Source organism: Emys orbicularis, chromosome 4 (assembly GCF_028017835.1).
Source record: "Emys orbicularis isolate rEmyOrb1 chromosome 4, rEmyOrb1.hap1, whole genome shotgun sequence".
NCBI lineage: Eukaryota > Metazoa > Chordata > Testudines > Emydidae > Emys > Emys orbicularis.
In genome coordinates, this window is record NC_088686.1 from 57,949,923 (window position 1) to 58,022,011 (window position 72,089).

At 40.9% G+C, this 72,089-nt stretch overlaps 1 protein-coding gene across 1 annotated transcript; it reads left to right on the forward strand.

Annotated features, from left to right (window-relative positions):
* The first annotated feature begins 2,476 nt into the window (after window positions 1–2,476).
* On the forward strand, window positions 2,477–56,720 carry SPRED1 (sprouty related EVH1 domain containing 1). The gene is made up of 6 exons (XM_065403294.1): window positions 2,477–3,072; window positions 7,349–7,523; window positions 24,179–24,347; window positions 26,217–26,266; window positions 46,640–46,795; window positions 56,061–56,720. Exons 1-6 carry the CDS (start codon window positions 2,477–2,479, stop codon window positions 56,718–56,720), a joined length of 1,806 nt encoding a protein of 601 aa, XP_065259366.1.
* Window positions 56,721–72,089: the final 15,369 nt, after the last annotated feature.

Here is a 72,089-nt window from a genome sequence, read left to right on the forward strand (position 1 = left end):
TCACATAGCGAATCAGCAAGCGGTCCTGAGCCGCTATGCTTATTATTCCTGGAGCTCTCTGGCCGAATTCCAGGAATTACTCCCAGCTGACTGCCGCTCGGAGTTTGGAGCGGTTCTGGAGGAGGGAAAGGTGGTTGCCAGGATCTCTCTTCAGGCCGCCCTGGACTGAGCTGACTCGGCCACCCACACTATGGGCACGGCCATAGCTATGAGATGCAGCTCTTGGCCTCAGGGCTCCTGCATGAGGTCCAGAACACAATTCAGGACCTGCACTTCGACTGCTCCAGCCTCTCTGCTGAACAGACAGACAGACTCAAGGCTGCATAACCTTAAGGACTCGCAGGTGACCCTCAAGTCTTTGGGACTGCACACACCAGCCCCACAAAGAAAGGCATTTGAGCCCCAGACTGCCCAACGATTCTACCCTGCCCCTCCTAAACAGGACTACAGTAGGAAGTGGGGCAGAAGGAGGTGCTTATCTCAGTCCTCCTCCGGCCAAGGGAAGGGCTCGGCTAAGCAGACCTTGGACTCAGAGCCAAACTTTTGAAGGTGTGCCCCAAGACGGAGCACCAGTTCAATACCCGGATCTTTCCCCTCCCTTGTGAACTGTCTGTCCCATGCCTGGGCTCAAATAACCTCAAACCATTTGGGTCCTCAGCACTGAAGAATTGCAGTATTCTCTCCAATTCTGTTCCCTCCTGCCCTCCCACTCGCCCTCCCTGTACCTCTTCAGGGACACTTCTTCCGAGCAACTTCTAGTGCAGGAGGTGCAAACGCTCCTACAGCTGGGGGTGGTAAAGGAGGTTCCTCTGGAGTTTAGGGGCAGGGGATTCTACTCCCGCTACTTCTTAATCCCCAAGGCCAAACTCGGGCCCAGGCCCCTTTTAGACCTATGAAACCTCAACAAATTCACGAAAAAACTGAAGTTCTGCATGGTCTCCCTGGCCTCCATCATTACCTTTCTGGATCCAGGTACTGGTACGCACCCTCGACTTGAAGGGCTTCCACGTACTTCCACATCTCCATAATCCCTTCCCACAGACAATTTCTGCTATTTATGGTCAGCGGCACACATTATCAATTCATGGTCCTCTCCTTGGGCCTATCGGCGGAGCCTTGGGTGTTCACCAAGTGCATGGCGGTCGCGGCGGCCTTCCTTCGAAAATGTCAGGTGCAAGTCTTCCCATATCTAGATGACTGGCTCATCAAGGGCTGGTCCCAAACCCAGGTGGAGGAACTTGTGAGCCTGGTACGTACAACGTTCCTCAATCTCTGTCTCATCCTCAATGTGGCAAAGTCGACTCTGGGTCCCACTCAAACAATAGAATTCATTGGGGCTCTCCTGGACTCTACCCAGGGCCAGGGCATTCCTGTCCGAGTCTTGTTTTCTAGCCATGGAGACCATCATAAAAGGTCTCCACTGGATCCCCACCACGATTGCTAGAAACTGCCTAAAATTACTCGGGCTTATGGCAGTGTGCACTTACGCAACACGCAAGGCTGCAGCCTCCATCCCCTCCAGGTGTGGCTGGCCCAAGCATACAGCCCAAACCTGGACCATCAGGACAGTCTGGTGCTCATGCTTTCTCCTCGGGCTCTCGAGTCCCTCCGGTGGTGGCTCGATTCACAGTCCGTCTGTGTGGGAGTACCTTTTTCCAAACCTCTCCGACCGGGCGTCGTCAGCAGTATCTTCCTGAGGTAGGGATCTCACGACACGAAGCAATAGGAAGTGCCAGCAGGTCTGCTCTTTCCTGAATCGTAGCCCCGGCTCAATCACGTATGCCTTTATCCTCTCATGGATGGGGCGCCTGCTGTATGCGTGCGTGCCTGCCATTCCCTGTCATCCACAAGGTCCTCCTCAAGGTCTGGCAGGACAAGACTTTGCTGATTCTCATAGTGCCAGCGTGGCACCACCAACATTGGTTCTCCATGCTGTTGAACCTCTCGGTGGACATGCCCATGACATTGCCCCTGATTCCAGATTTTATCACACAGGACCCACGGCCGCCTTCAGCAACCCAACCTGCAGTCTCGCCACCTCACCGCGTGAAAAATCAATGGCTAAACCCACTAGAGCACCAGTGCTCTGATTTGATTGGGGAAGTTCTCCTTGGCAGTTGAAAGCCACTTATCTAGTCAAGTGGAAAAGGTTCTCTATTTGGTCTGCACAGAAGGGCACCCCTCCACTACAGTCCTCAATCCCTTTTATACTGGACTACTTACTCTACTTAAAGCAGCATGGGCTGGCAGTCTCATCAATCCAGGTGCACCTGGCAGCTATTTCCGCTTTCCACCCACACGCAGCGGGGCAGTTGGTATTTGCTATGTTTGGATGCTTCCTTAAGGGGCTAGACAGACTGTACCACTAGGTGTGGCAACTGGTGCCCCCTGGGACCTTAACCTGGTCCTCTTAAGGCTCATGAGGCCTCCTTTCGAACCTCTAGCAACATGTTCTCTGCTTTATCTCTCTTGTAAAATGGTGGTTTTTGTGGCTATAACGTCAGCCAGAAGAATGTCTGAGCTCAAAACTTTAATGTCTGAGCCTCCTTATACAGTGTTTTATAAGGACAAGGTACAATTGCGGCCACACCCGGCCTTTGTCCCTAAGGTTGTTTCACCATTTCACGCAAATGAGGACATCTTTTTACCAGCATTCTTCCCGAAGCCACATACTAATGACCAAGAATGCAGGCTTCATTTCCTAAACGTTAGACGGGCGCTGGCTTTTTATATTGAGTGGACAAAGCCATTCAAGAAGTCGACACAACTCTTCATTGCCATTGCTGAGAGAATGAAAGGACTGCCGGTCTCATCCCAACGAATCTCTTTTTGGATTACGGCCTGTATCAACACGTGCTACGACCTGGCAAAGATACCAGCCCCAACATTGATGGCGCACTCCATGAGAATGCAAGCTTCATCTGCAGCATTTCTGGCGCAGGTCCCCATTCAGGATGTCTTTAGGGAGGCGACATGGTTGTCTCTTCATACCTTTACGTCGCACTACGCCATCATGCAGCAGGCTAGAGACGATGCTGCATTTGGTAGAGCTGTGCTACACTCTGCAACTCGGTGAACTCCGACCCCTCCTCCGGGGGATTGCTTGGGAGTCACCTACTTGGAATTGACATGAGCAATCACTCGGAAAAAAATGGTTCCCTACCTTTCGTAACTGTTGTTTTGACATGTGTTGCTCATCTCTGTTCTAAGACCCATCTGCCTCCCCTATGTCGGAGTATCTGGCAAGAAGGAACTGAAGAGGTGGTGGGTTGGCAGGGACATATGTACCCAGCCATGAAGGTGCCACTCCAGGGGGCTCGACAGCTGACCCGATGGGTACCGCTAGGGAAAAACCTTCCCATGATCATGCATGTGGCGCGCACACCTACTTGGAATGGACATGAGCAACACATCTCGAAGAACAAGTTACGAAAGGTAGGGAACCATTTTTTTATAAGGTTTGATCAGGCTGGGGTTTCAGGGTTTATATCTGCATTGTTGTTGCCCATTAATAGTTACGTTTGACATGCTAGTTATTCCCTGCTATCTTTTGTTTCAAATGTAATTTCAGAAGTATCTTATACTGCTAATGAAGGATGCTGCTTTGCCATCAGACCTCATAGACCTTTTATCCAGTTAGAACTCAAGACATTTTATAAATTTCTGATGTGCCTTATTAAAACAAATTTTGTTTTCAGTTTAATGGGTGTACAGCAGATAGATTACAGATCCGATACTCTGTGGAAACTAGTAGCTTTTAATCTAGTGCCAAGGGGAGTATAGTTGTACTGTCGGATAACCTTTTCTATTTCATTCACAAACTGTAGCTCGGTGTTCTCTCAGATAACTGCATTCTTCTCTTCTTACCTAGGGCATCCAGTCCTTGTAGGTGTAATTTGTATGTTCATAATTGATGTAAACTGATCTTTGACTTTAGGGTCACACTAGGGAGTTTTAGAAAAGACTTTGTAAGGCTGCTACCCCTTTTCAGCTGTTTTTGTGATAGTTCTTGTGAGACTAAGTAGAGACTTCCAGTTCTGTTTGCCACTATGCCAATTAAACCTTTGACAGTTGTTTAAAAATGTCATGTCACAGGTTTAATTGACTCAGTGGTGGTAATTCTGAAAGATCTTGGAATCTTGTCTACAGAAGCCAGTGGTAGCACCCAGTAGGAATTTGTTCCTAAAATTCCCAAGTGTAGATTGAGTTCTAGGGCACATCAACATGTGAAGTGTTAGAGAGATTTTAGGGACTAATAGCTCCAATGGCATAAAAGTTAGAGCGATCTCTGCTGTATTCGCAAAAGATACTGAAAAATTAACCTTTTGGTTGTTGCAGTGCAACTTAAAAATATAGATTTGTTTTTGTTACTTAACTGTACTCAAAAATAAAACACGTAAAACTTTAGTGCCTACAAGTCCACTCAGTCCTACTTCTTGTTCAGCCAATCGCTAAGACAGACAAGTTTGTTTCCATTTATGGGGTCCTACCTCTAATTTCCGCCCCCCCCCCTTTCCCCACATAATGCACTTTCACAATAAAGAGATTGCACTACAGTACTTGTATGAGGTAAACTGAAAAAAAAATACTATTTCTTTTGTTTATCTTTATTACAGTGCAGATATTTGTAATAAAAATAAAGTGAATACTATACACTTTGTAGTCTATGTTGTAATTGAAATAAATATATTTGAAAATGTAGAAAAATATCCAAAAATATTTATAATGAATTTAAATTGGTGTTCTATTATTGTTTAACAGTGCGATTTTTTTTTTTTATCACAATTTTTTTTAATCATTTGACAGCCCTAGTTTCATCCTTTGATGTTTGGATGAGAAGTTTTCATCATTTTAGTATGAAGGGGTTGTTAATGTACTGTACCATCTTTATTTGTGTTGGGACTTTTTATTTTGGAATCTTGCACTAATTGGCCTTTATCAGTTGTATAAATGGATTTCACAGTAGTTGATCAAAATGTCTACGGTTTGAATGTTGTCATAGTTCAATATACTTGATTAGATGGTACAATTAAGCATAAGGTTAAATGTGAAGATGGTGTTACTGTAACTTGGAGAGCTCTTGGACAAAAGGAAGTTCTGTATCTCTGTAAATTGTATTTGGGGATATAGTAAAAGTACAGAAGCCAGTGGAAGTAGCAATACTTCTGTTAACATACAAAGGGAAGTACTGAACTTTAGTTCTGAAACCTCTCTAGGTACTGTATTCTGCTGGTTTGTGAACTTCAGTTTCCTTACATTAAATTTGAAGTTGGCCTGGTGGAAGAGAGCAGAAATGTAATATTTTATCAGACAAGATTGTGGCATTGCACACTGTTTTTTCCCTTATTCACAGGGAAGCCCTAATATCCTTGATTTCCTTCAGAAGGAGCAGCTTATATGCTGTCAAGGGAGCAGTGACCAAGAAAAGTCTGAAGCAAATGGATTTTAAATGTATAAGCAGACACTTTAAGATCTTGTCTTTACAACTGAAATTCTCTTAATCTAGATCTGAGACCAATTATTAGACTTGCAGTATTACTGCACTGTGAAAAATTAAGTTTGAGACTCATACTTGGTTATCTGGCTGCTTCTGGGAATATAAGAATGAGTGAGTGCATGGCAGTGCTTCCTTGATGCTTTTTGGGATGTCCCTGGTAAAGGAGAGGCTGCTAATTGATAATGGTACTAAAATGGCTCCCATTGGTGTCATTACACAGACCACAGCAAACGTTTACTTTAGCTACAGTTTTTAGCGACGAAAGACACAGGTTCAGTGAACAACTTGTATTTCATTTGTCACCCCTAGGCTAAAATGTTCTTGTGTACTTTTGTTTCATTTTTCAGTTTGTACAGCCCCATTTGCACAACTTTATGTATTTGATCATTAGATGTTTACATCATAATGCTTATTTTATTTATTTGAATTACAAGTTAAACCAAGAAAGCCCAACAATGACTTCTGGTGTGTTAAAAGGTTTTGAAAAGATCAGCATGGAATATCAGAAATTCCTAATGTGTTAAAATTTAACCATTTGTGAAATAAAACATTCTCCCACATCCCAAAAAGATGCATTTGATTATAAATAGTACTCTTGTACAGATATCTTTTTGTAAATTTCTAGTTCAATTCTTATAGTTCATATAACATCACTCAGGTGGCGTAACTATGCAAACTTGATTTCTGAAACCCAGTGTAAGCCAAACATATGGTCCTCATTTCTTGTAAAATAGTGGATTGCTTTTTCTAAAGTGCATAAATGATTGTGCAGAGGGCACGATCACACAAGTTCCTGGGTAAACCATGTGCTCTCTTTAATTTCTTTAAACACAACAAGTTGCAAATTGGAGGTCACAAACTAGCATTTCCATTTTTAAAAAACAAAAAAAACAAAACGAGTTGGCAGAAACTTTTGAAGAAATAATATAGCACACTTTTTTAAATAAACCAATTTTTAGATTTCTCTGCTTTACAGTATTTCAAAAGAGCTATGTAAAATGCAAGTAAATTCCATCATGTATCAAACAGAAAAGATGATGTTGGGAGCAAATGGTCCTAAAATAAGTCTAGTGCTCTCTTAAAAATGCCACTTCGGTACAAGAAGTAATTTTAGGTGTTCGTAAAAATTACATAGTTCAATCAGCAGAAATATCTATTGTCAGTTAAGATTTTCTTTATTCATAGGACCCTGTAGTATATACGCTTCTTTTATTATTTATTTATTTATTTATTGGTTATAGAACATAACTTATGGAACTGGTGAAAACATATAGTTGTAAAGCAAACGGGGAAAAAACAGGTTTCTTAGCTTAGGGCCTGCTCCTAATCTGATTTCAGTGGGAGCAGGATCAAGCCCTTCTCATTTGTTTACTTTTCTGTACAACTGATAGTGGAAACCTGGCTCACTTCATAATTAGTCTTCAGTCAGAAGCTGATGCTTCCTAGATATAGTTAGACCATTAAATATATGGTTTCTAAATCCATTTGTATCTTTACTGAAGGCTAATGTTGGTTGGTAAGATTTCTTTCCTAGTGTCTCTGATCACCAGATATTTACCACAACAAGAAATTATATCAAAAGCGCCCAAGGAAAAGGAGAGGCTTACAAAACAATTTTTTAAAGTTAGATTTAAAATAAAAGCATGTTAAAAGTTAGTTTAATATTGGGCAGATTTCCAGATTTCCAGGTTGTAGCGTCTGCTCTCTTTTCAGTTGACTGTTGGGAAAACAGAAAGCACTTAACAGACATTTATTTTTATGAATGTGGTCGTGGTATTTCAAATAAGATTGGGTGCTCAGCCATTTTGTGTTTATGGAAAAACTAATTTGTTCATGTTGCATCTCTTTCAGTAATAGTTATGCAAGAGTGCGAGCTGTGGTGATGACCCGGGATGACTCAAGTGGTGGATGGTTACCACTTGGAGGGGGTGGACTAAGCTGTGTTACGGTCTTCAAAGTCATTCATCAAGAAGAGAACAGCTGTGCTGATTTTCTTATCCACGGAGAACGACTCAGGGATAAAACGGTAACAAATTACATTATGAATACAACATATGTATAACTTGATAGAACCTAAAAGTAACACCTACATGTTGTTGGTCTACAGCAGTGGTCCCCAACCTTTTCCGTGGGGTGGGCACCGGACGACTACCCGCCAAGGACCGTGGCCGCCGGACAAGCAGCTGCCGAAATGCCGCTGTGAAACGGCAACGGTCAAGAGGCGTCGCCACCGAAATGCCACTGTGAAGCAGCGTCATCAAGAGGCGTCACCGCCGAAATGCCGCCGAATTTCGGCGGAAGTGCTTCTTGATGTTGCCGCTTCTCGGCGGCATTTCAGCAGCTGCTTTTCCAGCGGCCAGTAGGTGGGCGCACATGGATGCCCCGACGGGCGCCATGGCCCCCGCGGGCACCGCGTAGGCGACCCCGGTCTACAGAATAATTAAACTTCTTAGCCATAATTGTTTCCACTCTTTGTTGCTTGATTTTACACTGTCTAAATATTCATATGCCTATAAGAGCAAGTACCGTATTTTATTTTTTGACTCTTTAAATTTTCTTCCTGTATCTCTAAAATTAAGTGTTGCCCTTTCAGAAGTTCAAAAATACACTTTTTGGCAAACAATTAGTTTTTCTCCCCTCTCTCTTTCTAAGAGAGCTTCAAACTAACCTCTCTTTTCTGTTTGTGCATTGGCAAAATCAGTGAAGTCAGCAAAGTGCAGAAAAGCAGAAAAGTACAAGCATGCAACATTCTTGAAGTTTGTTTAAAAAAAAAAAAAAGTCCAGAAGGAATTCCATCTTGAACTATAAACATTTTATTCTGGGTCAAATTTTCCACCTAGAGTAAGGCAGTTTCTGTAGTTATTGCTTGAAAACCACACAGGGGGGTTACAGCGCAGTATGCTAGCGAACATTGCATTTCACACCCCTGCAATCCGAACTGCAGGGCTATGAACTCTTTAAAAGAGTTTCATCTCTTACATGTATGAAGTGTGCAGTTTCCTTTTAGGATAAAAGATAGAATTGCTTTTTAGATCTGTGTTGCTAATTCTCACATGTGAGTACCTGCTCCTCCATCAGTACTGATGAATTTTCTGCCTTTATCTCAGCAGTTAGGAAGGAGGTCCTATGATGCTGTCACCGTCTCCATGGCAAGTGGTGGTTGGTTCCCAAACCCTGTTGAAAGCCTTGGACCCTCTTCCTCCTCCCACTGTCCAGCACTTGGCAGGCTCAGAAACTGAGGGTATTAGTGATCCCACGTTGTTTAGATTTTTCTCACAAACCCTTTTTCCTAGCCCTAACCAGCCTCTCACCAGACCTCCATAAACCCTAAGATTCTAATAAGGTGCTAAATTCCATCACAGTAGCACTGTCTCTTTTTCCCCCTGCACAATGCAACCTCTGACATGCTTAGGCTGTCAGCCAGATCACTCTCTGCAACACAGTCTTTTGATTGGATAAAAGGGGGTGATGTGTGACCAGAAAGGGAAAAGCCATTAAAAGGAGTTTCTTGGTGAGCTTTGACTTCGGAAGAGCTGATAGATCACCCAAGTCATCAGTGGAAGAGGGCAAACTTTCCCCATCATCCTTGGACTAGTTCAGCATAAAGGAAAAGGTACGAGTATTGAAGTTGACAAACTTGGTGAATCTTATTCACTCACTAGTAACAAATAAAGAGCCTTCAACCCATTGCCTCTCTCATCTAAAGAAGCTCTTAAGAATGTGTAGGAAGATCTGAGCAGTTCTTCCAAATCTTAGATTCTCTGATAAAGATTGTGAAATCAATGATCCACTCAGAAGGGAAAATCCATTTTCAAAGTTAATCCAGCCATAATATATTCATGTGGACAAGTCAGTTAAATTATCTTCAGACTGCAGGAATGACTCTTCTTTTCCTTATCTCAATCAGTACTTCTCTCAACACAAAAAATTTCCATTGAAGTGACTGGAGCAGGGAGCATCCCCGAAGAGTTGTTTGCAGACCAGATAATGAAGAGCTTGCTAAAATGATCTTTGAATCCTTTTCTCCTGCTTTGCAAGCAGCCATAGCCTTCATAGTCTCTGCTTCAACAGTCCTTTCTATTCCCTGCTCCCAGTTTCATGAGCCAGAGAGGCTACCATTTGAGACAGCTTCTCCTCCAAAGTCCTGACATCTCAAAACTTGTTCCTCACATAGGAGGTCTGAAACTTTTCTCTTCCTTTGCTGGTACTATGTCCAGCAGCTATGCTTTCTAAGCTGGGGCAATTCCTCATGGAATCCCAAGACACATCCTCTCTGACCTTCTTTCTCATTATTCTGGTTCTAGAGCACAAAGAGGTCTTTTAGTTCCTGTTTGGGAATTTAGGGGGGAGGGATCTAAAAAGAAAATATTCACCCAGTACTGCTTTGGGTTTTGTTGTTTTCTGGAGTTTCATGTTGTATGATCACAGATTTTTAGACCAGATGGTATCATTATGATCATATAATTGAACTTCCTACATAACACAGGTCATTTCCTGTAACGTACCCAACATCATGTGGTTGGACCAAAGCATGTGTTTTAGAAAGCCATCTAATACTGAATTCAGTACACCAAATTACAGAGAATTCACCACATCCCTTGGAAATCTGTTTCAGTGGTTAATTACTCTGTATCCAAACTGAAAATGAAGTGCAAATGTATTATTTACTCAAACGTCAAACTACCTTTAGAACTTGTTAAGCCCATTGCAAAAGTAGCAAATGGGCAGACTTACTAAGCTGATGTGAGGTGGGGGGGTTGGAAATTAAATTAGTTGGGTTTTTTTGTTGTTGTTTGGGGGGTTTTGGACCAAATTTTTTGGTTCCTGCCTCATGTGATCTATTTGGTATCTAGTTCACTGAGAAGATAGTGAGGTTTTGCATTTGGCATGAGCACGCTCTGGTCCTGGAGGGCAGACCCATTATCTAGTTTTCTGGAATCTCATACACGTTCAGAACAATCAACTTCTGGTGGGTGTGTGTGTGTGTGTGTGTGTGTGTGTGTGTGTGTGTGTGTGTGTGTGTGTGTGTGTGTGTGTGTGCGTGCCCCCATCCCCAATTTTAATACTATTTTTTTTCTGTACCACTGACGTACACCTGACTACACCTGTACTTAGATGTTACTTAAGTTCTAGGGAAGGTGCCTCTTTAAATGAATACCAGTAGAGTGAGGAAGATAACTAGAATGCAGGCAAGAAGTTTGTTTCCAGTGCAGTCTGAGCAAACAATGTGAGAAACTCCTGTAAAATACAGATACCAATACAGCTTGGAAAAGGAGTTACTGTGTAGCTAATTATGGGGGTAGATGTTTGGTAAGAGAGTAAAAGGAAGCTGTACATTTGTATTGTCTCTGACTTCAAAGGAAAGCTGCTGTAATCAAAAGCTAATGTAGTGACTCAACAGGAAAGATCTGATACCTCAGGTGATTTAGGATAACTGTTAGGATAAAAGAAATGACCCCATATCCAGCTAGTAGCTAGGGTAGGTGGGGAGATCCTCAGACAATGATATTTCATCAGAGGGACTATAGCAAGCTGTAAGACAGCCTTTTAAGGTATGTCTACACTGCAATGTAAGCCCAGGGTTAGTGGGGCTTAAGTCAGCTGACCCTTGTTAGGTGACTCTGGGCTTGAGCATCTCAGTTGTATTTTAACCCTATGTTAAGACTTTTTTCTAATGCGTGCTTGAACCTAGTGCTCTGGTGTCCATGTTGCAATGCACAGACCCAAGTCAAAGTAATCATATCCCAGAGTCCCTAGTGCCCCTGGAAATGTGACCACTCTAGCCCTGGGACTGGGAAATTTGACTGCCCTACACATTACCAGGAAGCAGCTTGTTTAGCAAAAGTCTTGATCAGTTCGCTCTCCTTTGCAAACCCACAAGGCTCTTTGATAGTGTTCTTGCAGATCAGTGATCAGAAGAGAATGAGTTAATGCTGACTTGAGCTGCTGCTTTTTGCAAAGGGGCGGTGGTAGTGGTGGGGGCTTCTGTTTTCAATAGGTTGGATTTTAGATTGTTGGGATAGAAAGGACTAAGGAAGTATCCCCATAGAATTGTGGGATACTTCCAGCTGACTCCCAGGATCCAAGTCAGGCGGAGCTGCCTCAATACTGCAAAGCAACATGGCTCAGACTCTGGGTAGTGGCGTAAGTTGAGCTTGGACCCTCCAACCCTACAGGGTCCTGGGTTAGTGTAATTACAGTGTAGATGCGGGGGGTAGGCTTCAGCCTGGGCTCAAGCACAGGCTTACTTGCAGTGTAGACATACCCTTAGAGTCAAGGAACAAACGGATGATGCTAAGAGCTGTTAGATTAACATCCTTCCTACACTGGTAAAATTTGTGTAGTTGCTAGTTTGAAGGATCTTATTGTAGATTCTGTGTTCAAACATGTAAGTCTTGGCCCATTCTCTTCTCTTTTCTGCAAATGGACACGTGTGTGGTTTTTTTGTTTATTTGTTTGTTTTTTAAATCTGAACAGAGTTGAGATTTGTGTTATCCCTATCAAGTTGTTTGCTAGTGCTCTGGAAGGAAACAGAACTGTGTCCTTAAGCCAAGAAAGTTGGATACCACAACAGTTAAAGTCAAAGGAATGGAGAAAGTCTCCATCTTCCTCCACAATAGAGCCTGTAGAGACCACTTTTCAGAGTAGCAGCCGTGTTAGTCTGTATCCGCAAAAATAACAGGAGTACTTGTGGCACCTTAGAGACTAACAAATTTATTAGAGCATAAGCTTTCGTGGGCTACAACCCACTTCTTCGGATGCATATAGAGTGAACCATATATTGAGGAGATATATATATACACACACATACAGAGAGCATGAACAGGTGGGAGTTGTCTTACCAACTCTGAGAGGCCAATTAAGTAAGAGAAAAAAAACTTTTGAAGTGATAATCAAGATGGCTCAGTACAGACAGTTTGATAAGAAGCAAGTGTGAAAATACTTACAAGGGGAGATAGATTCAATGTTTGTAATGGCTCAGCCATTCCCAATCCCTATTTAGCCCTGAGTTGATTGTGTCTAGTTTGCATATCAATTCCAGCTCAGCAGTCTCTCTTTGGAGTCTGTTTTTGAAGTTTTTCTGTTTTAAGATAGCCACCCGCAGGTCTGTCAAAGAATGGCCAGACAGGTTAAAGTGTTCTCCCACTGGTTTTTGAGTATTATGATTCCTGATGTCAGATTTGTGTCCATTAATTCTTTTGCGTAGAGACTGTCCGGTTTGGCCAATGTACATGGCAGAGGGGCACTGCTGGCACATGATGGCATATATCACATTGGTAGATGTGCAGGTGAACGAGCCACCGATGGTATGGCTGATGTGATTAGGCCCTATGATGGTGTCACTTGAATAGATATGTGGACAGAGTTGGCATCGGGCTTTGTTACAAGGATAGGTTCCTGGGTCAGTGTTTTAGTTCAGTGATGTGTGGTTGCTGGTGAGTATTTGCTTTAGGTTGGGGGGTTGTCTGTAAGCGAGGACAGGTCTGTCTCCCAAGATCTGTGAGAGTAAAGGATCATCTTTCAGGATAGGTTGTAGATCTCTGATGATGCGCTGGAGAGGTTTTAGTTGGGGGCTGAAGGTGACAGCTAGAAAGTGGAACAAGTGACATTGGGATTGTAGGATCCTTCACAAAATCTTTTTTTTTTTAAATATAGATTAGAATATCCTTATCAACTTCTGATTTTGAGAAATAGTTACATGTAACTATAATTATGATAATGGCTGCATAGGACACAAGATGGCAGTTCTTATCACAAAGCAAATTAATTTTAAATTTCCAGAAGCATTGTTTATACAGTTCAAAATTTACTTTATATGGTCACTGAATGATATTAGTGTCTCCAAGAAAGTTTCACTTTGTGTTCTTGCAGTTGAGGTCTTCAAACCTGAATCTCTTCAATATGATATTTAGTCTTTAATTTTAAAGTGGGCCTCTTAATTAAATTTTGATTTGTTTTTAAATAATCTTTGGATACAGCAAATATTATATTTTATATATATAATATTTAGTCTGTCTCTATGATTTCTGGGAAAGACTATTTTAGCTTTGCATAGTATGTCCTGTAATGTTTTGGTTATTAAGGCTATAAGTCTGCAAAGACTTTATCTTCCGATTTAAAGCAGGCTAGAGAGTGTTTGCCTTGTCTGTAGGAAGTCTTGCTATTAACTTGAAAAGAAACTCATTTCTTAACAGCATAAATATCTGCTCAGTCTGAATTGCAAGTATTTTTTACCAGGCACGGCCTGGATTATTATTATTATTATTATTATTATTTTGTTAACATTTACATTGTTAGGGTTTATTAGAATTATTTGTGAGTGTGGATTGACCAATTAAATTGTATACATAAAAGCTTCTCTTAAAATAACCTCACTAAATTGAGAGCATTTAGCAAGCAATTATTGATTATTCTGACACTGAATTCTTAACTTTGAAGATCCTTTAGTTACTCTAGAAGTTAAAGATTAGTGATGAACAAACTTTAGCTGGATCCTATGTAGAGCCTTCAGAATTGCATGTGATGGGTAAATTTAAGAAACTTAGTGCAGTCTCTCTAAATAAAATGTTTAAAATGTTGCATATTATTGACAAACGCCATGATAGTAGTTTAGGAAGGAAGTCAAAGAGGTGGTAACAAGGATATTGATTTAATTTAGGAGAGGAAAAGGAGGCTCGCTATTGGACAACTTTACCCAGCTTGTGTAGATCTCTGTTGGAATGTAAAGTTGTCTCACAAAATACCCTTGACATAATTACACACTTCCTCCTTTATTACAGGGAGTCCTCGGACTTACGACACAATTCGTTCCTCAGAATTGCGTTGTAAGTCAAAACCGCTTTTCCCATAGGAATCAATGGTATGAGAGGGGATTGGTTCCTGAACCAAGGCTTGATACACTATTTTCACCACAATAACCCAGATTTTTGTACTGAATGAATTATAGATGACTAATGTTGCAACATCAGTGTATTTACTGAACACTGTATTTTGTAAACAGCATTCAAATAAACATATAAACTCACATATGCTGCTCACAATGCCCACAACACAGGCGCAGAAAACCAGGGAGAACAGAACACATGCTGAGCCTCAGCCAATCACTGTTCAAGCTTTCTGATTGGCTGAGCCTGGGGCTGGGAGCCAATCAAAAACAAGCAGCAACCCTACCCGGCAACAAGCTACCCTGCTGCCTCGAAGCCAATCAGAAGCGACCCCTTCCAGCTCTATACCAGTATAATGCAACCAGGAAGTGATTTCAAGCGAACTGTATGTAAATCAAGCGTTGTGAGGGTGAAACAAGCGTCGTAGGGGTGAAACGGCAGTGAATTGAAATGCGTGGTAAGTGGTGTCCCCTGTAAGTCTGGCATCATAAGTCTGAGGACTCCCTGTATAATCACCTTCCTAGATCTGGCTCCAGCCAGTCTATTTGGAACAATTACGCTCCATTTAACATGGTCAGGACTGCTTCTCTGTTAGACACATGTCTATCTTTGCACAGGCTATCCCGATATTAATGTCATTAAACATATATTAGCATAAAGCTTCAAGGTTTTAGAATTCTGTAAATCTTACTTGTTAAATGAGAATGCGTAATAACTAATTTGGCTTTTTGTTTAATTATGGTGCTTTTTTGTTATGGCTTGCACATTTCTCCAGTTCTTCCTTGTAGTGGAACCCAGTATAAAAATGAAAAGAGGAGGCTGGCTTAATTTGGTTCACCCATCAGAAGTGACAGATGGAATAGGTTACACATTTTCTGGGGAAAAAACAATTTTTGATGCATTTGTATAAAGGATTCGCACTATACCTCAGTATATAAATCCTGCACTTTAGGAGACTCCATCCTGTTTTTCAGTCTCTTCTGACTAGAAGTTGGAAAGATATTAACAGGCATACTTGTGCCAGAATGCTAACTAAATTCAAAAGCAGCTAAACCGTAAGTTTGCATGCTAAAATACATAGAACTGTTTCTTCTTTGAGTAGTGTCCCTATGGGTGCTCCACGCTAGTTGTATGTGCGCCCCTGCGCCTCTAATCGGAGGTTTTTACTAGCAGTGTCCCGTTGAGCCAGGGCCGCCCAGAGGGGGGGGGGGGGCAAGTGGGGCAATTTGCCCCAGTCCCAGGGCCCCACAGGGGCCCCCACGAGAATATAGTATTCTATAGTATTGCAACTTTTTTTTATGGAAGGGGCCCCCAAAATTGCTTTGCCCCGGGCCCCCTGAATCCTCTGGGCAGCCCTGCGTTGAGCCCGGGCATGTGCTCTCCCTTCCTTCTGGTCTGCCTCGAAGCTATCTAGCACTCAACCGCCTTTGGCCTCCAACAGAGCGAGCAGTCATCCCTTCCTTATCTGAGCCATTAACATAAGTAAGTAGTTTTTGTTTCTTTTGTTTTCCTTAATAGTGTTTCCTTTTTTTATATACTCCTTTGGGATTAAAGGAAAAATTAAGAAGAAAGAGAGAAAGAAAAAGAACTTTAGTTTCCTTCACTGTCTGAGAGCATCCCCACCCCCTACCCCCAGGCGTTTAGTGGACTCTTAAGGTTTTTGTGGTTTAAAGAAGAAAAAAAAGGAGGGAAAGAAGAAGAGTAAAGTAGACCTTTTTCTGCATTCCCCACTGCTAGAGGATGATAGTCCCCTGCCCAGGGGCACGCCTGGCTCTCCCTGCTCCAGAGGCAGCTCTCCTGCAAGGAGTCGATTCCTGTAATGGCCAGACACTCACACTGTGTCTGGTGCCTGGAAGAGCCTCACAGAAGTGCTTCACCTGCCACAGCTAAAACAGCCATCTCTCAGGAACTGGGAGCTGAAGTTAAAACTCCTCCTTATGGAGAAGGTACTTAAGTCTCCAGGAGACTCTGGTGCTGACCCTGGATCATCCCCAGAGTCTTTAACTTAAAAGGGGATAGAGCAGACTCTCCCTGTAAAGGCTCATAAAAAGGGCTGTGAGTCATTGGTCAGCTGGAGGGGTTCCCCAGTGCGGCCACCTCAGTACCGACGGCTCCGGAAACACATGGGCTCTTTAAATGTGAAGGTAAAAAAACTATCTAAATTCTAAAAATCTGGTACCAATTAAGAAACTAAATAATCCAGTAAAAAAAAAAAAAATTCCCAATTTAAGAGAATAAAATGGGAAGAAAGTGAAGAACTAGAACCATATACATAGAAATCATGGATATTTATCTATCCTGACTGATAGGAAGGGAAGTAGCCCAACCCCTGAAGGCCCAGCCAATTTTTATTCTGCTTCTGCAGCTGTCAGAAGGCAGATTTGGTGCACCAGCTGCAGAGCCAAATCAGCTAAAGCAACAAAATGAATTTCTAAACTAATGGTAGCTGTGCTTCTAGAGGAGTCCCCCTATTCTGTCTCCATAAATTCAGTCCCTAGTATACTCTGCTCACTGTCACGTGGCAGGTAAACTCTTAAGAGCAAGTCACAAGTCTGTGGTAACTTGTCTTCACCCCTCAGGATCTGGATGGACTCGGAGGTTTGTGTCTTGTGTGGTCAGGAACTGGGTCCCCTCTCCAGGTTTCCTCCTGGGGTTTGTCTCAGTCCCCTCCCCATTGCAAAATAAAGCATACATTGTCTCAGACAAGATGTTGCCTTCAGCAAGCCCTTCTGCCCCTTGAGTGGTTGTGGCTAATTTGCCTATGCAGAACCAGAGCAAGTCTTGCTCTAAGGGTACGTCTACACTTACCTCCAGGTCGGACGGCAGGCAATCGATGTTCTAGGATCGATTTATCGCGTCTTGTCTAGACACGATAAATCGATCCCGGATCGATCCCGGAAGTGCTCGCCGTCGACGCCGGTACTCCAGCTCGGCGAGAGGAGTACGCGGCATCGACGGGGGAGCCTGCCTGCAGCGTCTGGACCCGCGGTAAGTTCGGACTAAGGTACTTCGAATTCAGTTACGTTATAAACGTAGCTGAATTTGCGTACCTTAGTCCGAAGTGGGGGGGTAGTGTGGACCAGGCCTAAGATGCCTGAACTGATGTTCATGGCTTCACCACCAAACACAGAGTAGATTTCTGACTTCCAAAATGACCGTAGAGGGAGCACTACTCTGAGCACCTAGAGTAGGCGTCAGTAGCATATGATAGGGGACCAAATGGCTTAAACCTCCCACTTTGGGCACAGTCTTTGTGCCTTGCTTTAAGCCCCTCCACAGTCTGCCTAAACTCTTAGGCTATATTTTTTTCTTGGGTGGAACAGTAGAATCTTCCTTTGTGACCTTACCCCCCTGGTGGGACTTTTCTCACAAATACAAATCTGCAGGCAAGGAGTCAGCCCTTTCTTAACCCTGTCTGGAGGGCTGCTCTAAAGGGGAAGCAAAACAGAGTGGCACCATAAGGGGAATGTTTGTCTCCACAGGACAAGAGAAGGCTATGCCCAAAATGCGGAGTCATGAGGGGGTGCTTTCTCTCAAGGGTTTAATTTTTCTGTTCTATCTAGAAAATTTTCAAACCTTAGATCTCCTTCTCGTGAGCCCAGAGAAGGAGGCTTGCTTCAGAAGTTGCTGTTTCCCTCCGCTCCTCCACAAAAACATCTCTCTCCTCCTCCAACACAATCTATGTGAGAAGCAAATGGAAACACTTTCCTTCTATCTGGACTTTCTTCTAGAGCAACTTTTTTGCATTTTCTGCAGAGTTGAAGGAGGTTGAAACAAAGTATGGATTCCAAAAGGGGTCCTCCCATTTCATGTGCCCCAAGAAGAGGATTTAGCGCCCTGTCATCTTCCTCCTTATAATCTCAACCTGCAGAAGACCTTAGTCCTCTAAACAGAAGGACAGAGACAGGCACAGGATTTCTCCTTCCCATATCCTCTCTGGGAGACTCCCATAGGTGGCTTCAGTCTTCAAACCATAAGCCTTTCTTACATGGGGTTGTGTAAAATGCATTATAGACAATGCATTTTGTACACCCCACCCAAAGAAGTCCCCATGAATTGGGAGCATCTTGAAATCAGTTGGTCTACTCAAGAACTACGGTGCTCAGCATGAATAAGTGTGTCTGACTCTCTAGTCCTTAGAAATTATTAACTGGTTGTAGCAAGGTCTAATGCACATTTTAAACAAGACTGCAGTTGCATGATCCTATGAAATATGCCCTGCCAATTGCGGCAGTTACTGGTGCAACACAGCAGAAGGTGTCCTGGCATTGGTTATAGCCACATTTGACCAAGGTGACCTCACTCCTGCAAACCTAAGTATTTTTCTGTTGCATATAATTATACCCCATGATTGTAGGTAGATTGCTGTAATAGCATAGTGGGTCACCATTTATTCTCTTACATGTGCCTACACAGTTTCCCAAAAAAGTAAAACCTCTCTGCTTTTCTTTCTTTCTTTCCCACATTTTAGTGATTTTTGAAAATAGATAGAGGGCTTCATTTATCCTATTGATTTCAGTGGGACTACTCCATACAAGTAAAATTACATGCATATGTGTTTGCAGGGTTGAGCCCTTTGTGATATATTATGGGACAGTATCTACTTACATATAATGATATAATTTGTTAGAAGCACAACTGGAAGCCAATTAGATTGTGTAACTTGCTTAATTAGCTTCCTGATAGAAGCTAATTGTGTGTCTTTGTTAATTACCATTTTCAAAACTTTGCTTAAATTGGCAAAGGTGTTCAAAGCAAAATCAGGGGGGAGGGATAGCTCAGTGGTTTGACCATTGGGTGGCTAAATCCAGGGTTGTGAGTTCAATCCCTGAGGGAGCCACTTAGGGATCTGGGGCAAAATCAGTACTTGGTCCTGCTAGTGAAGGCAGGGGGCTGGACTCAATAACCTTTCAGGGTCCCTTCCAGTTCTAGGAGATAGGTATACCTCTTTATAAGTAAGCTTCCAGTTCCAAGGCATATTATCAAAAAGGAGGTGTACACCAAATAAAATGTCTTCTTATACTTACTGAAAAAAAATTTTGTGTAGTGGTACAAGGTATCTTGAGTGTTAATCTTGTGTAAAATAAATTTAACTGTTTGAAAGTGTGAATTTGTAACTTGTATTTCAGTCTAGACTTGCTTACCCAGGTCAAAAATTGCTTTGAACACCTTTGCCAATTTAAGCAAAGTTTTGAGAATTGCAATTAACAAAGACACACAAAATGAATGTTGCTTTTTATAATGATAGAAAGGAAAACCACATCACTTTGTTACTGTACTTCAGAATTTATTAATCTCTGCTAATATTCTGCTTCTAGGGTCTAAACCTTGTTACTTTGAGACTGTGTATATGCTCCTGATATAAAATGGTTCTGACTTGCACTACACAGAAGTAATATTCTGTTTGTATTTTTTTATAAAGTATAATAGCTTTATTTCTGTAACCTTTTAGTGTTTTGTCCGTTGAGTGTTCTCATGAAGTCTATAGGTTCTCTGCTGTAACTGTTGTGAGATTATGGCATTCAAACCAATGAAATGTTAATTCAGGTTGAAAATCTAAGCTAGTTGGGATGCATGATAATTTAGCAAGCAATAATTTCTCTTCACAGCACACTTACACGTGTACACTTGTGTGTTGTCTCTTGAATATATATGCACATATTCTACTAGGGAAAAATAGTAAGTATTATGTGATGCAGAATTAGAGGCTGGTAACAATAGCTGATGGTAGTAAAATGACATTTTTCTGGCCAGAATCATGGAAACAATTATGTATATCTTATCTGAAAGTATAAATATTTAGCTTTTGGGATGGTAGGTTAATAAATCATCCTTTTAAAACAAAAAAGTTGCACAGAAAATTCAAATTAATAATCTTTTTAAAAAAATTCATTATACCAAATAGATGCAAAATTATGTGTTTGATATGGCAAACGGGACCGAACTTCTGTGAGTGAGGTCCTTGGATTATGGTATATGAAACTGAGAATTCTGCATCCGCTTCAACTGAGTATTCGAGTGGAGGGTTCTTATTCAGTATCAAAATGAATAATAAGAACAGTAGACCCTGTTAAACCCAGTTTTTGGACTATGCCCACATCTTCATATTCTAGTATACCGCAGATTTTTGTTTTTTTAAATTGACATGCATAACACAGGGTTAGGAGTAGGCGGTAGGGAAGCTGGAACCTTTGTTAGCCGCATGACGTCTGGAAGTGTGACCCAGGGGCTTCTTGATGGAGTCAGGGAGCTGACTCACTGCAGACACAGTCCTTACACTATGGATGGGTGATAGTGAACTGCCTCATAACCCTGAGTGCCCCTGGAAAGCATCAGAATAGGCAATTCAGGATTGTGGGGAAAGCACAGTAGAGAAATAAGTATTGATATTTAGATTGTCTTATTTAGGTTTGAGTTAATCATTTACTATGAGCAGGCCAGTTCACAGCTCAGCACTATGTTTCAGGATATCTGCAGGCTTGGGAAGACAAAATTGCATTGATATAAACTTGGTTCATGTTTCCCGAGTTATCTTCAGAAACATGGGTAATAGCTATTTTAAGGAAAATTTTTAGATTCTACAGCATGATTTAGCAGCATTGTATGGATCAGGGAAAATTCTTCAACCACGGAATATGCAGGGACCTAAATAGATATCCTGTTGGATGTGGCACAATATTGTACATCTCTCCAGGATGGTTGTTGCATTAAGACAGATGAGCGGTTAGTAAGCACTTCTTAAGAATGGAAAAATCCAAGATATTTGTAAGGAAGTAGAAGGAAGCTTGGTTCTTGAATCCAGAGAAATAGCATGCCAACAATTACTGAAAGAGCTTTTCTCTACAATTCCCTTCTCCAGGATGAAATCTTTTATTCTACCTATTTTGGAAAATTATATCATGCCATTATATTGAATTGGGGGCTTTTTAAAGAAAATTTCAAATCTTGGGTGACAGTCTTAAGTACTGTTTTAGATGTGGGACCAGATTGTACCTACTTGATTTATTCCAGCCATGAAATCTGCCAGAGATCAAGGTTATCTACCTGTACCACCTGCATGTATTGCCATTGGCCTTCATACCACCCAACAAGAGGGATGAGGGAAATTGCAGAGTGTTGGCAAAACTAGCATAACTTAATGCTGAAAGACAACTCAAACTCTGGATGGGCAAGACCAGACACTACAGAAATGGAGTAATGTTGCTTCATTCGAAACAGAAATCTGCTGGTGTTTCAGGGACACGTGCTGAAAAAAGCAGATTCTCCATGGGTCCATATAAACATAATTCCTAACAAGTTTGTATAACTCTTTTCATCTAAAGATCTCTAAGCTCTTCATTGAGGTGGAATTCCTGAAAATCCCCAACTACTTGTCTTTAGCACCAAGAGTTATCTGTGGGCTTAAGAAAATGAGGGAGGCATTCTTGACATTCTGCTTCTTTTGGGGAACATTAAGAGCAAGTGAGAGATTCTTCTGTTCTATGCTGCAGAGGGGAAAACAGGGCCTTTGGGTTTACATAGGGTATCAGGAGTAATTTGGATATTTGGCTATGGGCTTGCAACTTAGACTTTATCCTAGTGTCTAAACTGGGTTAGGGATCTATATGTATTTCATATAGAGAAATACTGTAGAGTACTATAGAAAACAGATATTCCATAAAACAGTTTTTAACAAAAGGGGGGGGGTGCACCAAAACCCCTTTCTTTTGATCAGGTGACAGTCTGGATTTGTGAATAGCATTATAATTTATAGCCAGCCTGGAGGTTGACTCAGTGCTAATGTATCTTGTATAAGCATTCTTGCCATCCAGAAATGCTAGTTTTCAGCACAAGGTGGTTAATGCTACTGTAAAGGACGTTTGTCTCAAAATAGACTTCCCTCACATGTTAGCATCAAAATTAAAGCACTGATTTTTCTCCCATCCTTCATTTAATTTTATCTCCTGGTGTTTAGATTAACACAGCTGGTAGCAGATGTCCAGTCAGGTAACTGCCGGAATCAGTGTTCCTGTACTTCACTTCTTTCGTTGTGGATTCGAGTGTAAACAACATAATTTTGGTTCCAGATTAGGAGGCATTTTGAACAACATAAGATACAAAAATAATACAAATGGACCTGGTGATATATTATTAAAAATGAAGAAGAAATATTAATGTTGGGGAAGAAGAGGAACAATCCAAAATGAAAACATTGAGCTGGAGGAAGAAACTTACAAAGCACTAGTACCAAAAGGGTGATAGTGGACTGCAAATTAAAAATAGACCATGGTTTTTTTGCTACCATATCACACTCTGGTTTGGGGTTTTTTGATGCACATGTAAAGGCAGGTAGACAGAAGCCATAATTTCTCTCTTTGCAGACAGTTATACCTAGAATAGAGTACCTCAGTATCAACCATTTGGAGGGAGTTGAGACGAGCAACAAAAATAATTACGAATTTGAAGAGATTCATATGTAAGGAAAGAGTAAAAGATCTAAATTAAAATTAATATTGCATAGAGAGGAGTAATTATTGACGATAAACAATTGAAGTCTGAAAAGTGGGATGAATAAAGAATACAAAAGCCAAATAGGAAGATAAATAGTCCTAAATTCACCTTAACTGTGTAATGGTTTTCCAAGAGAAGCAAAGGAAGTTCCATCACATCACATGCTTCAAAATGGACTAGACAAAGCATTTAAAAAAAACAAACTGGGGAACAATCCTGGATTGGGAGGAGAAGGAAGGCTAATATAGGTAATCGAACAACTAATGTTGTCTACTTCAGAGCTGTTTTAAATATAGGACTTTGTCATCAGAAAATGCCAGTGATTGGCTTAAGAACCTAATATTTCTTACACAGTATGTTGATGGCCCAGAATGACACTCTTTTTCTTAACTGTAATCTTTGCAAATTATTTTCTATGTTGGTTTCCCCAGAAATTGCAAATGACCTATATTTAAAAAAATATAAATAGTGCAATCCAATGGCAAATATGCTTTTGTGGTGAGGGAATCTTGGTGTTACAAGGAAACAGAATTTTGCTTTCAAGAGGTATTTATAATTAGTGGGTAAAAATGATATGCAGAAAACATTGATTGAGTCTTCTCTTTAATCAAATACTGTGTTCAAAATAATTATTTTTCATTTACTATAAGATTTAATATTTCGTGTGTGTGTAACTATGTTGTACAAAACAAATGCTGAAGTTAGCATTCTGAAAAGACTATATGACAGGGTTAAAGGAAAAAAATAGTATGTAACAACTTACCATGAAGTGCTTTAAATTTAAACAGCGCTGCGAAAACATGAGATACTAAGGCCCCTGTTACGGGTTGTTCACTATTGACATTTTTTAGCAACAAATGTAATATAACTGAAGCTTGCTGTGTGATAACTTTAAAACAGAAAAATGGCAGAGTGATAAGAAGATTTTGTTTAATAATAATAAAAAGTGCTTTTGCTGGTATAGCTTATACTGGTTTGGCAAGCAAAATAAGCTATACTGGCAAAAGCATTTTCATGCTGGAAAATAATGCCAACGCCAGGGCTCTTGCTGGTATAGAAATGTCACTAAAGAAAAATCTCATTCCTCAATGACATTTCTATATTGGCAAAAGTTTCTAATGTAGACCTGGCCTTAATTGAAACTGCTTGCTTGTACTGGGAAGAAATTAAACAAGGACTTGTTAACTGTATTTAAGAAGTCATTTTTCAAGTAAAATTCCAAAGATGTATACTGAATATCCTTTCTTTACAAATTTGTGATATTTTCAGAGAATTAAATTTTTTTTTCCCTCTTAATTTCTGGAAGGTGGTTTTGGAATGTACGTTAAAGAAGGACCTCATTTACAACAAAGTTACCCCAACTTTTCACCACTGGAAGATTGATGACAAGAAGTTTGGCCTCACATTTCAGAGTCCTGCTGATGCACGAGCATTTGACAGAGGCATCCGTAGAGCTGTAGAAGATATCTCTCAAGGTATGTCTTGGCTTGGGTTGTGTTTTTTTTAAACGAATCCGTATTAACCCTGTGAAATGACACCATAAAAAGTATTTTGATGTAATGCTGTTAAGTACTTAAAAATTTGCGTTGTTGCACAATATACTATGGTTGTAATGGTTGGACAGTTTAATAATACTTTGAATTTCTCTAGGACTTTCCATCTAAGGTCCTAATATTTTGCTAATTAACTAATTCTCAAAACATGCCTGTGTAATGAAGAAGCATTATCTCCATTTTACAAATGAGAAAACAGAGGCCTAGAGAGGTTTAGTGACTTACCCAGATCATGCCAGAGGCCTGTGATGGAACTGATTTGACCATATCCATAAATTCCCAGTCCTATGCTTTAACTACAAGTCCATCTTTCCCATTTGTTGATACTGTTTTGTATATATCAATGGATCCACACTAGTATCTCTAGGGGCATGTCAAATTATATGTTCTTAGCATGTGAACCATGTAGCTGAATGGTCAGACACCTTTAAGATTACTTTCTTTGCTGAGATGCTTAGTTCATAGTAATTTTTTAAAATGACGCTGTCAAAGTAACTTCATGCATGATTTTTATGTAGGATCTGTGGGAAAATGTCTCATGAAAAATCTTAAGCACTGGTCTAAGGGCTGGTATACACTGGGGGCGGGGGGGTATCAATCTAAGATACGCAACTTCAGCTACGCTATTCGCGTAGCTGAAGTCGAAGTATCTTAGTTAGACTTACCTGGCCGTCCTCACGGCGGCAAGTCGACCACCGCGGCTCCCCCGTCAACTCCGCTTACTCTCCTGCCGAGGTGGAGTACGGGCGTCGATTCGGGGATCGATTATCACATCTAGACAAGACGCGATAAATCGATCCCCATTAGATGTAGACGTGGCCTAATTGTAGTGTAGACGTGGCCTAATTGACACAAAGGCCCAGAGCTGTGCTTGTATCATAGAAACTGATGCATAAGGACAGTAAAACAAAGACTGTTTTGAGGTAGAAACACAATAAATGGGGAGGAGGCAAAAAAATATTTGCCAATGGAAAAGGGAGGGAATGTCCCTTTCAGACGTATAAAAGGGAAGGTCAAACAATGGAGAGTTTGATATTCTATGTAGATATCCTTCTGAGATTTTTTTTTTATGTGCATGAAGCAATGCAAGTAAAAGGCAGAATGCTAATTGTTTTGTTCTATTAAAAAGACTTGTCATGAGTTGAGCTCTGAGAAAAAATGCAAGCCTAATCAGTGAACATTTGAGTACACACTGTTTTTTCCCTTTAATGTTTATCTTGTGTATTGTGTGTGTGCACTTATTGATGGTATTCCAAAGTAACTTTTTGAAGGAAATATTTTTGTCTTTAGATATGTGCAACATATTGCCTTTTTACCAATTGATGCAGCTTAAGGCATAATTCTGGGAGTTGCAAGATTCTAGTATGAGGGAGTAGCACAAAATATATTAATGCTTGAAAAATCTGTAAAATATTTAATCCAAAAAAGGGTGCTTTCTTAATTCTGATTCATGGTAGAGATTTCTTGGGGGGAGCTTTTACAAGACAAGGAGAGAAAAGCAAATAAGTAGGTGACTAGAAATAGTCCATGGTAAGAACATAGCAAAGCAGAACTGCAAGCTAGTTAGAAGACCATGCTGACAGGAGCAGCAGAAGTATTAGGAACCTGTATGATAGGCTTGTAACCATAAATGATAAAGCAGTTTATCTACTTATTTAAAGGTCTATGTATTTAGTTCAGTTTTTATATCCTAGGTGGTTATTGGAAGTTCAGATGGAATGATTGAAGCAATATATAGTGAAGGAAGTAAAACGAATGTTGTTTATTTTTGCCCTTTTCATTTTTCCACAGGTTGTCCACCATTGCACAGTGATGCTGAAGTGGCTGAAGATGGCTTTCAAGTAAGTGTTTTAGCTTTATACCAATCACATAGTTTAGAGCAAATGACAGTTGATTGACTTCTGTAATTTTATTTTGCCGCTTCTTCCTAGTACTTATAGTATTTAAAGTTTGTTTAAAGTGAGTTTCCTAGATTCGTTATTTTGGAAAGTAGTTTATAATCCAGCCCATCTCATATCTTTGTAATACATATTAAACAAGGAGATGGTTTGCCATTTTAAAAGTCCAATTTTTAAGTTTGTTGTCTGTTCCAGGGGAACATATGTCCTGTTGAAACAAAGTCTGATCTCTGGTAACATTTAAAGAAAAGCAGAGGAGCCAGGGTCTTTCAAAAATATACAGTTTTATTTGCTGACCTGGATGTCACTGTGGTATTGTATACTCTGCTGGCACTGGGCACGATTAGGGTCGTGGGTTTTTTTTGTTTGGTTTGGTTTTTTTGGAGGGTCTGCAACACAACCTAAGAGAGTCTTAGAGGAAACAGTGGGAAAAGTCCAGTCCAAACAGGTTAGTCATATTGGAAAACTTCAGATAATTTTAAATAAAGCTGGTGGCATAGTTAAAGCTGTCCCTGAACATCTTTTAAAGGTTTTATTGATCCTAGCAACATTACAGGATTAATTTTTATTTGAACTGTTCTTGAGCAATTTCTATAGACAACGATGAGATTAGAGGTTAACAAGCTTCCTTATTCAGACACCATTGAGTACTCTGAAATTGATATGTAGTAATAACTACCAAGTTATACAATTAAAAACCCATGTCACCTCTGTATAAAGCATAGGTGCTTTTCTTCATTTATAAGTATGCATGTAAGTCCCAACTACTTATTGTAGCAAATACAAAGAAAATCTTTGGTTACTTTTTCCCCTTTTCAGATGTCCAATTTAAATAAAATATTTTTTTTTTGTATATGCGGTTCTCCTTAAAGACTTCAGAGTCATTCAGACAACTGATGGTATTCTAAAGCAACTTTTTGAAGGAAATATTTTTGTCTTTAGATATTAAATTCTGGTGCTGCACATTGCCTTTTTACCAATATACTGAGCTAGAACATAAGATGCACAAAATGACAAAGATAAGATTAGCAGACTACCTGCATAATGTGAGGTCCTGGTTAAGAAAAAATCTACTGGTAAGGGGCTAATATAATTCCAGTGTATCGAAAGGATTGTAGAGCAAGTGGATAGGCAAGAGCAATCTAATTTTATCACAAAATAAAACAGGGTTTTAAAGATGGATATTCCTTAAAGTAGTGGTGTCCAAACTTTTCTTGTCACACCCACCCCCCTTACCAGTAATGGAATCTGTTTCCGCTCACCCCCACCCCCCAGTCTGTTACAGCAGAGTTGGCTCAGCAGAGGAGCTTGGGCTGAAGATGCAACTGGGGACAGAACTGGGAAGGAGGAGGAGCTGGCCTGAGGACCGAGAGTGGAGCTGCAGCTGGGGGCAGAAGAGAACTGCAGTTGGGGGTGGAGTGGGGCTGAGGGTGGAGTGGGGCTGTGTGGTGCTCCCTTCTTGCCCCCCATGGTGGCTGGCCTGGTCCCTGACACATGTCCCCTCCCCAAAATGTTCCTCTGCACACACACACACACACCCCCCGAGGGGCACACCCCACAGTCTGGGGACACTGTTATAAAGTATAGATAGAAGGAACAGTAATCTTTATAATATTGTTGGGGAAAATCACATTAATATTTTATATATTTTAAACTAACATAATTTAGACAAGTTTATAATGATAGAATTACTTGTATTATAGGGAGAGTGGGGAGTCAGTTTCCTTCACAAAAGATGGTTGTTACCCCTATTCATAGCAATTAGTCTGAGTTTACAATTAGTCTGAATTTACAGATAAAATTCATCTGAGTACAGTATCCCAGACAGTCCAGAATACACAGTGTGAAGTGCCATCATGATTAGCAATCCCTGTTGTTGTCATATTTCTTATCTGTCTCTTGGTGGCAAAACAAATATCAAAATAAGTTTTCCCATTCTATCTGCATGGCATAGTAAAGTAAGGGATATTTTGGTAATGAAGAAATTCACGCAGCAGATGAGACAGAAAAAGACACGTGTTTATTGGGTACCTTTACTTATATTTTCAGATAAGGATTTTACACTGCTAGTGAAAGCAAAACTTCTACAATCAATTAATAAGCCTTAATTTTCCCCTCTAATATTCAAATATTTGGAGCAACTGCTCTAGCCACCAGGGATGAGGTTCTGATAGGATGTATTAACTGGGTAGCTCAAGATTCCCTCAGTATGGAGGAATCCTAGGCTGGCATAGGCAGTTCTACACCATCCTTTCCTACTTCCTTAGAGTAGAGAGTGCATTGATGGTAGGAAGGGGCATAATCAGAGCACACTTACAGCCTCACATGGGGTAGACCAGGTCTGTGGTTCACTGTTGTTGAAGTGTGTGCGGTAGTGGTGGAGTTAGATACCATTTATTGGTGAGGTTAAGGAAGTATGAAGTTGGTCATCGTAAAAATAATCCCCATTCTGGGTATTTCACTAGCAGTCCCTTTCAGAACTGCCAAGTTCCATGCGGTATTGCATTTGGCACCCTGTCTCACATTCCTGCAGGTCAGGCTGAATCTCGCATGTTTGGTTATGCTATGGGAAGGCTGCAAGCATTTATTTGTAGGTTCTGTTTTGGCCACTCTGTCTCTGAACAGGCAGCCAGGCACCCCCTCTATTGCAGTTCCCCTTGCTGCATCCCAGTAAGGAAGGAGCACTTGAGGAGGAAGCACACTACCACAAGGTGAGGGGCCCGATACTAGTCTCAGGCGCCTGCGTGCTCTCCTTCTTCTTCCCACAGTCAGCTGCACCAAGCTCGCCTATGAGCTCCCTGACTTCCAGTACCATTATTTGTAGAAATCACGGCAGCACCCCACCCAGCTATGCTTCTAGATACCCTTGATGACCCACCTACCCAAGCCACAACTGCCAAGTTTTGTTCAGCTCCGTGTTCTACCACCACCACTACTCAGAGCAGATTGGGTTGATCAGAAGTTTGTTTATGGTTAAGTGCAAATTAGATTAAATAATTGGCACTAATGTCACACATGGAGCAGAACAAAATGCATCAGCTATGCCCTATTGCTTCTTGACTGCTAACAGGTAGCTCTGCCCTTTGAAGTATGAGGAGTTCCTTGCTGAAGCTGCAGCACAGGGCAAATTCTGACTGAATTTTGAACTTTCTGTTTAGCCATATGTGTTCTATGGACTGGAAGGGTTGGGGAATATGTCACACGCTAAGATCTACTAGTCTGACTACAGTTAAATAACACATTTCAACCAGATTCAGTACAGCGATGCTTCTGTAGGGCTTGGTGCTCTTTTATGTTACTTCATTGCAGGATTAACATAACAGCAGTATCACTAGATTATTTCATTGATTGTACCACATAATTTGCTTACTCTTCAACCCTAACCCTCTAGACTACATCCCCCCCCCCCCCCCCCCCTTGTTTGAGAGCCTAACCTCTCTTCCATCAAGGCAAGTACTCCAGCTCTGGACTGTAGGGGGTTTGCTATATGAAGAGGTCTATAATCACTTCCTTGACAAAAGCTCCTGTGCTAAATATCTGGAGAGACAGGGCTCATCCAGTTTTATTGCACTAAACCTTAAAAGGCTTCATCCCCATTCCACTGTTCTAATCCAGACATCTCTTCCAATTATTAGGTAGTACTTTCTTTGATATATGCTTAAATTTTAATGACTCAGTATATGTGCACAATAAGCCTTTAGTTTAAAAAAAAAAAAATTGGGGGGGAGGCGGGGAAGAGAAGATCAGGAGAGTGTTTAAAATATTGGCAGATACATCTAAAAGATAAGCCCCAAATTTGACCTAATCTGAACTGTTCTTTGCTCAGAGATGAAAATGCTAAAATATTTATTTTAATCTTTGAGGCATAATCCACTTGCTTTAAACCAGAATTTTGTTGTAATATGTCCAATAGAGCTCATCCTTGCAATCTGTAGTTAAAATACAAGGGGGCAGACTTGAATTCAAACTTATAAAGATATTGCTACAAAAAGTAGTGTCCTGAAATTCACATCAGCAAAGTAGCCCGCTACTTGCAACTGTTTTTTACTATAAAGCAGAATTCTGCAGTTCATATTATTGTTTGTTAGTTGGGATGCTAGACAAATTCACTGAGATTTCAAAGATGTTTTGCTGATGTTTGTAGTAGGTTCTTAACTGTTAATCCACCTTTTTAACAAGGTTTTGCAGTTTTCTCAAATCATCATATACTACACAGATCCCACAAAAAGATTGTGTACATGTGCAGTAAGAATATTGTAATATTTAGCATGTAATACATTTTACAGTATTTACAATACAATACAGTAACTCCTTGCTTAACGTTGTAGTTATGTTCCTGAAAAATTAGACTTTAAGCTAAACAATGTTAAGCGAATCCAATTTCCCCATAAGAATTAATGTAAATTGGGGGGCGGGTGGAATTAGGTTCCAGGGAAATTTTTTTCACCGGACAAAAGACTATATATATATATATTTTTTTTTTTTTTTTACACACACTCTACGTTTTAAACAATTTAATACTGTACACAGTGATGATGATTGTGAAGCTTGGTTGAGGTGGTCAAGTCAGAGGGAATGCCTTACTGCTAATGCTGAACTAGCTTTTGGCTGAGCCCTTAGGGGTTAACCCATTGTTGTTAATGTAGCCTCATACTCTACAAGGCAACACGAATGGAGGGAGGGGAGACAGCATGGCAGACAGAGAGACACACCCTGTGTGAGAGAGAGCTGCACATTGCCCCTTTAAGTATGCTGACCCCACTCTAAGTACACTGCCTTGTTAAGTAGATCAGCAAGTTGACAGCAGCTGCTCCCAGGAAGCTCCCTCCTTCCTGAGCCCTGTCGTGTTGTTCTGCCCCTCCCCCCCCCCATGGAGATGGGGAAAGTGGGGTGCAGGAGTGGGGGGAGGGAGACACCCTGACATTAGCCTCCCTCTCTCCCTGCCCTGCACAGCAAGCAGGAGGCTCCCGGGAGCAGCTCCAAAGCAGAGGGCAGGAGCAGCACATGGCAGTGGGGGGAGGGACAGCTGAACCGCCAGCAATTGACAGCCTGCTGGGCGGCTGCCACACAGGGAACTTAAGAGAGCGGGGAGCTGATAGGGGGGCTGTCGGTCCACCCTGGTTCCAAGCCCCTACCAGCTAACTCCAACAGGCTGCTCTTCCTGCTAGCAGTGGACAGAGCAGGTGGCTGCCAAATGATGTTATAAGGGAGCATTGCACAACTTTAAACAAGCATGTTCTCTAATTGATCAGCAACGAAACAACGTTAACCCGGACGACTTTAAGTGAGGAGTTACTGTACAATATTTACAATACAATATTTAGCATATAATACATTTTATTATAAAACAACTAGTTATTTAAAACTATCAAAACCCTAGAAATTCAAAATCTACATAACCTCTCTGGACTCATTTGTACTTCTACTAGTGTAGACCTATTAAAAGATATGTATATAATAACATTACACTGTTATAAAATCCCTTTAATGTGTGGGAGCTAAGTTTGGTGATAACTGAACTTCTTGCTTTATAACTTTTTTTTTTTTTTTTTTTTTTTAAGGGTCTGTAACTTTATGTTCAGATGGCTTTTTGGTTTAAATGAAAGAAATGTATGTTAGAGCATAAGCTCTGCTGCTACTGAAATCCATAGGAATATTATTAGTATAAAGACTGCAAGTTTGGCCACACAAAATTTTAATAAAGGCAAGGCAGGTTACAGAACATGAATAATTAAATAGTTTAAAAAATGAAAATGAGTTCATACCTTCCAATACAAAAGCTGAAGGATAGAATTATCTATCTATCTATCTAGAATTAATGAGGGAGAAGGTAGGTTGTGTAAATGAAGAATCCTGAAGAAACTTAAGAAAATTCCCAGCTGACAACCAAATCTAACAGGTTTTCTCAATTGATATAATTTTCATTTGACCTTCAAACTATATAATTTAATATTTACTTTTCAACTGCAAAGAATATTATTGAAATCCTAAACATATACTTTAAAGAAAAAATCGGCACTTCCGTTTTTCCCAAACTGCTATTAAGTGAAAGAATGGTACAACTATATTTATTGATTACAGTGAGACTAAAACTACCATTTATTAAATCACGTGTGTGTTATATCTGAAGACTTTCACTGCTAGCACTCAGTGTACATATTTTTGTTGTTTAGCACCATAAAATACCAGTTCATCACCATAAGTGGTTAGCTGACATTATTTATTTTTCAAAAACAATTTTCTTACAGTAGGTTCAACTTAACATTTTAAGTACAATTTATTAATTAGTTACTACATTAATTCCAAATATAAATTTATATAAAAAGGTTGGTGCAGTCATAAATGACGTGTGTGTGTGTGTGTGTGTGTGTGTGTGTGTGTGTGTGTGTGTGTGTGTATATTTATAAAATCTCCGCATACACATGTATAGAGACTCTAAAGGACAAATTTTTAACTGTGAGTACAGTGGGTGCACAGAGACCCATTTATTGCTCATGAGTGGGAAGCTAAGCAATGAGGCATGCATTTATCGGATTTTCTTGTTTAAATATAGGACATGTGGGCTCAGCTGAAGTGCATGTTTTTGCATTCGGTGTACCTGCAGTTTTAAGTGGCTGGCCATAGTTGTTTTCCTCTACTAAATATAAACTTATAGATACAGAGGTGATTTTTTTATTTTTAAATGAAGAAGTTAAGAATCATAAACCAAAAGTGAAGAACTAATCAATATCTTTTAATCTGTTTTCATCTGATAGTGAAGTCTAAGCATACTGTATTGTTGGAATACTTGCCTATTTCTTTCAAATTGATATGCTTATTGTAAATTTTGATTTTGAGACTTGCAAGATGCATCAAATATGTTACAATGCCTGACAGATTTTGTTGTTCAGGTATATTGGTGTGATCAACAGGCCACTAACACTGTTTCACTACAGTTTTGATGTACTAAGACAGGAAGTTCTTCCTTGAGTTTCCTGCTGCAGGCAAAGACAGAGGAAAATTTAAACTTGATGGCTAAAAAAAGAAAAGTCATATTCTTTGACTCCAAGGAAGTGCTTGATTGTTATCAGGATTAAGTGCTTCAGGTTTTTAGCCGAAGTGGCGAAAAGGCCTGTGATTCACACACATTGTCTAAAATGGTCTTACTGCAGCAGATAGGATGTGAGTTGGTCATGTTCCTTTTTGTAAAGGTAATGTTTAATGAGTGTCCAGGTTTTTGTGTTCAAATGAAGTAAGTTTAGGCTTCATCTTACCAAAATAATTTATAGCATTATGGCCTCATGCAAGTAACTGCAATCTAATTCAGCAGAGATACTGTGATGTTTGTAATTTCATTTGTTTCATGTATTACGGGGTCAAGAAATTCCTACACTAATTATTTGTATGCGGTGCAAATAGCATATTAATTAGGTTTAACTCCAAGCAGTAAATGTGACAGTCATCTGTATTCCTTATTTAAATTTAATATAGCAATTCTGTGTGCAGGATAGTGCATACTAAACAAGGAAGAGGAATTACTATTTTTTTCTGATTAATACAAATTATTAGCTATTTAATCTCTCCCTATTTACTTTTTCAAAGGTAGACCACCTCTTGTTATGGTTTATGAATTTGTATACCAGATTTGACACCAAAAAACGTTAGTGTTCCATTGTGATTAGGCAAAGCATACTTAAGAGAAGCAATATATGTCATATGTCTTATTTATTTTTCTTAAACTGTTTAAAAATATTCAAACTAATCTGGACAACATTTCAACACTTTCAGAATCTAGGCCAAAAAATGCATGTGATTGTTTGTAGTGAAGGCTTTACTGCGAAATCTGAAAATTGCTCCATCACTTTAAGATAAACCAAAACAGAAGGTGGTTACTTTAAATTTATTGAGATCTGTTTCACTTACTCAAATAAAAAAAAAATTACTTAAAACCTTCACCTGTTGGTTAGAATCAAGCAGCAAAATTTCAGGCCTCATGGAAGCAAAGTATAAGTAAGGGAAATGTGGTCTTTTATCCTTCCTTCTGTATAATCATTCAAAATACTGAAAACAGAACATCTTTAACAATGTTTGCAAAACAATGCTGAATTCTCTCCAAGGCTTAGCTCTGGGAGAAGGGAAAAGTGAGGAGAGAAGCTTTGAAGAAGAGAGACGCTCTTTCTGGTTTTCATTTTCTCTACAGCTGTCATCTGGCTTTGAATTCCGCTGGAGAGCTACAGCTGGATTCATTTTATTGCTTTTCCCAGCATCCTTTTGCCTGTGAGCACAGAAATGTTTTAGTAGTCTTGGGGAAAAAAATGTTAGCATCTCGTAGCAACCATAGGACAGTAATTATTATACCAGCAGCTGGGAGCAAACCAGATTTCCGTTGTGCATTAAAAACTGGCGTAGATTACTTTACAGATAATACTGACTAACCTATGCTTGTGCTGAACTTTGCAGACTGTGGTAAAAGGATATTGAATGTGGGCGGTGTGTAATTGCTGTGGACAGTAGAAGAGGGGGATGTGTGTTTGTGTAATATATATATATATATATATATATATTTATTATATTTAATGTAACAAATTTTGTTCTTAAGGAAGATTTTACATGCTTGGTTCTTATTTAAAGAATTTTTTCAGTATAACTGGAGTTTGTTTCTAGGACCTCTTCTTCAAGTTGTGTCAGCATTTCCATTATAAATGCTGTTTCTCAGATGTTCATAACTATGCCATAAAAATTCACATTGGACTAAAACTTGGCATATATATCCTCTGTCCAAAGCAAAGCTTTTTTCAAATTTAATAAAATTGCTTTGGATATTTCTGAATTATGAGTTCACTAAAAAAGTTTATTGGTTCATTTAACTATTTTGCACCCATAAAAAGTAAGCAGCTTTGTTTAAATCTAATCATTTCTGATATTTTGAAAAGGAAAAAAACTGTGAAGATAATTAAAAGGACACTGTCTGTCATTAGGCAAAATGTCAACCTTTCTACAGTTTTCCTTCCTCAGTTATTACCTTATGAATTTCCAGTACATTTCTTTCTTCTCATCTCCACCCTGCCCTGAATTGGGGAGAGTGGGTAAATAATGAAGAGGTCAGGTCACTAATTCAGAAAGATCTGTATCGCCTGGTAAGCTGGGCTCAAGCAAATAGGGACAGATGATAGGAAGGAACTCCACACAAAACATACTATAGCAACTCATGCTGCTGTTTGTATGTCACTATTTTTTAGCACTTTAGCTCAAAGCTAGCATGTGTACATTTTACCCGAGCAGGAAATTTTATACACCTCTACCCCAATATAACGCGACCCGATATAACATAAATTCAGATATAACGCGGTAAAGCAGTGCTCCGGGGGGGGGCTGTGCACGCCGGCAGATCAAAGCAAGTTCAATATAACGCGGTTTCACCTATAACGCGGTAAGATTTTTTTGGCTCCCGAGAACAGCGTTCTATCAGGGTAGAGGTGTACTTCCAGCTGCAATGTAGACTTACCCTAAGATGTGCCTGCAAACTATTCTAATGCATACACAAATAGATGTTTTGCATACTTCTGTTACATGGCTGAATATATGCAAATTTTGTAGATACAACTTTGACAATTTAGCGCTCAGAAATTTGCACGTTAAATCCAGCGTTTAGTTTTTTTACCTTTTTTTTTCTTTTTTGTACCGGAGCATGGATCCATAGATTCCAAAGCCAAAAGGGATCATTGTGATCATCTAATCTCACCTCCTGTATAACACAGGCCATAGAACTTCCTCACAATAATTCCTACAGCATATCTTTTAGAAAAACATCCAATCTTGATTTAAAAATTTTCATTGGAGAATCCAACATTACCCTTGGAAAATTGTTCTGAGAGTTAATTACTCTCACTATAAAACATTTATGCCTTATTTCCAGTCCGAATTTGTCTAGCTTCAGCTTCTAGTCATTGACTCATGTTATGTCTTTCTCCTCTAGATTGAAGAGTCCCATTAGTAAATATTCCCATGTAGATACTTAAAGTGTAATCAAGTCAACCCTTAACCTTCTCTTTGTTAAGATAAATAGATTGAGCTCCTTGAATCTATTGCTATAAGGCATGTTTTCTAATCCTTTAATCATTCGTCTCGCTCTTCTGTGAATGCTCTCCTGTTTATAATTCTTATTGAATTGTGGACACGAGAACTAAACACAGTATGCCAGCACTGGTTGCACCAGTACCAAGTATAGAGGTAAAATAACCTTCCTACTCAAGATTCCCCCATTTATGCATCCAAAGATTGCATTAGCTCTTTAGTCCATAGCATTGCATCGGGAGCTCATGTTCAGCTGATTATCCATCTCCACCCCAAAATCTTTTTCAGAGTCACTGCTTTCCAGGATAGAGTCCCGTATCCTATGAGTATGGCCTATGTTCTTTGTTCCTAAATATGTACATTGACATACATGTATACATTTACATTTGGTCAAACACATATTTGCTTGAGTCCAGCTCACCAAGCAATCCAGAGCTCTCTGTACTAGTGACCTGACCTCTTCATTATTTACCACTCTCCCAATTTTTGTGTCATCTGCAAACTTTCAGTGATGATTTTATGTTTTCTTCCAGGTCATTACTTAAAAATACTAAATAGCATAGGGCCAAGAACCAATCCCCATAGGACTCCACTAGAAACACACCTGTGCAATCATGATTCCCCATTTACGGTCACATTTGAGACCTAGCAATTAGCCAGCTTTTAATCCATTGAATGTGTTCCATGTTAATTTTATATCTTTCTCGTTCTTCTTTGAGTGCTTGCTCATATCCATTCCATTATAGGTATGTGTGCTCACCACATGCACTGGTGCCGGAAGTTTTTTCCCTCAGTGGTATCCGTAGGAGACCGGCTCTGGTTCCCTCTGGAGTGGCCCGCGTATGCGCCGGTATAAGGGGCACCACCGGCTCCACCCCCCTCAGTTCCTTTTTGCTGCCAGTGACTGTGCTGGAACGTCTCCTTGCTTCACAAGCTTTCCCATCTGTACTATATCTAGTAGTGAATTTGTTGTATATAGTTGTTCAAAGTTGTATAGTTTAATAGTTCCCTTAGTGTTAAGTTAGAAATAGTTAGTCCCATGTGGGATTCAGCCTAGGGACAGGGCATGTCCTGGTCCCTGGGCTTCAAACCTTATGACTGTTGCAAAAAAAACTATGCCAGTCAGTGATCCCCATAAAAGCTGCCTGAAGTGTTTAGGGGAAACCCACGTGAGCGACAAGTGTTGCATTTCCAAGAGCTTCAGCCCACAGACTAAAAAGGAGCTGGATATTCATCTCCGAACGCTCCTTATGGAGTCGGCCCTTGCACCGGCCTCAGAGCCAACAAGATCGGACTCTGCTCCAAGTACTGCAGCCTCGGTGCGGAACGCGCCGCCGGCACCAACCTCCAACTGGCGCCATTCCTCATCCCTGTACCAGCTAAAAAGCAAACTAAGGCCAGGAGGGGGCATTCTCCTATGTCCCATAAAGGGAAGGAGAGAGCCAGAGGAGAGCAAAAACCTGCATGGGGCAGCTCTTCCCCTCTGGATGGTGGCCAGGCTCTGAGCTGTCAAGACCCGCCCCCATCCCAGGAAGTGGCAGAGGCACTCAGCACCTGGTGCTGCTGTATCCTCAGGACATACTGTCCCTTCCGGTGCCGCCCACGCCAGCCGGTGAGGCTCCCCATTCAAGGGGTAAACCTGCCTTGGGACCCTTCCAGCGGTCTCCATCAGTGCGGCACTGCTCCTCACCACAGTGGGTGCCCCGTCAGCACTTGCCTGAACAGTGCCACCAGTACCCGGATGCAGGTCAGCTGGCCTGCCAGAGTCCCCGGCATCGGTCCCTGGACTCTAGGCGCTGTTCCTTGGGCTTTAGGCGTCAATCGCCAGCGATCTGGTGCAGACAAGCAGCACCAAAGCCCAGAACACCGGTGCCGGGAGCCCCCGAGCTGCTCTCACAGCTCATGGCACCATTCTGGAGGGTCGAGACGCCGGAGCCTGGTCACCAGATCACCAGTACAGTTCACCGTGAGCACACTGACAGTCTCTGACACGTCGGTCTTCTTGCTCCCTTTCCCAATCTGCAGAGCGGCACCACTCTCTAACTGATGCATCGATCGCCAGGTTACCATCACCGATCCACCGAACTCTGACACCGGTCATTGGGGTCTTGGCACCAAGAGCCATCGTCCCCGTACAGGTCCTCAATGGAAGTCCACAGCCAGAGCTGACAGAATCGGGGTACCGTCCTGGTCCCCCAGACAAGTTTCTCCCTCCTCGGGCTCGGAAAGCAAGGAGGAGACCCTGCTCGCAGGCCAAGGCCACCCACCAGGGGGATTGGCATTCCCCTGTGGGCCACCAGGGGCAGCATGGAACCCCTGGGGATTTTCCCCACCCATCACAAGGCATAGGTCGGTCTCAGGGGCATCTGAAAGATGGTCAGTGACAGTCTCTCGCCCACCCCCTGACTCGGACGCGGAGTTGGAGCAGGCTCCCCAAGGCCGTCCAGCCTCGGCCAAGCTCCCTTAGCAGAAGTGGCGGAGCTGACACACCCATCTGTACCTGCCTCCTCTTCATCTTTGCCTGATGAGGCGGTAGTAGGGCCCTCTCACTTGGTTCCCCAGGATGATGCAAGGGCCCACCAGGAAATTTTGAAGAGGGTCGCCTCAAACCTGGGGCTGGAAGCTGAGGAACTGGCGGAGCCCTCAGACTCCCTGTTCGATGTGCTAAGTGCAGCAGCCACTTCCAAGGTGGCATTGCCGGTGCACGAGGGAGTGGTAAAAATTACTAAGGCCCTGTGGCAGACACCCTCCTTCCTGCCCCCCATCTCCAAGCGGGCAGAAAGAAAATACTATGTCCCCACTAAAGGGTATGAGTATCTTTATACCCACCCTGCCCCAAGCTCACTGGTTGTGTTGGCAGCCAATGAGCGTGATAGGCAGGACCAACAGTTTGGATGCCTAAGAACAAGGAGGCAAAGAGGCTCGATCTCTTTGTTAGAAAAATTTATTCTACATCTAGCCTCTAACTGAGAGGGGCCAACCATCAGGCCTTACTTGGCCGTTATGGTTTTAATATTTGGCAGTCCATGGCCAAATTTACGGATTTGTTGCCAGAGGACCCCAGGAAGAAATTTCTGGCTAGCCTCGATGAGGGCAGAGCTGTGGCCAGGGAAGCCCTCCAAGCGGCCTCAGGTGCAGTAGACTCTACGACCCAGACCATGGCTTTGGTCATTTCTATGAGGCGGACGTCCTGTTTGCAGTTGTCGGGCCTATTGATGGAGGTTCAGCAATCCATCCAGGTCCTCCCATTCGATGTCTTGGCATTTTTTTCGGAGCTAACAGACAGTAAATTACATGGCCTGAAAGACTCTAGGACTACCTTGCACTTCCTGCGCCTTTACATGCTGGGGCCGGCGAGGAAGCGGTTTAAGCCGCAACAGCTCCACAGGTTCGGAAGCAAACCTCGGTCAGTGCCCTTCCGCAAGGGCTGTAAGCGCCGGCAAGGCCATCAGCCGGCACCCTCAGCTCCCCTGAGCGCCACCCGTAACCAACCAGGTAACAAGCAGGCATTTTGAGGATGCGCCTGAGGACAACCTTCCAGCCTGTGTCCTGGATCCTGCTCCCCTGTTACTTTCTAACTGTTTGTCCCCCTTTCTCCTTGTCTGGGTCTCTATAACACCAGACCAGTGGGTCCTCAGCACAGTAGCAGGGGGGATATACCCTCCAGTTTGTTTCTATTCCCCCCCCACACCTCCACCCCCCATCCCTCTTCAGGGACCCTTCTCACAAGCATCTGCTCACTCAGGAGGTGCAAGGCCTACTGCGGGTGGAAGCCGTGGAGGAAGTCCCTCTGCACTTGAGGGGGAAAGGGTTTTACTCCTCCTATTTTTTTATCCCAAAAGGTGTGGGGGGGTCCACGACCCATCCCCGACCTGCGGAGCCTCAACAAGTACCTCAAGAAGTTGAAGTTCCCCATGGTCTCCTTGGCCTCTGTCAAGGCTAATTCCCCACTCTGGCACTTGGAGTGCAGAAGGTGGGGGCCCACAAGGATTCTAAAAATTAATACTGGCCACTGCACTCTTGTATTAAACTCCTATGGTTACAGCTTTTCTCTGACCTTGGATGGGTAGATGTTGCCACCACCCAAGTGCAAAACCCATTTGAGAACCCAGGAAGGCGCACTTGGGAATTCCTTCCTGTGGGTACCCTTGAGCCCTTTCACCCCCCTTCCGGGGAAGAGCTGAGAAAGAAAGGAAATAAGTTGTTGCCACCAACTAATTAAACATGTGCACAAACCTCTTAGGACACAAAAATCCAATTCTGTTCTTAAAAAAGGTAAATTGTATTTAAAGAAAAAAGAAAATGAATCTGAAAACTCAGGCTGTTGCTAGATTTTAAAAAAAAGAGAGAGAGAGCAACTATAAGAATTAAGCACCAAGAATAGCTTTCTTGAGGTCCTGCTTAAAGGTTAGAAGCAAAACAAAAGCATCTTGGGTTAGCACAGAGGAGTCCACAAGCCATAAAGAAATGGGGGGGAAAAAAGAGATAAATCTAATCACATCTTCCTAGACATTTGCTGATCTACTTATATATCTGGGGTTTCAAATGAGTAGTTTCTAGGTATGATACGGATGATTTTTCATATCTAGCCCCAAGCTTCTTACAGCATAGGTGCTGCCCTGTTCCCCCTCTCTGGAGATCAAAAAACACACACAAAAGGGGAGCCTTGTTTCAATTTTGAAAAGTTCTAGCCTTCCCGTTGGCTCTTTTGGCCAGGTGCCCATTCACTTCCTTTTACCTATGCATAGCAGTGAGACTTTTAACCTTTTACAGTTAAAGCAAGTAGAGAACAGCTACTAAGAGGGATTTTATAGCTAACTGGCTGGCTGGGTCCATAAAAGGGAGCTACCCCTCACCCCTTCATTTATCACAGCCTCCATCATTCCTTCCCTGGATCCGGGAGACTGGTACACAGCCCTTGATCTGAAAGACGCTTACTTTAACATCAATATTTCATGGATACAGCTCCTATGTTTCGTAGTTGGGACCGCCCACTACCAATTCACAGTGCTCCCTTTGGCCTAGCAATGGCGCCAAGGGTGTATACGAAATGCATGGTGGTGGTGGCGGCCTACCTCAGATGTCAGGGTATTCAGATTTACCCGTACCTTGACAACTGGCTCATCAAGGTCTGCTCCAGGTCCAGCGCAGCGTCGAGATTTGCAAGCCACTTGTCAAGCTCTGGGCTTGTTGATAAATGAAGAAAAATCAATATTGATCCCAGTCCAATGGATACTGTTTATTGGCGCAGTACGCGACTTTACCCGAGCCAGAGCATTCCTTCCAGAGGCCATGTTCAGGGCAATGTCAGATCTGATTGCCACTTCACTGCCCATCCACTCACCACGGCCCTATCTCAGACTATTGTGCCACATGGCAGCATGCACGTACATTGTCCAACATGCGAGACTCAGGCTGCGTCTCCTCCAGATGTGGCTGGCATCGGTCTACTCCCCGGCCAGATATCACCTAGACAAGGTCATCACGATCCCTCCACAGGTTTTTGCCTCTCTGCAGTGATAGTCCGACCCGATTCTGGTGTTGGAAGGTGTGCCGTTCACGAGCCCACAACCCATGGTCTCCCTGATTTCGGATGCATCCGACCTCAGTTGGGGAATGTATCTCAGTACACAGCGGACTCCAGGGTTATGGTCTCGAAAGGAGCTTGCATTGCATATAAACGTCAGGGAGTTCAGAGCCAACCACCTAGCTTGTGACGTCTTTCTTCCCCAACTGTCCAGCCGGGTGGTGCAAATGTTGATGGACAACACAGCCTCCATGTTCTATGTCAACAGGCAGGGGGAACTCGATTGTCAGCTGTGAGTCAGGAGGCCCTCCGTCTGTGGGACTTCTGCATCCAGCATGCAATCCACCTGAAAGCCTTGCATCTCCCCGGCATCCAGAACACGCTAGCAGATTGCCTCAGCAGGTTCTTCTTCTCTCACTACGAGTGGTCCTTTCACTCGGAGATTGTCAGAATGCTCTTCCAGAAGTGGGGAGCTCCCCATGTGGACCTGTTTGCCACCAGACAGAACAGAAAGTGTCATCAGTTTTGTTCTCTCCAAGGCCTCAGCAGAGGCTCACTATCTGATGCCTTTCTCCTGTCTTGGTCAGAGGACCTGATGTACACCTTCCCGCCAATTCTGCTCATCAGCAAAGTCCTGTCAAAAATCAAAAGGGACAAGGCACGGGTCATTATTGTCGCCCCAGCATTGGTTCGGCATGCTCATGAACCTGGTTGTTGCAGCCCGTGGCCACTTCCCAGCCACCTGGACCTACTCTCGCAGGATTACAGTCGACTCCTGCACCCAAACTTCGCCTCTCTCCGCCTCACAGCTTGGATGCTGCATGGCTGAATCCAGAGGAACAAGCCTGCCCTAGTCGGGTACAGCAGGTTCTCTTGGAGAGCAGAAAGCCCTCTACCAGAGCAATTTACAAAGTGGAAAGCATTTCTCTTGCTGAACTTTGGAGCAGAATATCTCCCCAACTGAGTTGTCTCTGCAGTCCATCCTGGATTACCTGCTTCACTTAAAGCACCAAGAGCTCGCCTTCTCTTTGATCAAGGTGCACCTGGCTGCCATATCAGCCTTCTGTCCTCACATCCAGGGTAGGTCGATGTTCTTGCATGAGATCTTGATCGGGTTCCTGAAAGGCCTTGAAAAACTCTTTCCACCGGTCCGGGACCTGGTTCCCCAGTGGGACCTCAACCTGATCCTCTCCAGGCTCATGGGTCTGCCTTTTGAGCCTATTGCTTCTTGTTTCCCTTTCCCACTTGCATTCCTTGTAGCTATTACCTCGGCGAAATTAAAGACCTCACTTCGGAGCCCCCATACACAGTATTTTACAACGACAAGGTCCAACTGCAGCCCCATGCGGTTTTCCTGCCAACTGTGGTGTGGCACTTCCATGTCGACCAAGATATCTTCCTCCCGGTGTTCTGTCCAAAACCTCACATGACAAATGAGGAGAAGCGGCTGCACGCTCTAGATGTCAGGCGCACCCTGGCGTTCTACCTGGAGCACACCAGGCCCTTCCGCAGATCAACCCAGCTCTTTATCACGATAGTTGACAGGATGAAGGGCCTTCCGGTGTCTTCTCAGAGGATTTTGAATTGGATCACTACCTGCATCTGTACTTCTTATGAGTTGGCACAGGCTGTGCCTCCACCGATAGTAAACGCTCATTTGACTAGGGCTTAGGCGTCTTCGGCTGCCTTCCTGGCGCACGTCCCTATCCAGGACATCTACAGGGCCGCGACATGGTCTTCGGTACCCACATTCATGACATATTATGCCATCCCCTACCATATGTTATCCACCTCTACCTTTAATCCTCAAGACCTGACTCCAAACTGCATCAGAAAAGAGTGAAGGTTATCTTCATAGCACTGTCCTGAGCAAGATAAGTATGGTACTCAAGCCTGCTACACCTCTCTGTGCCAACATCTCACCAACTTCATCTCAGGAAGGATCTCCTGTTGCAGGACTCGGGGACCCTGATCTACTCCAATCCCTCCTTCTTGAACCTGACAACATGGTTCCTAGATGGTTTTCTAGTATGGAGCTAGACTACCTTCAAAAATGGAAGTGCTCCACTCCTGGTGTTTTCTTTAATCTTCCCAAGCCTCAGAGGGCCTGGTCTCCAAACTCCTGGCTACCTGTTGGATTTGAAAACCTGTCACTACGCTCAGAGTACATTTGGCCAATATTACAGCCTTCCACTCACCCATCAAAGACTTTTTTCAGTCTTTACCCACCCTACTACAGCTAGATTCCTCAAGGGTCTTAACCATCTTGTTTCCCCCTGTACAGACTGTTTCTCCCAGTTGCGACTTCGATTTGTTTCCTATTGTCCTAAGGAAACCTACCTTTGAACCAGTAGCTACCTATTCTCTCTCCCAGCTCTCCCCCAAGACTTCATTCCTCTTTGCCATTGCTTCAGCTAGACAAACAGGAGAACTTGGTGCCCTTAAGGTTGGCGCACCATATACCATCTTTTATGAAGAAAAGGTGATACTATGCCATCATTCTCACTTCCTCTAAAAGGTCTCTTCAGAATATCACATTAATCAGAAGATTTGACTCCCAGTATTCTACCCAAAACCTCATACCTCCACACCCTACATACACTACATGTCAGAAGGGCCATTGCCTTCTACCTTGATGGGACTAAGACCTTCTGGGCCTCTCCTTATCATTTTCTGAGAGAATGAAGGGATAACCTATTTCCCCACACACAGACTGGCAAAGTGGGTTTCAGGGTGCATCTTTTTACTTGCTATGAATCTGCTGGGATGCAGTACCCTCACAGAGTGGTAATACATTCCACTAGATCTCAGTCCACATATATAGCTCTATTGAAGGATGTTTCCATATCAGAAATTTGTAGGACTGTGACTTGGTCTTCCATCCATACCTTTGCCAAGCATTACACCATCATTCCTGTTTTCAGGGATGCTACTACCTTTGATGATGCAATCTTCTGAACGGTCTTGAATGTGCCTCCTCAGCACCCACCTCCTTGTTAAGTTACTGCTTGGGATTCTTCTACAGTGAAGCACCCATAGGGACATATACTCAAAAGAGAAGATACCTACCATATAGTAACTTGAGTTCTTTGAAATGTTTTGTCCCTATGGATGCTCCGCCTCCTGTCGTCCTCCTCCTCAGCTGTGGAGGCTCTCAACAGCTGAGAAGGAACTGAGTGGCAGTGGGTCCTTGTCTCCTTATATCCCCTGGTTTGGAGGCACAAGATGCTACTTTGTGCAAATATGGGCCTGTAGTGGGATGACTACCCCACACTCACCCTGCAGGGTTTAATGCAGGCCAGATGGTACACTTAACCCATATGGCAGCTGATTAAAGAACTTCAGCTGGCCAGGAATTTGTGGGGCCTATAAAGCCCAGGAGCTGAATGGAGAAGAGGCAGCTGGGAAAAGGCAGTCATTCTCTGGGAGGAGGCTTTGGGAAACTGGTAGGCCCAGGAAGAGAAGGGGAACCAGTAGTTGAAAGCAGCTCAGGGATAGACCAGTGAGCCCAGAGAGAGAAGGCCCAGACTGCTGAACTGAGGGTCCCTGGGCTAGCACCTAGAGAAGAGGGCAGGCCTGGGTTCCCCTATCAGCCACTAGGCAAGTGGCACCAAGGCAGTGAGTGAGGGGACTGCCCGACTATTGAGAAGTTAAACTCCCCCAGAAGGGGGGAACACAGACAGTGACACGGCCGGAGGGCTGAGCCACAAAGAGGACGTTGTAGTTCCTGAGGCTGTGAGAGGGGCAGCAAGTCGATAGCAGAGACAGAGTGACGGTGTGCAAACCACAGACGGGCATCGGCCTCGAGATAATCCCCAGAGTACCACGAGGCGGCGCCAGGCCGGCGGTGAGTGATGTGCCCGGTGACAGCGCCAATGGACATTGCTTTGTATTCTCCAGTCGAGAGGGCACAAGCATGCATGCATCCTACGGTGGAGCACCCATAGGGGCAAAACATCTCAAACTCAAGTTACTGTAAGGTAAGTAACCTCTCCTTCCATCTCATCCAGATCTTCAAAGATCCAGAACGTGATGCTTTTCTCTACTTCAGATGCAGAGCTAATTTAAAGAAGAAATGATTTAAACATAGATTTACCAAAAGGAAAGTTAAAAGTCAAGAGTCTTGCACTTTCTGTATCTTTTGGACATGCCAAAGCCCTTGGTTTGCATCCAAAATGGAAAATACTCTTCTATTTTGAAGTCTAAACATCACTATCTCATCTGGTCCTATGCAGTAGTTTGTGTTTAATTGGCTTATTCAAATATTTTGGATCTCTACAAATCTTTAGCTTGTTCGGTTTTATTACAGTGACCACCATTAACTCAAACTTGAAGTTTGACCTTTTTCAGGAACATCAGATTTTTATCACCCAGTCAATTCTAGTTTTTAATTATATCTGTCAGTGCTAACAGAACTTTATATGGCATATGGGGTGGTTGTTTGAAGTGCATGGGTGGGGTAGAGAGGCTTGTATTGCTGCTGCCTATGCTGTATCAGTTCTCTGGACAGGGAATTTCATTCTGTTGGGCAGACTTACTTTGTCAGTACTGAAACCATTTTAAAAAAAATGTTATTTGAGACCTTGTGATTGTTTCCTTCTAACATGTATCTTGTAAAATATATATGTCTATATTGGAGAGTTTGAAGATTTTATGGTTTGATATTCATAGATATTTTTATGTAAATGTTAAATCCATATCAAGAACAGAATAAAGTTGAATTCTTTCTATTTTAGGCAATTCAAGACGATACTTCCAGTTCATTAAAAGATCACCTTTTCCAACATGAAACCGTAGTAACCAGCGAACCTTATAAAAGTCCAAATATAAGGCCCTCGACGTTTGAGGAATTGAACTATAGAAGAGCCTACTTTCCCAGCCAACCCAACCAGGTAAGAGATTTCCAACCGGGGATGGCATGGTATTTACCAGATGTGAATTTTACCATGTGAAATTGTAGTTGTTACCACCCCAGGAAAGACTAGTTAGTTCCAGTTCAAGGCATTTTCTATTTTAAAAACTGTTTTGTTAATGCACATCCCATTACACTTCATTTTAATTACATATTCACATTGTGGTTACGTAAGGCAGTAGATTCAGAGATTGATTTAAAATTGTACAAATAAAAAGTAAAACTGCAATAGGTGTAAACTAATATATTTAATATGATACTGAACATCAGAATGTGTATTATATTTCAGTATTTTCTCAAGGAAGTTATACATGTTATGACTCATTTCAATTTAAAATATTATATATACTGCAAAACTATTTAAATTGCTAGATATTTTTTAGTAATTTTCATTAGTATATTCTAATAATTTTTATTTTTCCCAGTTTCAACTCGTATTTGCCAGTGCCCTGTCCTAACCTAGTTTTTTCCCAGGAAATTGCCAATCCTGCTTCCAACCATAAAAACATTTCTTGTTTCACTTACCATGTAATTCTATATTAGTCATTTAATCCAACACTACATAGGTATGGCTGGGATGACACTTGAATTATAAGCCCCTATATGTAGATACTGCACTGAATTACTTTCTGAAATGTGGTAAGATTTTTACCTCACAAAGGATGTTTTGAAGGTTAAGTTTTTTGTAAAATTGTTTAGCCATCCTTGAGTTAACCAAATTAGGTGAAAAGCCATTATTTCCACATTCTGAATTTTTTTTTCAAGTCTTTATTACACATTTCTGTGTTTTAATAAGCCATTTATTTTTTGAAACTTTTGATTTGCCATGGTCTTAGTCCTCAGCGAAACAACATTTTTGGCAAGTATGGAAAAACTGTGTTGGTTAGAAATTATAAATAAATGTATACTTGGGGTGTATTGCATATAGTATTTTTCTAATTAATATTATTAGAGAAACTTCATTTATAGCATCGTCGGAGACCAGGATATAATGTTTGGTACAACAGGAAAACAATATATAAATTGTACATTAGTAGTATTAAATAGTTACAAAAGGAAAAGACCACTGACACAGGAAAAGGCACTTTACTACTTCAAATGTTAAAATACACTTTCCAAAAGATAGTGTTACATACAATATTAAGACTAAGGAAAATACTGACCTTAGTCTTCCAATATGATGTGTGCATTTTGCTGCTTCTTAAGTGTCAAAGCATCAAGGTTTTTGATAGACAGCATAGAAGTAGTAGGCATTTTTATTGACTTGGGTAACAAATTTATTATAGAGGACTATATGCCAAGAAGTTTTTGGGAACTTTTTACTAGGGAAACTCTAGAGAGTATTTTTACTAGGGAAACTCTGAGAGTATGTTCATAACATGTGCTGAAAATGTGAAAGTTCAAATAATAGTTCAGTGCATTTTATTAGAATATACTTCTGCCCCTGGAAAAAGCATAAGGAGGGAGCCCTCTAATACATTAGGTATTCTTACAAAGAAAGATAACATCCCCTTTCACAAACTTGTATCAGCTAGTGCTAATTACCCAAAAGTAGTAAAATAAACATTCTTCTTTGATTTGAAAGACAGTCCTATCTGGAGAAATAGGCAAAGGATTCATGAGGTTCTGAGAACGAGGAGTACTTGTGGCACCTTAGAGGCAGAGGGGCATTGCTGGCACATGATGGCAGATATCACATTAATAGATGTGCAGGTGAATGAGCCTCTGATGGTGTGGCTGATGTGATTAGGTCCTATGATGGAGTCCCTTGAATAGATATGTGGACAGAGTCCCTCTGCCATGTACATTGGCCAAAACGGACAGTTTCTACGCAAAAGAATAAATGGACAGAAATCAGACATTAAGAATTAAAACATTCAAAAACCAGTCGGAGAACACTTCAACCTCCCTGGTCACTCAATTACAGACCTAAAAGTCGAATTCTTCAACAAAAAAACTTCAAAAACAGACTCCAACGAGAAACTGCAGAACTGGAATTAATTTGCAAACTGGACACCATTAAATTAGGCTTGAATAAAGACTGGGAGTGGATGGGTCATTACACAAAGTAAAAACTATTTCCCCATGCTAATTTTTCCCCTACTGTTACTCACACCTTCTTGTCAACTGTTTGAAATGGGCCATCCTGATTATCACTACAAAAGATTTTTTTTCTCCTGCTAATAGCCCACCTTAATTGATTAGTCTCATTAGAGTTGGTATGGCAACACCCATTTTTTCATGTTCTCTGTGTGTGTGTGTGTGTGTGTGTGTGTGTGTGTGTGTACACACACAGAGAGAGAGAGAGAGAGAGAGAGAGAACATGAAATATATACACACACACACACCTCTACCTCGATATAACGCTGTCCTCGGGAGCCAAAAAATCTTACCATGTTATAGGTGAAACCGCGTTATATCGAACTTGATCCACCGGAGTGTGCAGCCCCCCCCCCCCCCCGGAGCACTGCTTTACCACGTTGTATCAGAATTCGCGTTATATTGGGTCGCATTATATCGGGGTAGAGTGTGTGTGTGTATATATATGTATAATATCTTCCTACTGTATTTTCCACTGCATGCATCCGATGAAGTAGGTTTTAGCCCACGAAAGCTTATGCCCACATAAATTTGTTAGTCTCTAAGGTGCCACAAGTACTCCTCGTTCTTTTTGCTGATACAGACTAACATGGCTAGCACTCTGAAACGAGATTCTGAGTTTGTCTTGGTTCTGCTGCTGACTCACTGTCTCCTGGATAAGTCACCAGACCTTTCTGTCTCAGTCCTTGTGGTTGTGAAGTGGGGATATGTGCCTACCCCCGTCAAAGGGATATTGTAAAGATTACTTAATGTCTTTACTGTGCTTTGAACATATGTCTCTATAAAAATGCCTTACTATAGATTTTTACATGAAGTACTAACATTCAAATCTAGACTGTTGAATATCCATGGAGACTGAGGTAAATCTTAGATTCCTAAAGCATTCCTTTCAAACCTAAAGATCAGTTGCATCCTGTACATTCCTCTTTAGCATAAGCCCTCAAGAGTCCCATTTAGAGCATGGAATAGCGTGGATTTTTATTGGTTCTGGATTTTTTCATTTACAGAATTATAGAAAGATTAATGTATATTTCTCCTGACTTTAATGTGCAGTGCTTCAATTATGTATACACTAATATGTATGTGGAGTTCTGCATAATGAGGTAAATGCCAGTAAGTGTTTTTTATTTTGATCATATATACATATATTCAAACAAACCCTCTTGGGGTGCGGGGATATTTGAATCATCCATTGAATAAATTATAGATTTTTATCTTGACCATAGCATACAAAACTGCTTAGTGTAGTGTTGTGATTAAGAATTTTAATGGACAAGAGTAAAGAAATTCAGCAATAACCCAATCCTTAATGTATAATTGTGTATTCAACCTACCATTGTAGGCTGACTGCAAACTAAGCGGCGCTGGATCTGCCCACTTGGTTAGATGGGAGACTGTCTAGGAAAACGTGGGAAATGTACAGTACTGAACAAATGTCCAAGCCTTGTTTGGATGTACTGTTTTTCAAACAAAATGCAACATTAAGGCCCTGACCACAGTGAAGCCGTTAATCTTTTGGTACTTCTAGCAAGACTAAGCACATTAGCACCAGTGTTCTAACTAATTTCCAGTTGGGTAATTTTATTAATGAAATTCTCGCTGGAGTTCCAATTTGATATAGTATTCTTTCTTACTCTCTTTTCAAACTGCTGCATAGTGTTGCTACATGGTGTTAGGAGAGACCACATTTCACTATTGGGTGATGTGAATCCTGAAATCTATAAATGTAGGTGCAGGTATATACTCTGAAGTTGAGTTAGAGAATGGGATTGTTCTGAATGAAAGGCACACTGTAAACATAATTTATTTCGCCAACCATGTTTTGTACATAATTGATCCTGGGTCACACACTGTTGTAGTCTCCTTTACTTCCTGTTTTTGAATTGTTTAAAAGGACACTATCAAGGTGTATCACCTAGCTTTTAAAATTACTTCATACTCTTCATGTATAAAACCTTTGGAAGTTCAGTACTAAAACTTGTTTCCTTATAGATTTTTTTTTTTTTCCCCCTGCTCCCTTGATCACTGATTTGTTATTAGGTTGCTATTGGGGTGGACTGCTGCCAAGTTTTTAATATATCAGCATTGAAGCATTTGAGCAGGTGGTAGATTGGGGGGTGATTTGGGGAAGGAGAAGTGGATACAGTATCCATGTGTATGAATGAATAAATAAAAACGAGCTTTACAAACATAAAGGGGGAAGGGAAAAAGGTCAAATTTCAGGACTATTAACCCTAATGTTGTCCTTAGTTATTATTAGTTAACCAGTTTTTTAAGGAAGGACTTATTTCTGTTTAATTAGAATGCATTTTCAGCATTTTGTGTGAGTGAAGGACTTCTAAGGAAAGAATGAACAGATTTATGACAAATATGCAGTAACTATTTAAAAAATAACTGATTATCCACTTCTGGTGCTAAAACCATAACTACTTCTGTTCAGAAACTTCCCTAATCTTTAGGGATATCTCTGCTTCCATGAGCAGAAGGGAGCCCTAACCCCTTAATTCAAGCCCAGAGGAAGCATGAAAAAAGTAGTAGTATTGGCTGCCTGCCATAAGTCCTCTGTTCACGCATTTTCTCCTAGACCAAATGGAAGCCCATCCTCAAATTTTCTATAGATTACGGCCAAGGGAACAAATATTCTTCATGGCATATTCCACCCCTAAACTCACAGAGCAACTCAACTGAATTCCTCTGCATTTTGGAAACCCATACTGAGAAGGGCTCCAGGGAATGTTAGTCCGAAGGGCTGGGTATCCCTGGTAGAATAGCTTCTGTACGGTCTAAATGATAGTACAGCGACCACGGTGTCCTCACAGATGGCCCCTGCCTATGGTATCATGTGGATCTGCTAAATTAGGGGGCTCAACCCCCTCAGCCTTTTCTGTTAGAAGATTCACAAATCATGCACCTGAGAGCAGAATGAGAAAAAAACTGACTTGAAAGTTGAAGTTTCCATTCTCTTGGTCTGGGTTCTTCTATAACCCCCCAGCATAGTACCAGAGTTCCTCGCTTAACCTAAGTGAATTCATCCTTGCAGCACCCCGTGAGGAAGTTAAGTATTAGTATTCCCATTTTATGGATGAACCAAGACTTATGCTTTCTCTCAGCTGCCTCTTATTTTATGGGAAGTTTCTGCAATATGTATGTGCAGAACCTTTATGCTATCCTCCTTCATATCTCTCCTTAAAACTCACCTGTGTTTTGATATCAATAAAGGCTATGCATGTGATGTGCTGTGACTGCTGCTAATTTATACTGAACATAATTGCCTCGCTATTGCCTGTCTGCATCCAGCTGTTGTCTCCTCTTATACTTTGATTGTAAGCTCCTTAGTATTTCCTTTCAATGGATTTTCATTTAATGTTCCCTACTCCTTGTATTACAAGATAGGGCAAATAGAAGTTCTCTAGCTGCTTATTCAGTTCCATTCATTATTTTGTAAGCTTTTGTCTTATTTGTCTTTTCTTTATGGTAAACAGTCCCAGTTTCTTTCAGTATCCTTTCTGAGATGAGGTGACCTCTGCAATACTGTGTTCGGTATTGGTCACCCCAGTTTCAGAAAGGATATTGCAGAATTAGAGGGAGTTCAGAAACTAGCAACAAGATGATATGGGGCATGGAAAAATTCTCACATAGACTGTAAATATTGGGATTGTTTACTTTTAGAGATCAAACAAACAAGAGGGGACATGATAAAAGTATACATCAGTAATGAATGGTATTGAGAAATTTAGATGAGGAACTTCTGTTCTCCATGTCTAATATACAAACACAAGGGGACATCCAACGAAACTGAAAGGTAGCAGACTCAAAACTGATAAAAGGAAATACTTTTTCAAACCACTGAATGGGCGAAAGTTACTGGTTAAGCACCTGGAACTAGTTTATTGAAGTGCTAAACCAGCTTTTGACAGCAGTAGACTTTTCTGCAAGGGCAGAGAGAATATTTTCTTCATTTCAGTTTATTGAACTATTTCAGTTCTATAACTGTTTCTTTCGGACTGTTAAGAAACCAATTGGAATTTGAAAAAGCAAGGAAGCTTGTTTTCCTCTTCCAGTGTTGCAATAAAAACTAGATGTGAGAGGATGAGATCTACTAGTTTTAAAATCTGAAGCTCATAGTGACCAGAAGCAGTCAGTTCAGTTCACTAACTACAGATATGTCCTTTTGTTTAATAAATCAGTTAGTTATAAATAAGGCTACATTTGTATTTGTCACAGGTATTTTTAGTAAAAGTCATGGACTGGTCATGGGCAATAAACAAAATTTCATGGCCTGTGACCTGTCCATGACTTTTACTATATACCCCTAACTAAAACTTGGGCAGGGGGCTGCAGATGCTCTGAAGGGATGGTCCAGGGGGACCACGGGTGCTCTGGGTGGGTGGCCCGGGACCTCCGCTGGTGCTGGGAGGGAGGGGCTGGCAGTGGCGCATGGCCCAGGACCCCTGCTGGTGCTGGGGGGGAGGGTTGGCGGGGCTGGCAGGCTCCCTACCTGACTCTGTGTGTCCCTGCAACTCCTTGGGAGGAGAAGGGCAGGGGGGCTCCGCGCTCTGCTCCTGCCACAAGCGCCGGCTCCACAGCTCCCATTGGCTGGGAACCGCAGCCAATGGGAGCTGCACGGGCGGGGCCTGCGGGCAATGCGTGGAGCCCCCTGGCCCCTCCGCCTAGGAGCTGCAGAGACATGCTGGGGGGAGCCCCCCACCGCGAGGTAAGCTCCACCCCTCACCCCAACCCCCTAGCCCTGAACCCCCTCCCACACCCCCAAACTGCTGCTGCTGGTCCAGGGGCTGCCTGGCTCGGGCAGTCCCTGAGCCAGCACCAGCCATTGCAGAAGTCACGGAGATCACGGAAAGTCCTGGAAAGTCTCCAGCACACTTAAGCATAGTTGCCAACTTTCACGTGGTAAATAAGCACCCTAACTTTCACAATAAGCCAAAAATCAAGCTAATCCCATTTCAAAACAAGCCAGTCCCTAAGAACCCCAACACTCTATGTGACTAGATCCCCCCAGCGTGCAGTCTGGGACTATGGTGGGTCTGCTGTGCACCCCTGACTTTCTCCCCTGCTTGTCGTCCCCCCGGCCCTCCCTCCCCCTTGCCGGGAGCCAATCAAAAAATAAAAGAAGCTACAAACCAAACAAGCTACTAGCCAAAAACTAGCCAACAAGCAACTCTCACACCAGTTAAGCCAAAAACAAGCCCAATTTCTGCAGTTTTTTTCCGTGGGTTTGGCATGTCTGATTTAAGGTCGTTTTATTGAACTAATAAAAAAAGCTGGTTTTGCCCATTGAATTCTAATTTCCATCCAAATAGAGCTTAACACAAATCACAAATAAACTAATCTAGTAAATAAGAAATGGATCATATATCCATTTTACAAAAAGGCATCCATTTTATAAAATATAAAAATTAAGAATCTGAAAAAATATATGTTAATCTATATAATTGTTTAAAGAAATGTGTATAGACATACTGTATCTTTCTGGTTAGCAAAAAGGACCAAATTTAATGTAAAGGCTTTATTTAGTTGCAGTTCAGCATGGTTACAAACCAATGAGATTCAGCTTTTCTTTAGGAAAATGCCTAAAGTGCAAATGCAGAGCAAGATTAAAATCAATTATTTAAATGAAGGTTTCCTGCTTCCTGATCTAATCATGATTACCATCAGTGATTTAAATTGCTTTCATTTAAATCAATCCACCTGCACAGGATGTTGTAGAAGTCAAGAATTTAGCAAGATTCAAAGAAAGATTGGATATTTTGTATGGCTAACAAGAATAGAACTATTATAGTAGATACTAAAAGACTTCATAAAGAATATAAAACTTCATGCTCCTGGGGAGCACTTATCACATATGTCTACTGTGGGATTTCTTGCACCTCCTCTGAAGTCTATGTTGCTGTAGAGGAATCCCCAGTTTGACGCACCTGAACAGGCAGGTGCCAATGCCAGGCCTCAAGCCTACACCATTACTGTGTTGCCACAGGCCTTTCCCTTCATTTACTTCACTCTTCCATGGAGGTCTTTCTGTATAATACCTTCAGACCTTGAACAACATAATCCTCCCCAAAGTCCCCTTGCCTTCTTTTCTGCTTGTCTCTAAGCCTCTTAACAGGTCCTTCCCACAGCCTGTCCTTTCTGCTGCCCTAGCTGCCTTAATGGAGAGCCCCACTCCAGGTTTTTCCTCATGTCTCGTGTTTCTTAGAGCCATTGTGGAAAGCATAAAGCACAAACTGCTCCCATGAGACACTGCAGACAGAACTATAAAATTTTATATAGTGCTGCCTTTCCCAGCATTCGTTGCCATCCCACCCCCCATTCTGGGCTGAAGTCAGGTATATATGCTTGCTATTAAAGACCCAGCACCACTACAGTACCTTAGATTTCTGTTGCTATATTTTTATTGAGGACTGTGCTCTGCAGCTTTTCAAAGATTCCCCTCTCTATCTTGCTCTACAATATTAGTGTGTTTACCATTTGCAAGGTTGGCTGGTTCTGAACTTTATTCCATGGAGCCAACTAAATCTTCATGAATCTCAAGTATTTCGGCAGAGGTTAACCGCCCCTATAATTGAGGGACTTGTTTGCTGTTGGCAGCGATGGGAAAGGATTGTTTGCTTTTAATCGTTGCTCATAAACGAAAACTTTATAGCAAACTTATTTTCATTAATAGTGAAAGATGGCTCTCATCACCAGCCAATCTTTATAGAACTATGAAAAAGTTATGTCAATCTTGGTTTAGCAAAATTTCCATTAGATGCCAGCTGTGTTCTAAACCCTTTTTGTGGTAACTGGCTGTGAGCTCCCACCATAAGCATTAATGCATTTCTTGTGAAGTACTGCTTCAGTAAGCAAAGACAACTCCATTGGAAAGTATTTTGAAATTATTCAAGAATGGATGGTGGTGGCTTTTGCATTGCAACCTGTACGTTATTTGATCATCTGCTTCACAAGATAAGTTGAGCTTACACCTTGTAAAAGTCTGTTATGCAGATTGTGCTAGATCATATATAAACTGAAAGCACTATCTCCTGGCAATGGGGAAAAGTTCTGAGACCTGATTTGTATGGTATCTGAAGTACTAACTTAACTGTGTCCCTGTACATAATTTAACAAGATGCTTCCATTTACCATTTCAGGTCCCATTGAAATCAATCAGACACGTCAGCTTTCAGGATGAAGAGGAAATTGTTAGAATAAATCCTCGTGATATTTTAATACGTCGTTATGCAGACTACAGACATCCTGACATGTGGAAAAATGATCTGGAGAGGGATGAGGCGGACTCCAATATACAGTTTTCTAAGTCCGACAATAAAAAATCGGACTATCTATATCCATGTGTGGATGGGACTAAGCTGAATTCACTAAAAGACCCGAAGAGTTCTGTGGTATTTAAAACACAGCCTTCCTCGTTAAAATTTAAAAAGTCAAAAAGAAGGAAAGAGGATGGTGAGCGTTCTCGCTGTATATACTGCCAGGAGAGATTTAATCATGAAGAGAATGGCAGGGGGAAATGTCAGGATGCTCCAGATCCTATTAAAAGATGCATATACCAAGTTAGTTGCATGCTTTGTGCAGAGAGCATGCTATATCACTGCATGTCAGACTCTGAAGGAGATTTCTCTGACCCCTGCTCATGTGACACTAGTGATGACAAGTTCTGCTTACGATGGTTAGCCCTGATAGCTTTGTCATTCATTGCCCCATGTATGTGCTGCTACCTCCCCTTGAGAGCATGCCATCACTGTGGTGAGGTGTGTGGGTGCTGTGGAGGAAAGCATAAAGCTGCTGGATGAACAGTCTAGTGCCAAATAGAGCTGAAAATCTTTGTTTCCAGGAAGCATCTATCTTGGATTTGTGGAAGCCTTTGGCAAGCAGAAGGAAATCTTATCTCGTGTAAGAGAAGCCTGATGTGGAAGAAGCAGCAAGACTTGTCAGACCTTAGCATTTTACAAATGCTAGTAGCCATGCCTAACTATTTCCTTTCAGTGCATGGTGTTTCGTTGCAAGTTATGAAGGAGTTTGGAAAAGGAAGCCTTTTCTTATTATTGGCTATAAAATGAGTATATAAACTACAGTTATACTAAAAGGGATTAACTTTTGCCATTTTGTACATTCATGGTTTAGGTGATGGGGCTCTTAAAAGAATTACAAATTATTTGAGAGGAAATTAAAAGTGCACTAATGACAGTTGATTTAAGACTAAGAAAAGTTAATACTTGGCAAATGAGAAATGAAACTGATTTAAGTGCAACTAAATCACTTATTAATAGATTTTTGGAAGCAACTTTATATATAAATAACAAATGTTTATATTTAACTAAATGTGTAAGGTACGAATTATTACATATTAAACTTTCCTTCCCCCTTCCAGTTATATAGTAGGTATGAATCATATCTACAATCACATTCCATGATAGTATTTTAAATATTTAATTAGTTTATTTAGTAGCATTTCTATTCCAGATGGACAAATTGGTATTTTCAGTCCTATTTCCCGTCAGCTACAGTTTGTATTGAGTTGTATCCATGCATTCTGGTAATCTCTAAAAACCTTTAAAATATTAATTATTATAGTCTTGAGTGACCAATATTTTTTTTTGTTAAGCACAGATGTAAGTGTCTAAAATGTTCTAATAAGAACACATTTATTTTTCTATATAAATTACTTTGGTTTCAACAATATAGCAAAAAGGAAGTTGTTTTCTGTTACTCAACCAGCAAGTTGTTTTCTTTTGGGGTGTCTTCCAAAAAATATTTTATCGCATTTACAAATGTTCAGCAAAGCAAAAGGTCCAATAAGGCAGTTGTAATGGTATGTCATCAGTGTTCTCAATTTATCCTTCTGTTAAACTAAGATTATATGTTCAACTGTTTATCAAGTACGATGATTAAACTGAAAGATTAATAATTAACAAAAATTGAAATTGTTTTCATTATTTTGAATTGTAGCATCTTTTTATTTAAACTGGCAAGAATAAAATTATTCTGTGTTTTAAAAAAAAATTAACAACTTACAGCCCCTGAAAAATTGGAGTAAACTTTTTTTGAGAGTGAGTGTGTGTGTCTGTGTCTGTGTCCGCGTGCACACACACAAAATGTATATAAAATTGGCCATGGTATTATATTACTAAATGTTTAATTTACAGAACAGTTGATCAAGTATTCTAACAGGTTAACTGTTAGAGAATTTTTAAACAAGTTGTTATGACTCTTATTACATGGTATAACAAAATACATTCACTCATAATGTTTAATTAATGTCATGTTAAAATTCTAACAGAAGTAAAGGCATTCATTGGAGTGGGAAGGAATGTCCTTTGTACACCTTTCCTATAAAAAGTTGCATAGTTGATTTTTTTTTTTTTAAATAACCTTAATTTTCTATGCATTTTTCCCAGTGTGGGTGTATGTACCTTTTCTTTCTTACATATATTAAAGCTTTTGTTAGTTCTCTTCTGTAGTCCAGGAATCAAATTCTGAACAAATGTATATAACACTATCTGTCTGTAAAATACTTTTTTAAAGAAAACATTTATATTTATATGACAGCTCGAATTGACAGCATTGTGTACATAGAGCATCTTGAAGTATTATTTCACATTGAAAAGAAGACAAATATATTGATAACTGTAGAAGTTATGAAAGAGCTTCTAGTTTTGTACTAAAAATTGATTGGATAAACTAAATCCAAGAATATGACACTGTAGCAGCAGTCTTAAGTATCGTTTTTACTGTTTATATATTTGAAAGCTGCTACTCTGGATGATTTTCATGCTTTACGTGTTTTCAGATAAACTTGGTTGCCTAGAATAGACTGTTACTTAAACTATTCATTAGTGAAATGGGAATGTTTTCCTTTGTGAATAAAAAATATTTGTAAGTGCTAGGTTTTTAACAAGATTGAGCGAGGTATGAACAACCTAAGAAAAGAACTTGCTGGCTGTATAGGAAAATACTGTAGAATTGTATTGTGTATATACTTCAGGAAAAAATGAGTTTAACAATTTCCTCTGAGCACTATTCAACATAGTGCAACTCCTGGTCCTGTACTGTATTTTATATGCAACATATATGCTTTAATAATTTTACTGAATGTGTGCAGTAATATTTTCAATTTGCATTTAACCACTTTGCTGCTAAAATTTTGTCCCTATCCTTTCCTTCACTCTTTTAAAAAATTCAATCCATTTAAAAAAAACAAACCTTAATGCCATGATCATCTTTTTTCACCATGGGTCTTTCTAGCAGTTCACCCAATTTAAGACTAATTAAAAGAATTACACTGACACATGGGTTGGAAGTAGTAGAGCACAGAGATGTATGCCCCTCTATACTGTTTGGGTTCTTATTCACTTTTGGAGGCACTTTCTGAGTATACAGAAATAGATACTTTGCAAAACCATTCAGGGACTGTCCCTTGCATCCCACCCCTTGTCTGTGGCAGTGTTAAGTGACATTTACCTTTCCTTCTGAAATCTTTTCTCATGTTTTTGAAAGGGAAGAGGGAAACTTAATACAATTTTTTTTTTCTGAAAAGTCGGAAGTCAAATTTTAGTCATGTGACTTTGTAACAGAGCTCTGTGCTGCCATATGGGAGACCTAAGTTTTAGGAAACCGCCATAGAAGATTCACTTTCCTGGCATGGTGAACTCTACAGTTATGAAAAGAAAGCATTTAGTCTCCTGGGGAAAGAGGTCAACTGTAGCACTTTGGCACCACCTATTGGAAAAACTAAAGGCAAGCATGATTACATAGCCCAGTCATGTATTGTAGCTCTATATTCCCGTACAAATTGCCAGCTAAATACAACAGTACATTGTTTGAGGTATGAATTTAGAAAAAACTATCCTAAACTGGAAGTGGGAATAAGAACCCTTACTCTGATTCCTGAGATCTTATGTCTTTTAAATGTTTCCATTACAGCTGACTTTAAAAATAAAATAGTGTTTGCTAGAGTACAAATTTGCAAAGTGGACCATAGATTATATGAGACGGGCCTAAAATATAAAATTGTGTCACTAAAATCAAGATAATGGCTAAAATCATGACTGAAAAAAGCGTTCTACCAGTGGACCTCCAAGAATAACTGGGTCGGGTTTTTTTGCCTTTGTTTGGGGTTTTTACTAGTTACAAGATGGTGGTACAAACACTTATGTAGATAGAGGAATTTAATTCTTTGGGTAACTTTTTTTTAAACAAGCATGAACAAGCACACCATCAGCCCAACAGTTGTGAAGTGGGGTGCCTATAATCTTCTAAGCAAGATTAAAACAAAATACTGAGAAACCTCTGATAAGTAATTTTGTAGAACAGCACAGTAAATGGTTGCATAAAATTCACAAGTGTCCAGAGCAAAGTAAGGGATGCTTAGTGCATGAGTTATGCTCTGGATAAACTATTTCAAAGAATGCATAGATTTTTGCATGTTGAAATGTAGCACTCCCATTTCTGATTTGTTCTCTTTTGGATGATCTTTCCATGTGTACTTAGAGGATAATGTTGAAAACCCCCATGAAAGTAATGCACAATTTTTAAATTGGAGTTTACATTTTCACAGAATTTACACCACTGTATGTGGACTGTACCGTGATGCATACGTATTCATTAAAGAAATATCAAGATAAGGATTACCAGAGGGGGGGAGAGAGCCTTATGGTACTGTTAGTCAGCAGCCAAGTGGTTAAAACTTCCATATGCTTTGGTGCACTGATAAACGTAAGCATTTTTTTCTTAAAGCTTCTTAAATTGCAACCGTTGTTGTTAGTTTTGAGAATTCTAAAGCATTACCTAGTGGAGAAACAGTTGTATTTGAAGCTACAGTATAATCTGTACATAGATTTTCATTTGTGAACACTGCCTCTTCTTTTGCTTAGTGCCATTTGCTTTCCACCTAACGACCTCAAAAAGTGCCTCACTTGTATATTATTTCCATTAAAATCTTAACAGCTATTTCTTTCTACTAAATGATGTATGATTTAGTTTAACTCATGTCATAGATGTATTTCTTCTATGTATAAGAATATAGCTTGTTACTTTTGAGTATATAATGTAAATATGCATATATAAGTTTGTAACTGTTTTGTTACATCATACACTTGTAAGTTGACATCAGATAATATCATACAACAGTTTCAATGTTTTTCTGCAATTACCTGATTAAAACTATCATGAAATTAAACCGCTGACATGTTTTTTCCATTGTCTTTTGGGGCTGCTGAGAACAAACAGTACATAAGAAGTTAAGTATCGTTGCTGGAGAGGAGAATACATATAGCATTAATATTTACTAATTAAAGTGTAATCAAATCTCTAATACATTTGAAAAGTTACCAAAGTGTTACTTTGAAGCTCTTGCATTCTTTACTCTATCAGTTTTAAAGGTGTTACTATTATGCCTTAATCAAATACTTGCCTGTTCCAGATTATTCCGTGTACATAAATAGTACAACATGAATCGTACCTGCAGTCATACTATGGAGCTGACTGTTTTTAGGTTTGCTGTTTATATCAGGTTGGTTTGTTTGAACTTCTGTTGAACCAGTCAAGACAATTAACCACTTTCATTAAAACCTTGTGTTTGGATTTTAATTTTTAGATTTTTCACAAACATATTAGAACAATGAACGCTCGCTACAGAAGGAAAAATTGAGTAGGATAGAAAAAAATTAAATTAGCAAGTATATGAAGGACAAAAATCTGTTCAACAAAGAAGAAATTCAGTGGAAGATGGACCTATAGAAAGCATCAACGTTGGATATGATTTGAAAGGTCAGTTGTCAGAATTTAGTACAGACTGTTCTAAATTGAATTCCATGTGCCTCTAGCTCTTGCAAATGCTTTCACATTTGTTACACATGATAAAGTAATCTCTAGAGGGGCTTTGCTGCATGCTTCTTCAAACTATTCCCGTGTGTGAATACAGCCACTCATCTAACAAATACCTGAGGATAGTTGGTCTAGTTATGGTCAAAAGGACTGAGCATGTGACTGACCTAGCTGACTTCCTGGGGCAGCTAATAGATGGAAAAGGTAGATGTTGCCATAAAAGGGAAGTAGGCAAACTAACACAGAGACCAGTAAGTTTGTGGTTTTCTACAACCTTGGGGTTGGGGGGAGAGTACCCTGGGGGAAATTCCAAGTTGAAATGCATAAGAACCAAAGGACATTTGACGTAGTGTTCCATCAGGGTCTGTTTATAAGAATTAAAAATGTAGATGGTGCCTACTGTCTGCCTCAAGAAATCCATCTCTACCATTGCCACTGTAAACTCGTAGATAACAAATACCTTTGCACATCCTGCCCTTCTAAAAGAACAAAACAAAACAAAAGGCTAGATGTGGTTGCTTTTAGCGTTAAGTACCAGAGTAAACTCAGGTTCTGGGGTATCAAAAAGTTAAATCTAGAACTGAAGGCAACACATAACATACTCTGTAGCTTGCAGCTAGAAGTCTGAGGGGACAAGAGTGCAAAAACTTTCCAGCTGGTCTTAATTGCTTTGCAATTACTGTACAGAGCATGATGTACTTTTAACAGTGTGTAGATAGACATTCATGTCAGCAAGAGACCTTACTATATGTTGTATTGAAAATAAATTTTAAAAAATCCTGAAATCAAATAAAAGGTGTGTGTAACAAAACAAATTAGATTCACTCTGGAGAAAACAAATTTGAAGTTGGAGTAGTATGAAAGACTGAGAACTATGTTTATATTTATGTACAAAGAAAATAGAAACACTACCTTGAAAATCTGACTGGTAGCTTTAATCTTTATGCCTTGATCTAAGAACTTAATGGTGTGAGCAGGGAATGTTTCCAAATTTCCAAAGTAGCTGAAATCGTCATCCATCTCAGAGGTTTGCTGTCTGTCAGTGAAAGTTGCGAACAGTAGCTGTTGCCAAACTCCATTCCTTAAAGAATCATATTAGCCCAATGAATTATTTGGAACATATATTTTAAGTAAGATATCAGTTTCAAATAAACAATGTACAGGAGCTATTTCACATATGCATCATGCCCATTCTTAGTGATCTGGAAGGCCACGGTGGATTGTCTTGTGTTTGGCAATGACGAAAAAACAGACGGCAATGTAAATACCAACTGAAATGCCTAGAGAGCAAGGAAAGGTGAACCAAAATGTCAACATGGATGCGGAAGCAAAATCCACATGTAGAGCCCTGAGCGGATACAAAATATGTATCCACATCCAATCCACAAAAATGGATTGCAGGGTTCTAGATGAAAAATTTGTTTCCGCATCTGATGTGTGGATATCCAGATGTGGGCCCTATCCATATGTAGGTAACTCGCTTTCAAAACTTATGAAAACCAGCACAGCATGAAAACAGACAAATCTTAAGTAAAAGCTACTGCTGAGTTTGACCCCCCTTAAAAAAAATTTTTTTTAATAGAAGTAAAGGTTTAAACACATACCTGGGGAAAATCCATACTAAACCTATCTGACTTGACAATCTCACACAGGATATAGCATGACTTTGAGGGGAAAACATGCAGATTTAATTAAAAGTAGTGCACTTAGAGCTGGAAAAAAATCTTATGTTCTTAGCTTATCATGATAATACATGGGGCATCTGATTTTTGGTTTTAACCGATAAACACTAGAAATAGTTACAATATTTGTATCTAAGAGCTTGTCTACATGGAGCAGTAATGCAGACTCAATAGTCTGAGCCTGATTTCTAAAGTGTTGTGAATTAATTGGTCTGTGTAGACCTTGCTTGTGCACACTATGGTTCCTCTAGTATATTTGCCGTAGTGCTGTTTAAAATAGTACTATGACAAAATGCACCAGGGAATATTACAAAGTTATGCTACCGTAATGAATGTGTAAAATAGATCTTGGAGTCATTGTGGATAATTCTCTGAAAATGTCCACTCAATGTGCAGCGGCAGTCAAAAAAGCGAACAGAATGTTGGGCATTAAGAAAGGGACAGATAATAAGAGAAAATATCACATTGCCTCTATATAAATCCATGATACACCCACATATTGAATACTGCGTACTGATGTGGTCACTCCCGCTCAGAAAATATATTGGAATGGGGAAAGGTTCAGAAAAGGACAACAAAAATGATTAGGGGTATGGACCGCATTCCGTATGAAGAGAGATTAATAGGACGGACTTTTCAGCTTGGAGAAAAAATGACTAAGGGGGGATATGATTGAGGTCTATAAAATCATGACTGGTGTGGAGAAAGTAAATAAGGAAGTTTATTTACTCCTCATAACACAAGAACTAGGGGTCACCAAATGAAATTAATAGGCAGCAGGTTTAAAACAAACAAAAGGAAGTATTTCTTCACATAACACACAGTCAACCTGTGGAACTCTGCCAGAGGATGTTGTGAAGGCCAAGACTATAACAGGGTTCAAAAAAGAACTAGATAAATTCATGAAGGATAGATCCATCAATGGCTATTAGCCAAGATGGGTAGGGATGGTGTCCCTATCCTCTGTTTACCAGAAGCTGGGAATGAGTGACAGGGAATGGATCACTTAATGATTACCTGTTCATTCCCTCTGGGGCACCTGGCATTGACCACTGTCAGAAGACAGGATACTGGGCTAGATGAACCTTTGGTCTGACCCAGTATGGCCGTTCTTATGTATTACTCATTACAGTATATTCAAAGAAACCCTAGGGGAAAAAAACATTTTTTGAAAGCAACACAAAAGTCAAAAATTGCTAAAAATACACCCAAAAATTAAATTAACAAACCCCAAGAAACACAAGCTCTATAAATACATCTTCATTAGGATTAGTTATCTATGCATCAAAATCTTTGACAATGATGCAGGTAAACAAGGTGAGCCAAGAGGAGTCCATTGAAACCATTTAAGTTAGCCGAACCCTGCCCCAATGCTGATACCAAAGAACGTCTACTTCTACAGCCAATGTCATGACTAGCCTTAAAAGGATGTCTCTCTAGATGGCAAAAAGAGAAATCACATTAGGTAACATGATTTGAAAATCCACATACACACACACCATTTTCCTTTACACAGGTCACCTTTAAGATCTTTCAGGACCATCATCTAATACACAAGGACCTCTGAAACCTGCTGCTTTTCTGTGGTACAAAATCAGTTGATACCATCTGTGTGTTTGCTGGATATTAGGATCAGGCTAGACTATAAACTGCAGCAGAGATCTGGTCTCCTCTCTGTACAGTTCCTAGTACTCTGTTAGCATTATAAAAATAAGCCAGAGTCAACACCTTTTCCCCTCACTTTATTTCCTATTCTTATAGCTGATAAGAGTAGGCTTCAGCATGAAGCTTTCATTCCCCTCTGTTGAACTGTAGGTTATTTAACTAATCAGCCCAGTGCTATGTAACTTGCTGCAAAATGAACAGTGAAAATACCCATTATATTCATAGCTTCTAAGGCGCAAAGGGATCATTGTGATCATCTAGTGTGACCTCCTGTATAACACAGGCCATAGCATCTGAATCTACTCCTATTGGAAGTAGAGCATATCTTTTTGAACTCAAGATTGGATGTGTCTAAATTTCCAGTGATGGAGAATCCACCATAGCCCTTGATAAGTTGTTCCAGTGGTTAATATAACCTTACCATTACATTTGCACCTTATTTCTAATCTAAATCTGTCAAGCATGAACTTCTGGTTATACCTTGGTCTGCTAGATTGAAAAATTTCTATTACCAAATATCTGTCCCCTCGTATGCAGTATAGTTGTAGCCATGTTGGTCTCAGGATATTAGAGAGACCTGAACAAGAGCTCTGTGTAGCTTGAAAGCTTGTCTCTCACCAAAAGAAATTGGTCCAATAAAAGATATTACCTGTTGCCCTGTAGGTACTTATAGACTGTGATAGAATTACCCCTTAACCTTCTTTGAGCTCATTTGACTTAATATAGAAGTGTTTTTCAATCCTTTAATCATTCCAGGGCTCTTCTTTGAACCCTCTCCAATCTTTTCTTTCTTTATCTACACAATATTGCGACAGATCTGGGGTGAAGATGCAGCTCTTTGTACTATCTTTTTGACAGTGATGAAAGTGTTTTCCTAAGGCTTTGTGTTTTGCATTAGCTCCAGTCAGAGCCTTGGGTATGGCAAATTGGGGCGACTGCTCTGGGCACCGTGCTTTGGGGGGGGTCCCATGCTTCTGTGTGTGTGTGTGTTGTGTGGGGTATGCTAGGTCGGCCTGGGGATTGGGGGGCCAGGCCAGCCTGGGGGCTTAGCGGGGGGCCTGGCGCTGGCAGTGGGGCTTGGGCCCACACTCACCGGCGGAAAGTGCGTGCTGTATTTCTTGCTCGCCTGCCACCGCACCAGCCGCCGGCGTCCTAGCACCGCCGGAACACACCAGCGCCAGGCTGACCCTATCTATTGCCCTTCTGCCCTGGACCTCTCCCTTTTCTTGGACCCCCCAGCACAGGGGGCCGCCTCGTCCCTAGCACAGGTGCCACCCTGTGACTCTCCATCGTCCCTCGCCCCCCAGCACTGGTATCCCCTCCCCACACCAGATTTCACCTGTATAAAAAATGTGAAGCGGGGCCTATACAGGCTGATTTGTCACAGGCCCCAAACCCTCCTAGGGATGGCCATGGCTCCAGTTTAGCAACCAAATGCAGCATTGCAACAAACCCTGAGCATAGAGAAAAACGGCTGCATTTTGCGCCATTTGAGCTTTATCCTAAGATATCCTTATCTAGGGTTTGCATAGGTATTACTACACCTGTTGGTTGTCACTGATACTCACTCCAAACTGCAGACAAGGTCTAAGGTTCTGTAATGAGTGCTAGGGGTGCTTGAATTTTACTTTAATCTCAAATGTTGTGTTACTGAAAGCTTCCTTAGCAGACAGCCATGTCCATGCTCTCTGATACAAAGAATTAGCTCAGTACATTCATTGTTTTTACCTATGTTCAAATTTGTACCTAGCCACATTTATACAGAAGTAGACCCAAATTAGGCCCTTTGGGGAGACAATATCTATCCGTAGACAACTCTGTAAAACAAAGCACTGAACAGTCCTTGTGTGGCTCAAAGAGCAAGAGTGTGCATCTGTAGTACAATTACCTTGTCTCCCCAGTTGGTATTGTCCTGTAGACGCTGGAACAAAATAGTCTGAGAGGCTTGGTCTGGTTCCCTTGCCAGTGGTTGAAATGCTCTGCCTGAGGCAGAGTTGCACTGCTCCCAGATGACTCATTTGCTGTGCTGGATCCCATGTGCTTGTTTTCCATAATGATGATAGAGTCATGTGTTGTCAGTTGTTATTCCAGAACTCTGCTTTTGGAATAGAGAGCTCTTTTTTTCTTACAGGGCTACTTCTGTCAGGAGAGTAGTTAATATGGTGAAATGGACTATACCTTCTTCCCTGAAATTGGCAATATTTGATTTCAGAAGTTTGGAAATGTCTTGGGGCCCACAAAATAAGCTCTATTCATGTGAGTCACCAAAATGAGACCTCACTCACAACAGATTGCGCACACTCTGAGAGCCACTGGGCTACTTGAGCTTGGCTCATCCTTTCTAGGATTTGAATATGCTCTATTACAATTACTGTTATAGTCCCGGGCTTGACTTCTCCTTGCCTGGGTCGAAATGCAAGTGGTGAGATCTTCCAAATGTCATCAACTCATGGTACCAAAAAGGAGATATCTCTCGCATAAATCATGCAGCTCTATGATCCTCCCACTCCTTTTAAGGAATGAAATGCTTCAGGACATTGACATTTGAATTAACAGCTCATTGTGATAAATGAGGCCATTGGCATCTCTGAGCAATTGTTCCAGGCATCTCTACATAAGTTTCACTCAGAGCATGTTTTTGAGGTTATGGTTACAAAAACTTCTCATTTAAAGGGGGGGGGGAAAGCAGCATGGTGACCTCACATGCTAGCTTGCAATACCACTCACTCAAATTTGGCCAATTCTCCTCCTCCTCTTCCCCCCACTCCCCACTATGATGTGGCTGTGAGGCCAAACCTGAGCAAGTGGTGCTGCAATCTGATGTTTGTCTCCCCACACCACTGCTTCTACCATAACCACCAAACCATCAGAAGGCTTGCTGCATTCCCACAGAAAGGAGGGGGTCCCCAATTTCTGTGGTGCATAGGCCCCAAAAATCTAGCACTGTACTCTCTACACACAACAGTTGCAATGATTTTATTGATACTTTTATTTAAAATAAAAGTATGTTTATAAATTTTAATATATGAAGGCATATAAATATAGCATTGAGTTCAATGGGGCTACTTCCAGTGAAAGTTGTGTAAGTAAGGAGCTGTTTGCGGAAGGATAAGTTTGTGCAGGAACAAGGTGTGTGATTGAATTGGTGCAGAGAAAATCTGCACAGCCATATCGTTACCAAAATTCCTAACCCATCTTAAAACTGGTTCAGTAAAAACAGTTCAGGCCACCCAAGCCTGGGCTACATTACAGCTCCAGCTAAAACTGATTTAAAAACTGGCTGAAGTTTGGGGAAAGCTTCCCCGGAGTTGGCAGGCCTGTAGTGCCTAACCAACAGAGAGCATGCTGGGGAGAGACCCACAGAGAGAGGCATCAGCAGCTATGGGTTGTACTACCACACAAGGAAGAAGGGGGACTGGCTATGGTTCTGACATTCTGTACACTCTGTAAAATACAATGTGCTGAACTGGTTACAGAAAGACAACTGTGTGTAAGCCTAGGAAGGGGCAAAACACCCTTAGGTGACCATGATTACTAACTAAGACCCTGGCTCTGCAACTAGTTGTGTGTGAATGGGCCCATGCAACAGCCCACTGAGGTCAATGAGATTCCGTGCAGGTGCTGTCTGAGGCACAACAAATTGGAGGATGAGTCCAAGTTTTAACCACGTTTGTGTGAACCCAAATGTTGCTTAGAACCAGCCGTGCCAGTAACTGTGTATGATTTATAGGCTCTGCCTCATATAAAAGCAGAATGAGGATCCTGGCCTTTAATGGTTCTTATTAACCAGAATGTTGGGACAACTACCATTTGGGGAAATCCGGACAATGAGAAACTGGCTTGACTAACTGAACTCTATATTTCCAAATGTTTGGGAGAAATCTTGGAGCTTCAAACTTAAGATATAAATTTAATGTGCAATATTCAGACCAGGCAGCTGAAATTGCTCATGTATCCACTGAAAAGTTGCTTTCAAAGTATTCCCAAGGTTTACAATACAATTTTGTTAGCTCTCTATTGAAAGACTATCTGAATTAGGCTACTGATTTTGCAGATCCCTTGACTGCTTAAGACATTTTTCATTCTATTCCCTAGCCAACAGAATTTTCTTTAGATAAACAATGTATGTATTAACTAAAGGACAACAGGTTCCATTTCTGATCAAAGAGTTCCGTTGCTGTGCAAAGGCCTACATGACTGATGAAAATATAGCAGCTACACTTGATGGGGTAATCAGTGGCCTTGTGTACAGTAGGGTTATTTTCCCAAAATATCACACCGGTTTTAAAAACCAGGGAAAATGCCAGGGTTGTTAGGGGTGCTGCCAGATCTATTTTTATAACCCATTTACTTAAACCTGAAAACTGGTTTAACTAACCCAGTTCTGGAAAAGTCTATATGACTAGAGCCTTGTCTACATTGCAGATCCAACCAGATTTAACAGCTGGAAAATTTCCCCATGATAAACCAGGTTAGAGGGTTCAGTGAAGTCCAAGAAGTGTGAACGTCCAATGAAGTCTGCTAGAGCGGTGGTTACCCCTGGAGGTCCGCAGAGGTCTTCCAGGGGGTACATCAACTCATCTAGATATTTGCCTAGTTTTACAACAGGCTACATAAAAAGCACTAGTGCAGTCAGTGCACATTAAAATTTCATACAGACAATAACTTGTTTAATCTGTTCTGTATAGTATATATGGAAATGTTAGTTCAATATTTTTATTCCAATTGATTTATTTTATAATAATATGATAAAATGAGAAAATAAGCAATTTTTCAGTAGATGTGTGCTGTGACACTTTTGTATTTTTATGTCTGATTTTGTAAGCAAGTAGTTTTTAAGTGAGGTGAAACTTGGGGGTATGTAAGACAAATCAGACTCCTGAAAGGGGTACAGTACTTTGGAAAGGTTGAGAGCCACTGTGTTAGAGAGCCAGTGTGGATGGGGGGAACCAGGGAAGAGTGGGTGCAGGTAAAACAGCATGTGACAGCTACATAAGTGCTACCTGTAAAAGTGTGACCCTCGCTGTAGGTTAGTCTACAGGGGCTTTATACAGCTGCATTTTTGGACAATTTTCATTCATAAATTAATTTTTAGTTGTGCCGGTTCCATACTTTTCCTCCCTGTTCCACCATTTTAATGATATACCCCCTTAATAAGTGCCAGGCCTGTGAGATTGTCATTGCTGAGAAAACCACATTGACACATGGCATTTTTGTAAACTGCATAGAATGGCCCTGGTGTTCTTTTCCCTTCTTTCCTCTCTCCCCCATAATTAATGCACATAAAATTCAGCATTGCTTAGTCACACATGAATAGGATGCTGCTAATTCAGTGAAAAAGGAATGTGACTTCAGGGCCAGTCCTGTGAGGGGATGAGCATCCTCAACTTCCCCGGAGGCCAACAGGAGTTAAATGTGTTCAACATCTCACTGATTCAGACCCTTAGCTATTAGAACGCCTCACTTAGATGACTCACAGTAATACCTTTTCCAAGCAAACTAGCAGGGAGTTTAGGTATAATACTTCTGGACATAAAGTGTGAACTTCAGCCCCTGGCTAGAATGAGAATTTGGCCGGTATGCACATTGAATGAATACTTCCAAAACTATGGTTTGGCCCTGCAAGTAGTTATTGTTAAATATTATTGGCTCTAAACCAATATTATTTATATGACATGTAGATTGGTATGTAATTTAGGAATTCATGTAGGCAGAAGGCTGTTTGATGCCTATCTAGCTCTGAACTAAAACTCACTTTCAGTTAAAAACTTACACACATCTGTCATAGAAACCTTGAAGATAGCCATAATGCTAAGCAAAATAAATACTGTTAGCTTGACATTTGCTGTAATAACATGTCTCATGAGGTAGTTCTGTACTTTTTTTTTTTTTATTATTACCTTATTTTCATTGCTCACTCACAGCAATGGAGTTCTGTTTTGTGGCTTAATCATTATTACATCACTTTCCCTTTTTAATTTAAAGCTGCTGCCCTTTTTCTGTCATTTCGTGCCATCACTTTACTTTTTGAGCTTTGTGCACGTATCCCTCTGGCTTGTCTTATTTAATACTGTTTTCGACACTCATATTTTTGAGTCACAGATGAAGACTGACTGACTGTGAAATTATTTTAAAACACATCTGATTTATAGAAATTACAAATTAGGCAGGTTGTGAAGAATGTTTTAGCATTAGTAAATACTGAAATAAGCATACAGGACAAATAGAGAGAGGATAACATGGTGAAATAAATACAACAAAGCATATGAAGTGTATAGGTAGGCAAACCAAGTTGGGGCATTGCCATATCATATCCATATGAAACAAAAAACATGTGTATTATTAGCTTATGCGTTGGTCTCAACATGTTTAATAAATGGTTGCCCAATAGCAATGTATTTTGCATATTCTTGTATTTAAAGCTGGTAAGTTGTTCCTTATCCCCACTACTAGAATGCAACATTAATTGCAAATCCACTGCCTGATTTTCAAACATGCTGAGCATACAGCAGCACCCACTGAAGTCAATGAGTGCTGTTGGGTGCTCAGCACTTTAAAAAAAATGAAGGCACTCATTCAGGTGTCTAAACTCTGAAATCCATATTTAACTGTAGGTTCATATTTCTTTTGAAAATTGTGGCCCCCCAATTAATTAAAGTGGGAAATTTTAGTGTTCACCATTGGAAAATAACAGAAAATGCACCAACAATCAAAATAAAACTGGGATGTTAATTTAGTTGTAGAACACAGAATCTTCCTATTATATGTTTTGAATTTTTCTCCAAAGGTCTATAATATTCCCAACACACATGTTTAAATATTTTAAGTATAGGATTGCATCCTCAGCACTCATTCAGAATCTCACCATTTTATCTGAAAAGGTTTGGACAGAGTAGAAAAATCTAACATGGCATATTTCACTGACTGCAGAGTGATGTTCCCTTGGTCAGATTCCAGGCATCTCTTAGGTTCTGTTCTTCAAACAATATT

Excerpts from the sequence above, each read along its gene's own strand:
- SPRED1 (XM_065403294.1), top strand. The coding sequence starts at position 2,477 with ATGGTGGTTTTTGTGGCTATAACGTCAGCCAGAAGAATGTCTGAGCTC. Across the intron at positions 26,267-46,639 it reads TGGCTGAAGATGGCTTTCAA|GCAATTCAAGACGATACTTC; the intron begins GTAAGTGTTTTA and ends TTTCTATTTTAG. Across the intron at positions 46,796-56,060 it reads TTCCCAGCCAACCCAACCAG|GTCCCATTGAAATCAATCAG; the intron begins GTAAGAGATTTC and ends TTACCATTTCAG.